The following is a 72,089-nucleotide window of genomic DNA, read 5'->3' as shown; positions in this document are numbered from 1 at the left end:
AATCTCAGTCGCATCAGACCCAGAATGGATTCTCAAGCATTCATTCACAAAATTACAACAACAAAAAAACATAAAAAACATGTAAAACTTTTATTATGAATGTATACTTCTGGTACATAATCAAAGAAAAAATTACTACTGGGTCAGAAAGCACTGACCCGAGAGTCAGAAAACGGACTAGATGGGCAACAATTGAAGGGCATAACCCAGAAGCGAAAATAGATAGAGGAATCCCAAAGGTCAGAGTTTCTGAAAGTGGAACAGAAGGGTCCCACTTACAAAACACGCTGCCACAGGGGTGTGCCCATATCATAGGTATATAGTAAGAATCCCTTGGTATATAAATTCAAAAAAAATAATAAATCTTTAATAGATAAACATATTAATGCATATATAAAAAATGAAGTAAATACACCCAAAATCCAAACACAATAATAAGTAAAGTGAAAGAACCGTGAAAAGAAAAGTGCTTATTTACACTGCGTCTAAGTCTAGAATAAAGTCTAGCTAGTGAGATGAAATCATCTTACTGATAGATGTCAAAATTAGGTAAATATCCAGCAAGGAATTTGTAGGATAAAGTTAGACCAGAGGACAGGGGTATCTGAGTATAAAATGGACAACTACTAGTATTGGAAGAATTGTCACGAATAGTGAGGGTAAACTTCCTGTATGCTAAGTCCAGATAGTAAATATCCCCATTGATCTAGGTCACAAACCCTATCCTATATATTTGTAAAGTTATATAGGAGGGTAGGTATTCTCTAAGTTATATAGGAGGGTAGGTATTCTAGACTTAGACCCAGTGTAAATAAGCACTTTTCTTTTCACGGTTCTTTCACTTTACTTATTATTGTGTTTGGATTTTGGGTGTATTTACTTCATTTTTTATATATGCATTAATATGTTTATCTATTAAAGATTTATTATTTTTTTTGAATTTATATACCAAGGGATTCTTACTATATACCTATTATATGGGCACACCCCTGTGGCAGCGTGTTTTGTAAGTGGGACCCTTCTGTTCCACTTTCAGAAACTCTTACCTTTGGGATTCCTCTATCCATACTTCTGGTACACATGCATATCCATACAATACACAAGGTATGCTAATACCTACAATCAGAAGAGGTAGGATGATTATCATTGCTTTTATGGGATGAGAGAGATGGAGAGATAGGACTTGAACATGTCACAGTGTAATGTTGGTTTGAATTAAAAAAATAAGTCCTATCTATGTGGATACTTTGATTTAAAGTTCCAATTGCACAAGTGAATGCCGATCTATACATTGTCTCTCAAAAAAAGTTTCAAGAAAAGAAAATGTTTAGTGAAGCTTTACTAGAAAGAAATTAAATCAGTTAACAAAGTACACAGATAATCACATGGTTCATCTTGATAAATGTTTTATTATAATTCTAAAGGGCTGTTATGTGATAAAAAAAAAGATCCCTATTTTAATGCATAGTAAAGATAATGCTTCATATATACAAAACAACATCCCAAAAAGCTGCTCAACTCAAAGATAAAGTGTATCCCTCATCAGCGAGAGGCTGCTATTCCATACATCTCTGTGCAACTTAGAATTTCACGATTTTCAGGTTACTTGATTGATAGCTCTGAGGAGCATACTTAGAGCTTCAAACCAATTTAGAAAGAAAGACAGATTGACTCTGAGACCAAGCTGGATCTTCTTGTAAATTGCTATGACAGATGATTATGCTCACCTCCCATGAAACTCTTTGTAGGGTCTCTTCATGTGTACCTCATGGATTACTTTACAAACTAACACCTTGTTTGTGCCTTGCATGTTTTCTTTCATAGCTTTAATTAGTTTCTAATCTATAATTAAATGCTTTGATACCCCAAGTAGTATGTTCTAAAAAGTCCCATTGGCCAACATCAGTCTTTTGCTGAGCCAGACATCTGCATGTAGGATCCATTTGCTGGACACCCTACAATTAAGTTATGTAAGCCATCTGGTTTCATATCAAGATTAACAGGCCCTGAAGCTGTCTAAACTAGTTGTCATGGAAATGTGAATAAATATAGCTAGTTCCCTCTGCCTCAATACACTCATTTATAAAACACTTACTTGTAAGGAACCCAATGCGTTATGTACCTATTATTTTTTTATTTTATTTTTGGGGGGGGAGGGGGAGAAAGTGGGGGAGGCACTACTATTTTAGTAATGGAAAACCTATACAATATTTAGAAATACTTTAAGTAAATGCTTCTGTAAACTATTCCAACCCAAGTCTGAGAATTAAATCCTACCTGGAATTTTCTATATTTTTAATACTTTCTAACAATGGTGTCTTGGTCCACTTACTTAAACCCTTTGTGGTCTAAAATGATTACCTGTTACTCGTCTGATGATTAATAACCATATTTCATAACTAAATAACACTTTGTTACTAGAAGCTGCAAGTGGGATAAACATTGTTAAAAAATCTACTGAAAACATAATAATAACAATATATTGCTTGTTTAATGCAAACATCACTTGAAATAATTTGCACTGTTTTCCACAGTATTATCCTCCATCATGAACATAGTCCAGTTTTTTGCTTGATGAAATTGAAATCAATCACAATTCATTATCTAACCTTTCCACAAAATGTCATGATTTTAAAGTATTGGAAAAAGACAACTCCTCCTTGCAGCTAGTACAGCTGAATTCTAGTTTATCATTACCATTAAACAGCTGATTGGATCTGAAGAATAATTTTAAATGTAAATTATTTGTTGTTATGACTCTTCACAAAATGAAATAGGTGAAATAATCCCTGGTATCACCTCTCTTGCTCCAATTCATTTCTCTCTTTTCCCCTTTATTTTTTTAACTGTGTTATCTTGTGTTATCTTGATTTGCAGTTCATACATCTTGTTGTGTGTTCAGAATGCTACCAGGATATTCTCCTCTTCTTCAAGTACATTCTCCTTCCCCTCTTACATATTGCCTTATAAACTAGTGGTTGAATACAGTTAAATAATGAAAGGCAGCAATATCCGCACATTATTAGAGCAAAGATTTTCTGACATTAAAGTTCTGTACCTCGTAAGCAAGTGTGGTTATCACAGGAAAACACGTCTGAGAAGGTATGGATGTCCCTACTTTGAGTTGGACCTCATCTTCTGCCACCTTTAATAAGCTTTTGACCAATAATTATCTATATGTTTCTATGACCTGTCTTTTTGGTTCACCTATGAGTCAAAAACTCTAAAGAATAGCATTTCACAAGAAGGAATTTCATATTGCAGGTCCATAATGGGGCATTCTGAGCATCTGAGCATGCAACTAGCCTGCCTTTTATTTTTGCTGTTTATGTCATGTCAGTTGTTTTGGTTAGCTCCCTCTGACCTATCAGGAGCTAACCAGTGAGTCCCTATGGAACTCTAGCGAGTTTATTACTTGTGTGTTTAACATTCCCTAGTGCACTCCCTGGCAACTGTGGGAGACTTGGCCAGAGATGTGTCTCCTGGGCTGTCTCCATACTGGATGGAGAATTTATGACAGACAATACTGGTGCGGTAGTACAGGCTCGCATTGAAAGTTGAGAGATCCCACATTGTATATTCTTGTAGCACGCGTATAAAGCACTGATTTCCTATGCAACTGGTAAACTACTTAATCTACATACATATTTTACTTCTCCTCTGTCCCCCCTTTTTTTCCTTCCCCTTCTTTTCCCCCCTGCATTTCCTTCCTACTGTTTCAATGCCTCTCAGATCTCAAAATCCTTCTTTTCCTAATCTTCCCTGAGCTAATCTAGGTCCCCAGTGGTGAGGCCCCAGGTCCAGTTTTCATGAATGGAGCAGAGACTTATTTGCTTATTGAAAGGATGGAATTCTGAAAGGATTCTAAATGGAGATATCCATCACCATATAGCATAGAGAAATGAGTACTTATTGTTTTATTGATTATTATAGTTTTATTTTGCATGTAGTAAAGTTCAACTTAGCTAAATGGAGTATTGGGTTGAAGTAAATGTCAAGGGTAGACCTACACTATCTTGCTGTACATTAAGAGGATGTGCTGCATTGTATACTCCTATTCTTATGACTTGTGAATAGCTTGTATGACATTTTCAAAAGACCTGTTGCAAAACAGTTATTGTTCATCTTTTCACTAATCTGGTTTGTTTAATATGAAACAACCATGAAAGCAAAAGAAAAAAAAAGATAATTGTAAAATAAAAACAAAAACCTCTGTACACATCCTAAAGGAAAGATACATGTTTGCTTTATGACATTACATTGAAACCCTATAGCACACATGAGAGCATATTAAACTACATCAGTAAAAATATAAATACAGCAATAAAATTATAGAAAAGACCAGGCACAATGTAAATAATAATAATAATAATAATAATAATAATAATAATAATAATAATAATTTTATTATTATTATTATTATTATTATTATTGCATAAAATAAAAAAAGTACTATTCACATAATTGTTAATTAAAATAATTAGTTCTATGAGAAAAACAATGCATGTGTTATATAAATAAACAATTCACAAAGCAGAAATATACCTCAAAAGTGATATATATATTCACTTTTGAGGTATATTTCTGCTTTGTGAATTGTTTATTTATATAACACATGAATTGTTTTTCTCATAGAACTAATTATTTTAATTAACAAATATGTGAATAATACTTTATTAATGTTATATTAAACTGTGATTTTTGTACTACAACAGATATATATATATATATATAAATATATATATATATATATATATATATATATATATATCTGTAGTAGTACAAAAATCACAGTTTAATATATTGTATACATGTCTCTATCTTCTGCTAAGGCCAATCATAGGGTGAAGTACGCATGCTCAGAGTGCAAACAGATGTTATTGGCTGCCAGCCAGTAAAAAAACAGCGTCAAGGTTAGAAACTTGTCGTTAATTAGTAGCTGATAGCAGCTGTTGTTGATAGCGCCAACTTACGTCAGAAACAAGCTTTCTGTGGAACGTTATAAAAATATTAATAGTGATGTAACATTTTATGCTAAGTGATCTACTAGTTTTTAAGTACTTTTCTCTCATACAAAATACAAAAATAAACATGTTCACCAAATTCAAAATATATATTTTTATATATATATATATATATTTTTTAAATAATATATAAAATAACAACTCTCATTGTATGTATTTAAATATCACCCACTAGACTTTATTGTTTGTTGTATTTTACCAGTGTGACCGCAGAAGTATATGTTGTTTACTTTCTGCCATACACATATCATTGATGTACTCATGTCATATTCCTGCAGATATTTATGATGCTTCCAATGTAACATTTGTGACATATCCTTTACACCTTTGTATATTTAGGAGAGCATATAGCTTTCACCTCCTCGGAGACACGTGGTTAGTTATGATTTATTTAAAGGTTTCTCCATAGCTCCCATCCAGTACTTTTTCATGTAAGAGGAGATGCTCAAATCTGCCACATTTAATAGTGAGGCATGTAATGAGCTGTACAGATCCCCGCGGACAGGTAGAATAAAATAACAATCACCCATGACACTAATTGCTACTTTCTCTGCAGTAAGAGTTGGCATTTAGTATGACCACAAATCCTATGCACCACTTAGCTCCTGAGAGCTGATACTTGTCTCTCATTCTATAAGTAATAATGCTAAGATTTTATTGTCAGGGGAGATTTAAGAATGTATTCTTGTGTTAATGCAATATGCTAGAAACTGAGAACTATTCCCAGTAAATTATATATTTGTTAAGTACAGAGAATAAAAAAGGGGCAAGCAAATATTGCAAACACTGACTGCACCTGTCACAGAAGATAAGGACTAGTGGACTTAAAATCCCCAAGGTTAATAGTGAACCTGTTATTGAAAAGTTCTGTTTAAATAAAGCATTTGTTATATGTTCAAGAACATTTTTATATTTTCCAAGAATGTACAACGTGGACCTCATTTACAAATCGACAAACCACCAGCAGTTCAATCCTGATCTTTGCTCATCCCTATTATCCACATAGCAATCATTTGCTTAACCTAAATTCATTAATGGGGTCAATGCTTTGTTTTAGATTATTCTTTTGAGACTCTAACCGTTTTTTTGTTTTTTGTTTTTACATTTTGATGCCAGTTCTGCTTTTAAACAAATCTGTAACTTTGGAAAATATAATATCATACCTGAGAATTCTCATTTTTGCTTGGAAGGACACATGTATGTTAACATAAATTAGTACAATGTGTAGCAATTTTGCACTTGTTTTGTAATTTCAATTTATTCCAAACTATTGTATATTGTAAAACTTAATGATGGTCACATGTCACTGTGCTTTAAATAATGTTATCACTTCTACTTATTTTCATTTTATAGAATACATATTTTTATTTTTATTGATCTGAGAACAAAATCATGTTATTGGCATGAGTAAGTTTGTAAAGATTAGCAAAAACAAGGTTTTCCACTAAAATGAGAACTGCAGAGCATTCAAAGTGAATTTCACATTGAAATGGTTACTCTAAACATCATAACCACTACAGTCTGTAGTGGTAGTTATGACGTGATGAGTACTCTGACCTGGCTCCCTAGTAATGGGGCAAACCCTTTAGCAATGGTTTACCTCCTTGCATATGTTCCCTCTCATGTCTGAGGAGACTTCCTTCTCTACCAACGTGCAGAAGCCAAAAGCCTTTCCTTTCACCGGTTATTAGCTGAGGGCACCAGCTGACCACTCTCTGACAATGAATGTTACCATATTCGTGAAAATGTACCCAAAATTGACTTTAACCAGCCTGGAACACTAGTTCCTTGTAGGTTAATGCTACTGGAAGTTTAACCCCAAAAATGGGTGAAACTTATACTGCAACACTGCAAATACAGATTTCAGGCACCATGACCACTTCAAATCAGGTTGTCATTGTGCTAGGTAATTAAATATTCTAAATAAATTCTCCAAGTCAACTTTGCAACCAGTTTGGAAATTTAAATTTCCAGAAAATCTCACTTTAGTGAATAACTCTCACTGACTTCATTTAGAAAATAAAATTATATATATACACCCTGTTCCAAATTATTATACAAATTATATTTTTCTCATTTGCCTAAATAATTGATGTAAATAACAGTCAGCATAATTTTCATGTTATCAACTATTAAGAGAACAATTTAAATTGTATTGAACAAACCTCCTAATGATAACAGTATTTTTTTAAACATAAAAAACATACAATGCACGGTTCCAAATTATTACGCACAGTAAGTTTCAAAACACTTTATAGTTTGTAAAGAACTGAAAATTGTCATTTGTTGTGTTTGCAGCATATTTACTGAAATCAAAAGCGATTTCAATCAAACTTATAACAACATTTTAACTTTTTAAACATTTTAACAGGTCACGTTACATTTTAACATAGGACCCCTTATTTGATAGCAGCTTCACAAGTCTTGCATCCATTGAACTTGTGAGTTTTTGGACAGTTTCTGATTGAATTTGTTTGCAAGATGTCAGAATATCCTCCCAGAGCTGCTGTTTGGATGTAAACTGCCTCCCACCCTAATAGATCTTTTGCTTGAGGATGCTCCAAAGGTTCTCAATAGGATTGAGGTCAGGGGAGGATGGAGGCCACACCATGACTTTCTCTCCTTTTATCCCCTTAGCAGTCATTGATGCAGAGATGGTGCATTGCCATGCATGAAGATGACTTTATTATGGAAATCATAGTTCTTCCTTCTGTACCAGGGAAGAAAGTGGTCAGTCAGAAACTCCACATACTTTGCAGAGGTCATCTTTACACCTTCGGGGAACGTAAAGGGGCCAACCAGCTCTCTTCCCATGATTCTGGCCCAAAGCATGACTCCACCACCGCCTTGCTGACGTCGCAGCCTTGTTGGAACAGGGTGGCCGTCCACCAACCATCCACTACTCCATCCATCTGGACCATCCAAGGTTGCACGGCACTCATCAGTGAACAGGATTGTTTGAAAATTAGTCTTCATGTATTTTTCTGCCCAATGCAGCCGTTTCTTCTTAGTTAGTGGTGGCCAAATAGAAGGTTTATGCACAGTTGCAAGACTCTGGAGGACTCTACACCTTGATGTCCATGGGACTCCAGAGGCACCAGAAGCTTTCAATATCTGTTTGCTGCTATGTAATGGTATTTTAGCAGCTGCTCTCTTGATCCGATGCATGGGTCTGGCAGAAATTTTCCTTAATGTGGCTTTATCTGCACGAACCCATCTGTGCTCTGAATCAGCCACAAATCTCTTAATAATGCGATGGTCAAGTTTTTCGTGAAATATCTAATGTTTTCATACCTTGTCCAAGGCATTGAACAATTTCACTCTTTACAGGCAGCATAGAGATCCTTTTTCTTCCCCATATTGCATGAAAATGGTGCTCTGCTTAATAATGTGGAAACACCCTCCTTTAGTAGTTTTTCCTTAAATTGGGCTTACTTGGCAATCTAATTATCACAGGTGCCGAGATTGTTTTCAGTGATCAAAAGAGCCCTGAGACACAATGCCATTCATGAGTTAAACTGAAAAACAAAATATTTAATCTTTGTGACACCCAAATAGAATTTGCATAATAATTTGGAACAGGGTGTATATATATATATATATATATATATATATATATATATATGTGCATACATATACATATACATTTCCACAGTAGGCTTGAAGTCATAGACATCCAGATAGGTATGCCTACTACTGTAACCTGCAGTATTCCCATATACGATGGTCAGCACACAAAAAAAATTCTGCTTAAACATAGATTTTATTGCATTGTTAATAGAGATGTCCTGAATAGTTTGCTGGCGAATAGTTCCTGGCGAACATAGCTTGTTCGCGTTCGCCACGGTGGACGAACATACACGATGTATGCCCCCTATTCGTCATCATTGAGTAAACTTTGACCCTGTACCTCACAGTCAGCAGACACATTCCAGCCAATCAGCAGCAGACCCTCCCTCCCAGACCCTCCCACCTCCTGGACAGCATCCATTTTAGATTCATTCGGAAGCTGCATTCTCCACTACAGTCCTGAACAGTGTCACACCAGTGCAACTCATATCTGGTGTAACAGTAGTGTACATTTTAAAAAAAAACAACACTATTTTGACTGTGAAATAATAGCAGTCAGTTTCCTTCACACTTGTACGTTTCAGGGCCTGCCAGGGCACAGTGTCACACCAGTGCAACTCATATCTGGTGTAACAGTAGTGTACATAAAAAAAAAAAACTAGAAATTTGACTGTGAAATAATATCAGTCAGTTTCCTTCACACGTGTGCGTTTCAGGGCCTGCCAGGGCACAGTGTCACACCAGTGCAACTCATATCTGGTGTAACAGTAGTGTACATTTTAAAAAAACAACACTATTTTGACTGTGAAATAATAGCAGTCAGTTTCCTTCACACGTGTGCGTTTCAGGGCCTGCCAGGGCATAGTGTCACACCAGTGCAACTCATATCTGGTGTAACAGTAGTGTACATTTAAAAAAAAAAAATACAATTTTGACTGTAATATATTGAATAGCAGTTAGTTGTCTGCAAGCGTATGTGTCAGGCCTACAACGTCTACTCTGCCAACTTCTGCCAGTGCACAGTGCCACTCATATCTGTTGTCACAGTAGCTTGCACGCATAGTACCACTAATCGGAAAAAAAATGACAGGCAGAGGCAGGCCACCCCGCAGGGGCCGTTGTGGTCGTGGTGCTGTGATTCCCTTTGGCCCTAGAATAATGCCCAGTGTTCAGAGGCCACGTACCCTGAACTCGAAAAGTTCTGAGGACATAGTTGACTGGCTAACACAGAACAACCAATCTTCTACAGCTTCCGCTCAGAACCTTGACGCACCATCCTCCTCCAGCTTAGCTTCGGGCACCTCTCAAGTTACCACTCGCCTGCCTGCCGCCACCACCAACACTAGCACCACAGCCGCTTCACTTTATCTGTCAGAGGAGTTATTTACACATCAGTTGGAAGAAATGAGTGATGCGCAACCATTATTGCCAGAGGATGTAGATAACAGGGATATGTCTCAGTCAGGCAGCATTACACACATGGACGTACGGTGTGATGATGATGATGTTGTACCCGCTGCTGCTTCCTTTGCTGGGTTGTCAGATACAAGATGAAGCGGTTGATGATGACGATGCGTCCGTGGATGTCACGTGGGTGCCCGCTAGAAGAGAAGAAGAACAGGGGGTAGTTCAGTTGGGGAGACAGAGAGGAGGAGGAGACGAGTTGGAAGCAGGGGGAGGTCGTCGCAAGGAGCTAGTGGCACAGTCAGACAGCATGCATCAGCACCCAGGGTCAGCCAGACAGCACGCCAATCAATGCATGCTGTTGCCACCACCAGAATGCCGTCATTGCAGAGCTCAGCAGTGTGGCTTTTTTTGTGTGTCTGCCTCTGACAACAGCGATGCCATTTGCAACCTGTGCCAAAAGAAACTGAGTCGTGGGAAGTCCAACACCCACCTAGGTACAACTGCTTTGTGAAGGCACATGATCGCACATCACAAACGTCTATGGGATCAACACATGAGTACAAGCAGCACACAAACTCAAAGCTGCCATCCTCCTCCTGGTCCGGCATCTTTAGCCACATCAACCACTGCTGTCCTCCTTGCCCCCTCTCAATCATCCGCCACTCCGTCTCTCGCCTTGAGCAGTTCCTGCTCATCTGCCCACAGTCAGGTGTCTGTCCAGGACATGTTTGAGCGTAAGAAGCCAATGTCACAAAGTCACCCCCTTGCCCGGCATCTGACAGCTGGCTTGTCTGAACTCTTAGCCCGCCAGCTTTTACCATACAAGCTGGTGGAGTCTGAGGCATTCCAAAAATGTGTAGCTTTTGGGACACCGCAGTGGAAGGTACCCGGACGAAATTTCTTTGCACAAAAGGCAATCCCCAACCTGTACTCGATTATGCAAAAGGAAGTAATGGCATGTCTGGAAAACAGTGTTGGGGCAAGGGTCCATCTGACCACTGATACCTGGTCTGCAAAGCATGGTCAGGGCAGGTATATCACCTACACTGCGCATTGGGTAAACCTGCTGACGGCTGCCAAGCATGGAATGCGTGGCTCTGCAGAGGAGTCGGTGACACCGCCACGACTTGCAGGCAGGCCTGCTGCCACCTCCTCTACTCCTCCTACAACATCCTCTTCCATAACTTCCTCGGCTGAGTCCTCTTCTGCTGCTGCGTCTTGCTCCACATCAACGGCACCCCCCCTGCTCCCCAGGTACTATTCCACATCCCAGATACGGCAGTGTCACGCCGTCTTGGGGTTGACTTGCCTGAAAGCAGAGAGTCACAGCGGACCAGCACTCCTGTCCGCCCTGAATGCACAAGTGGATTAGTGGCTGACTCCGCACCAACTGGAGATCGGCAAAGTGGTTTGTGATAACAGAAGAAATTTGTTGGCGGCATTGAATTTGGGCAAGTTGACACATGTGCCGTGCATGGCACATGTGAGTAATCTGATCGTACAACGCTTTGTGCATAAGTACCCAGGCTTACAGGACGTCCTGAAGCAGGCCAGGAAGGTGTGTGGCCATTTTCAGGCGTTCAGTGGCGAAACAACATGCCAGTGAGGCGCTTGATTTGCGACAGCCCGACACGTTGGAATTCAACACTCCTAATGTTCGACCGCCTGCTCCAACAAGAAAAAGGCGTTAACGACTATTTGTATGACCGAGGTGCTAGCACAGCCTCTGCGGAGCTGGGAATTTTTTTGCCACGTTACTGGACGCTCATGCGCAATGCCTGTACGCTCATGCGTCCTTTTGAGGAGGTGACAAACCTAGTCAGTCGCACCGAAGGCACCATCAGCGACATCATAGCATTTGTTTTCTTCCTGGAGCGTGCCCTGAGAAGAGTGCTGGATCAGGCCGTAGATGAGCGTGAAGAGGAAGAGTTGTGGTCACCATCACCACCAGAAACAGCCTTATCAGCATCGCTTGCTGGACCTGCGGCAACCCTGGAAGAGGATTGTGAGGAAGAGGAGTCAGATGAGGAATGTGGCTTTGAGGAGGAGGAAGACCAACTACAACAGGCATCCCAGGGTGCTTGTTGTCACCTATCTGGTACCCGTGGTGTTGTACGTGGCTGGAGGAAGAACATACCTTCAGTAGGATCACTGAGTACGAGAAACAGGACATGAGTAGCTCGGCATCCAACCTTGTGCAAATGGGGTCTTTCATGCTGTCGTGCCTATTGAGGGAACCTTGTATAAAAAGGCTGAAGGAGAACGACCTGTACTGGGTGTCCACGCTACTAGACCCCCGGTATAAGCAGAAAGTGCCTGAAATGTTACCGAATTACCGCAAGTCGGAAAGGATGCAGCAGTATAATATATAATATAATATAAATTAAAAAGTATGCTTTACACAGCGTATAAGGGTGATTTCACAGCACAACGGGAATCTAACAGGGGAAGAGGTGAAAGTAATCCTCCTCCTCCCACGACCACGCCGGCAAGGACAGGACGCTTTACAGACATGTTGTTGATGGAGGACATGCAGAGCTTTTTAAGTCCTACGCATCGCCACAGCCCTTCGGGGCCACCCTCAGAGAATGACTCGACCGACAGGTAGCAGACTACCTTGCCTTAACTGCAGATATCGACACTCTGAGGAGTGATGAACCCCTTGACTACTGGGTGTGCAGGCTTGACCTGTGGCCTGAGCTATCCCAATTTGCGATGGAACTTCTGGCCTGCCCCGCTTCAAGTGTCCTGTCAGAAAGGACCTTCAGTACAGCAGGAGGTATTGTCACTGAGAAGAGAAGTCACCTAGGTCAAAAAAGTCTAGATTACCTCACCTTTATTAAGATGAATGAGGGATGGATCCTGAAGGGACTGTCAGTGGGCGATACATTCGACTAAAAAAGGCCTGATGAGGGGGACGTAACAAGGATTAAACTGATAAGAATAGTACTACTTAACACACCACTCCTATCTGGTGGAACATTAGATTGCACGCGCAGTGCCCCAAATTTGAAGTAGGAGGACCGACCAAGCATCTTTTTCCATCTCCCGGTTCCTAAAATCGATGCCATATACACGTCCCCTGATAGGGGACGTAACAGGGATTAAACTGATAGGAATAGTACTATTGGCTAGCTTGGTATCCAACCTTGTGCAAATGGGGAGTTTGCGGTTGTGCAAATGGACTGTTTGCGGTTGTTTGCGGTGCGTTAAACGGGGAGTTTGGTCTGTCACTGTGAAGCAGGCGTAACCCTTACACTACCTGATCGATACAACATCATACCTGATGTTTTAAAGCACGTTATTCCAAACAATTTAGGAATGTTAGGTGATTTATGCCCTTGATGGATTAAAACCAGACTCTGCATCAACTATGTAATTTTCCATGGGAGTTTTGCCATGGATCCCCCTCCGGCATGCCACAGTCCAGGTGTTAGTCCCCTTGAAACAACTTTTCCATCACTATTGTGGCCAGAAAGAGTCCCTGTGGGTTTTAAAATTCGCCTGCCTATTGAATTCTATGGCGGTTCGCCTGGTTCGCCCGTTTGCGAACATTTGCGGAAATTCGCGTTCGCCGTTCGCAAACGGAAAATTTTATGTTCACGACATCTCTAATTGTTAATGTTTCAGATTAAAATCTAAACTTTTACATACACAACACACAAATATATATACACATATAAATATAGTATGTACTCACCCTCCACCAATGTTAGAAAGTAACATTTAGAAGCATTCACAGTGTGGAGGCACGAACAGCTTGTGTCCCAAACCTCCTTCTCATTCAGACCTCCCACCTCAATGCCTCTGTTGCGGCCATCACAGCATATGGGAAAGCAAATCATTCCTGCGGATTCCTAAGTTAAAAACAAAATACAAATTGCACCTCTCAACATTTAGATACATGTGCACAATACAAATCCCTAACTATCATATTATCTAATCCCCTATACGCCTGTCACTCACATGGGGAGCCTAGCTTTGGACATGCCTGATGGGAGGTATAACACTTCCCTACTAACTGTATGTGTAAATATGATCAAACCCTGTTCAGTACATCTGATCAGAGTCAATTCACTGAGCTGTTATATGCCCTCCTGGTATACTGTTGACATGCACTATAAGCACGTAGATGACTGAACAATTCAAAATAGTGTGCAGCGCTAATGATAAATACACAAAGATATATATCAGTGGTATGTCCACCTTATGTGAATAGATAAAAATAAGGATAAATACCCCAATATAATGGATGTCGATAGGCTTAAATCCTATACATGAGAGACAGGAGAAATCATAGCATAATACTGCAATAATAAGTCAGTCTAATGTAGCAGTCTATATGGTCCTACTCACATGTGTTGGAGCCTGTTAATGGATAAACAATATACTTATGCAGGTGGAGCGCAAATCAAATCCAAACTCCCAGAAGGATCTTGGGATTACTTCAACTCAGATGTATATGGAAATAAAAACATATGATAGTGAAGCACAGTAACACTTCAATACATTTATTTTGCAGACTAGACATAAAACACTCCTATCCACATTCAAAGCAATCCTCTTCATAAAGTGGGCTTACAAGAGACTAGAACATCACTGATTGACTTCCTGAGGAAGCTTTACGGCGAAATGCGTAGACGACGCAGTGATGTAACCACGTAGGTTACGGAGTGACGCAAAAGTGGGCGGAGCAACTTAGGCACCTGGGAAATCCCAAGCCGACGCTCTGAGTTACGGAAGATTTAAAACACAGCAAAAGTACCTATCCGTGGAGGGTGTGTGGACACCAGCTGATGTATTGATCAAGCCCAGGCAGGGGCACCACAAAGCGTTTGTGAGTAGCAGCTGAGTCTGCATATGCTCACTTTCTTAACCTTGTAAGAGGCTATTTTTACTATTATTGTTTTATCTAGGACTCCAACCCTTGAATGTGGATAGGAGTGTTTTATGTCTAGTGTGCAAAATAAATGTATTGAAGTGTTACTGTGCTTCACTATCATATGTTTTTATTTCTATATACATCTGAGTTGAAGTAATCCCAAGATCCTTCTGGGAGTTTGGATTTGATTTGCGCTCCACCTGCATAAGTATATTGTTTGTTTTATTTGTGTGTGGTTTGGGTACACACAGGTGTGTAGCAGCTAATAATTATTAGAACTCTAAATACTAGAGATATTTTTACATTTGGGTGGTGAGGGATTGTTTCACACATTTTTGTCTCTCCCACACTCCACTTGTATTGTATATTGGTCTATTTTGATTTAGAAAATTTCTTTAGCGCTTTTATACTATTGATACGATTTTTGTACCTGTTAATGGATAAACTGGCTCAAGTAGTACCACTTTAGGAAAAATTATTTCCAACGAATTCCAGAAGGATAGAGCTTGATCCTCAAAATATGAGAGGGATAGGATAGGCAAACACTAATTAGAAATGTAACAAAAGTATAATTTATAAAAAATATATAAAATCTGACATTCAAGATTCTGTGATGCCAGGATAACGAGCACAACGCGTTTCGACGTTAAAATACGTCTTCCTCAGGTGCAATACAATGAACAAGCTCCATAAACATTTAAAAAGGAAATTTGGCGCGGACAATGGGTACAAAGAACCCGCCCCCTTGCCCATAAACCAATCATATTCGTCCAATTAATCTGTCACTCCGGACTCTGATACCGTTATGATTGAATTCCCCCACTTCCGCATTTATGCGTTCCACCGCTGATACTTCCGGGTTCGCGTGCGTTCCATTTACGGTGTTAATGCGTTCCATTGCTTTCATATGCGGTTTTCCTCAATACAGTTCATATTCACTGTGGCTGACTTACAACAATGTATTACAACAAATATATTGTTTATGAAATGGTCCTTGCATAAGAGTAATCAAGATAACTCAAGGAAAGAGAGGGGGAAAAAGCACATAAAATATAATCAATACAAATACCCCAAAAGATTTTAAAAAAAAATTTAAAACATATAAATCTTCCAATAGCATACAAAAAAGCCATAAAAACTATCAAATAAAATTATACATCTCAAAATCAATATTTAAGCCCCTTGGAGAGAGGGATTCCAATTCAAAGATCCATTTCATTTCAGTTTTGTTTAAGATTTTTATATGGTCACCCCCTCTCCATGGCTTTAATACCCTCTGTATCCCCATAAAGTGCAATTTTTTTATATCACCATTATGGATTTGATTAATATGTGCTGATACAAAGTGCTTAAGAACTCCCTTTTGTATGTTCCTAAGGTTTTCACAAACTCTGACTTTCAAAGATCTAGTAGTGCGTCCTACATATTGCAGTCCGCAAATGCACGTCAATAAATAGATCACATTATTCGAATTATACGTGATGAATTCCTTCACTGCATATTCTTTTTTAGTTTGATTAGAATATAATTTTTCAGTTTTCTTATTTATAATTTTAGTGGTACTGCATGCTTTGCAGTTTCCACAATTGTAGAACCCCTTTAAATCATTGCCCTGTACGTCTTTGTTTTTGGGGGATTTTTAGAAATACAACTACTAGTTGAAACATTTTTAAGATTGCTTGCTCCTCTATATACTATTTGTAGTTTTTCTCCCACGAAAAGTAAGGAGGTCTTAATTTTGTCTCAGAATATGCCAATGTTTTTTTACGAATTTTATGGAACACGTGGCTTTGAGAATTAAAATCACATATTAAAGAAACTTGGTTTTCTTGAATGATATTTTCCTTTCTTTTATATCTTAAAAGATCCTCTCTTGGTTTTATACAGATTTCCTTAAATTGAGTTTCTACATATTCCCCTTCATTTCCTTTTTGATAAAATTGTTTCTTAAGAATACCAGATTGTTCTAAAAAGATGTTATCAACAGTACAATTCCGCTTCAACCACATAAATTGTCCTTTGGGAATATTAGACAGCCATGCTTTAAAATGACAACTGTCGCTGTCAATAAAACTGTTGACATCGACAGTCTTAAAAAAAGTCTTGGTCTAAACTATCCCATTTTCTACAAATATTCTCAGATCCAAAAAGTGCACTTCCTGACAGCTAATTTCTGAGGTAAGTTTGATACCCCATGTGTTGCTGTTTAGGAAAGTCAAGAAATCATCCAACGAGGTTCTATCCCCCTTCCTTATAAAAAATTTCATCTATGTACCGCCTATGTAGGACCAAGTTCGCCACCCAGTCATGCTGAGCATATATAAAAGACTCTTCCCAATATGCCATAAACAAATTAGCATAACTTGGTCCCCATGGCGGTACCTCTTCTCTGGATGTAAAAATCATTTTCAAACCAGAAAAAAATATTCTGTAGTATGATCTTAATACCATAAATAACAAATCTGATCTGTTCTTCCTTGAAGGAATTGGATGCTCTCAAGAAATACTCAACCGCCTCACAACCCATATGATGCTCGATAACCGTATATAGGCTACTTACATCACTGGTTACGAGGATATATCCCTCTAACCAAACAAAATTATGTAATGTTTGGAGAAGGTTAATGGAATCCTTTAAATGGGCTTTGGTTTTCAAGACAAGGGGTTGCAGAAGAGTGTCAATATATTGCGACAGATGTGATAGTAAAGAATCCACCCCTGCCACAATGGGTCTGCCTGGAGGTTGTACTGGATCCTTGTGGATCTTAGGGAGGATATAAATGACCGGGATGATAGCACATTCTTTATTGAGAAATTTGTACTCATCTCTATTTAAGATACCCAATTCTGAACCCTGGTCTAAAAACTTGACCAGTTCTTTTTTAATATTTAGTTCAGGATTGGCTTTTAGTTTACCATATGTTTCTTCATCCCTCAATTGTTTGAAAATGTCATCAATATAAAATTCCTTATTCACAATGACAACTCCCCCCTCCCCCCCCCCCCCCCGTATCCACCGGTTTGATAATGATACTATCATCTTGTGCCAGATCTTCCAAAGCTTTTTTCTCCCCCCATGTTAGATTTTGTTGAAATTTAGAGAGAGGTTTGATCTTTTTAAGATCAATCATACATGCCTTTTCAAAGGCTTTCATACTTGGACTTTTCAAGTGGTTAGGGAAGAAGGTAGAACTAGGTTTAAGGGTGGTATGCTTAAATTCAGATATCTCTTCTGTCCTTAATTCTCCGATGTCTTTAGAAAGGAAGAATTTTTTTAAACACAACTTTCTCATAAACCTGTTAAGATCTAGGAAAGTGTCACATTTATTGATTTTACAGCTAGGGGCAAATTTGAACCCTTTTGTTATTACTTTAGATGGCTGAGCCTGAAAGGGGTTAGAATCTATCTGTTAAACCTGCATATGTAACCTGCAGGGAATTCACACAAAGTGTTACTGCAACTTAAGACATTCTTACAGCATTCACAATAATACTCTATGATGCATGCTTACTCCTACAGCTAATTTACTGGTTAACCCATGACTAAAGTAAATACCCATTAGTATACTAATGCTTCTTTAAAACTATATTATATGCACATGAAAAACAGTAGCTATGCCAACATTACTTTCATATTCCCTTAGTTCATGGCTATCACTGTTACTGTTTATAACCCATTAATAACTAAGATGCACATTAAAATGACAACATTTCTTAGTCAGTATATAGATCCTGTATATAGATCCAATAAAATAATTTATTACTTTTTACATTCAACTGATAATATTAAGACAATCATTTCCCATCCAAATACAATGCAAACCCTTATAATAATCTCAACATTATGGTATCAAGTAAATGGCAGATAGTGATTTATATCCCTCTTCTTAGGGACCCAGTGCTATCAAGGGAGCACCTGCCCATATTTACAGGAGCCACTTAAAACTGATACTGTGCTTGAATTCATATTAATGGGGAATGAGTACTTCTCTTTTTTTTTTTGTTTGTTTATTTTTTATTGAAATTTTTCTTTTTTTGATAGATTGTAAAAAGACAAACATATCACATAGCCGAGCAAGATGCCACAGACAAAAAAAGGCATTTTAACGCAGAAATAACATACAATACAATTACAAACAACATCTAAGACATAAAATATCAATTTACATTATTAAATTCAATAATAGCAGAAAATAGCCATAACCACATCTACACAGAAAGACAAAGATGGGCTATAGCTTATAAACAGGTCACACACAATTGGTCTTGCATGGGAAATATATATATATAAAAAAGAGAGTCAAATTACCCATGAATAAAGTTATTTTAATATCTACTAAAGGATCAGAGAGATCATATGAAGCTATCCTAATCTTGCTTTCATACCAGCTTGACAGAAATTGATATGTCTATTACCCGAATTCCAGCCCATTACCAGTCTGTAATGTCTACAATAAATTTAGAATAAAACTCACAAAGTCCCTCATTAGGGAAGTTATTAGTCAAGAGTAAGCCCTTCTCCATCTCAAGTTGGTATAATAGTTGTGCTTTAAGTTGGCCTTTTTTTGGGATCTCCATATTTTTCCAAAATCTAGCAATTAGAGTTTTAGTTGCCATTAAACAGTGGACCAAAATCAATTCTAAATTACCTTGTATTTCTAAGCCAAAAAGATGGAGTAGAGCAAGATCCGCTTTAAACTCAGGGCGTATACCTCCAATTCTAAAAATAAGATCAAATATGATATTCCAAAGAGGTTTAATTCTGGGACAAGTCCACCAAATATGGAGAAAAGTCCCTTCAGGGTGGAAGCATCGCCAACAATTTGGGGGATTAGAGATGGATATTTTAGAAAGTCTTACAGGGACCAAATACCATCTAAACAAAATTGTTGTGAGAGTCTCAAGAATATTCAGATTATGTATATGTTTCCTTGTCAACAGAAATGCTTTACACCAATTATTGTAAGGAATGGAGACACCCAAGTCTTGTTCCCATTTAGTTAAAGCATTAGGTACTTCTCATTCAGTCACTTGGGAAATGCTGTATTAAGTTCATTAATCCAAAGATTTGCTCCTATCCCTTTCTCTTCTTATAGGTGATATATGGTCTAATGCCATACACTTCAATATGGGCAATTGATGTCCTTTTTCCAAAAAATATTTCACAATTAGTAAATCTCCTCTACCATCCCTCATAGTTACATAGCTGAAAAGAGAACTGCGTCCATCAAGATCATAATTTCTCACATCTCCTTTTGCTGTTGATCCTAAAGAAGTTAAAAAAAATAAAAAAAACTGTTTAGAGCACTTCCAATTTTGCAACAAACTAGGAAAAAAATCCTTCTTGACCCCAGAATAGCAGTCAGATATCTTTGTGGACCAAGAAGCTATTACCCCACTAATTTAAAATTATATAGCTGAATATAATTTTTTTCCAAGTATTTATCAAAGTGCTCTTTAAACATCTGCATAGACTCTGTTAAACAAGCACTTCAGCCAGATGATTTCACATCCTTCTTCTTACTGTAAAAACCATTTCCTTTTCCTTAGACTAAATCTCTTTTCTTCCAGTCTAAATGTGTGACCTTATATACTATGTATAGTCTTCAGAGCAATTCTTATTGATGATCAATTATTACTTACACATTCCCTCAATGACAAGCCCGTCTTTGCAATGTACACCAGACTACACAGACAGGAATATTTTAAAATCACATATGGGGCTGTGCATGTGATATCATGTGAAATAATTTTTGCTATTATGGGGGTGAACAAACTATTTATCTGCTATCAGTGACCACATGTTACGCAGCCTAGACACGTTACACAACAATTATTCACTTGACGTTACTACTGTAGTACCAATGAAAATGATCAGTGTGAACTAACAAATCCTTTAAATTTTTGCCACGTTTTTCCATCCTTCTCTTGACATCTATATATATTTATATAGCTTATTGTATGTGAGACAAAATTAAGATTTTAAATCATCAAAATTATTTAATTTGTGATTCAAAACAATCTGATTAATACAACTATACCCCTTTCCATCCTGTTTCAAATCAATGAAACACTATAGGGCCAGGAACACAAATGCATATTCCTGACACAATAGTGTTAAAAGCCATGTCTCCCTTAAACCCCTTTTTCCAGCACCTCGCTGGCTCAATCTCCGATCCGCCTCCATGGCTAAGATGGTCAATTCTGGTAGAGCCAAATGCCACACTATAGCCAATCAGCATCTCCTCATAGTGAGGCATTCATTAATGCATCTCTATGGGGGAAGTTGGGCATCTCCAGGCAGAGTGTGGAGATGCTGAATGTCAGTGCTGCATGTTGCTCAGCACTGACCCAGGAAGCACGTCTAGTGGCCATCTGAGTGACTGCCACTGTTTACATCAAAATGCCTGTAGGGACAGGCTAAACTCACTAGAACAACTACATTAAATTGCAGTTATTCTGGAGACTATAGTGTCCCTTTAAGGCTTTTGCTACTTTTATAGGAATGAACAAGGAGAGGTCGTATTTGATGGATATGTCGATTTCATTATTTTCCACATATAGAGGAGATCATTAACAATAGGATCTATTGGTTTTGTTTTCAAATTTTGAGTCCATAAAACAGTACTTTTGTTTATCAGTTTTAAATTACTTTTTTCAATATATTGTCATTGCTAGTTTGTTTAATTGCCTAGAAAACATTTTGATATGTAGACTAACATTATAGAGCCCTCTCTGTCTCATTAAAGATTTTGCCTTTTAGCAGAAAGAGTCACATGTTATTGTTAGTGTAGGATACGTCTAAGAGGTTTGCCTTGACATTAGATGAGCTAACACTTTGATGGTTATTAGAGCAATACTAAAAAAAAAAAAACTCATATTTTTAAAATGTGCTTAGGTATTTGGGATAGCCAGTAATTTTACTTGTTTTTATTCCATATTTTGTACTCTGCTTTGATATCAGCGAGAGACACATCACATATTTATACAACACTAAATAAGATTATTTTATACCACTTTTGTATTTAATTGTCAAAAATAGTATTTCCAGCTTTAAAACAAAAAAAATAAAAAATGTTTAAAAATGAAATCCTTTAATATCTCACTGAAGTTCAGTTTAATGGAACCACTCCTACATCTGTTCCCTTGATACTTGTGAGTAAAATAAAATGGTATCAATTTATCTAATTGAGCAATATTACAAGTGCCTTCTTATACCTTGTTTCAGAAAAAATGATGTGTCCCTGACATGCCTTGAAAGAACAGGTCAATAATTCTTATCTTCTATAGAGAACTGAAAATGAATGCTGTAGATGATGCTGCTCTTTGAATACATGTGTGTATCACAATGTATATATTGAAAAGTAAAAAACACATGCCATATATACATATATATATATATATATATATATATATATATATATATATATATATATATATATATATATATATATACATATATATATAAATGTGTGCCAGCTTGTATTGGGACCTGGGGACAATTGAGAATGTATCTTTACCTAAACTTCTTCATAAGTGCATTCCTGGGTCTAAACTGCTACTTATCTACTACAGTGGCTTTCCTACTCAAGCATTAAAGCTATAAAAGCCCTTTAATATATTATGCTCTGATAAAGCCTCTGTGTTTCTACTATACTTATTCTACAAAAAACTCTCACATTGAAAAACAGTCTTATCTATATTACCTTTTGTGACGAAGTGCCCTTCGCCACTTGGGCCTGGAGAGGACTGCTTGCCAGCCTCTTGCCATGTGATTATGGTCCCTGGGAGATTGGGCCCTTTTAAAAAACGTATTCGGCCCTAACAGAGTGCATGTCACTCATTCTGGCCCTTTAAACACAGTGGGGCCAATCGGTACTTGCCCTGTGTGAGCGGTGATACCCCCAGATAGCTATGCCATGGAGCCTATTCATATAATGAAAGACTATGGGAAAGACTTTAGCTCCATGGCAATTGAACTGTGTGAATAGGATCTGCGCGCTATTCGGTAGTTTTGTGCGTTCAGATCCCAGCTATCTGGGGATATGTTACATGTCTGTGTGTTATGTATAAAAAGTATCTTTATGTATTTTAAAGTGTTTTACTGTCTTTGTGTAACCATGTGCTTAATGGAGTCTACCTCTATCCCTGGATAATTGGATTACTTCCCCCCATTGTCTCCAGGATAGAGGCCTCTGTAAAACCTGTGTGAGCCAGATTTTGCCATGCTGCCAGCCAGGGCCCAAAATATACTTTTACTAACTTTTGAACCCCTGGTCTGATTCATGCCAATTTTTTATATGTTGTTCCCCTGAATGGATTGATTGTGGATATGTATTTTTATGTGAATGTGATGTATGGTTTTAAAGTTACAGAGTATGTGTGGAAACTGTATTTTTACTGTATGTAATAATTATGTTAACTGTTTATCTGAGGGGAGGGGATGTGTGGGTTGTACTGTTACTTGATTGGTTATTTTATGCCTCCCCCTGGGTGTGTCCTGTATGTGCACAACCGTAATAAAAACCAGGCTGGGTGTGCCAGCACCTCAGACCACTGCTTGACCCTCAACACGGAGCCTTGTCTCATTCTTGGGGGGATTCACTGTATGCTGTTGGAGACTGATTTCTAGGAGTGTAAGCTGATGTATGCTTTTCCTGTTCGTCTGCTAGCAGCTATTCATGAGGTTCTAGTTTGGAGTGCTATGTTGTATCCAGTTCGGGAGTTTGGTGTTCTGCAGTAGCTGTGCCTGTCTCTCAGAAAGGGGCATATCGCCTAAACGGATTTTAACCCCTTGTCTTCTGAAACGGTCCGTTACACCTTTATTTGACATATTACTCTCTCTTATTGAGTTTAAAATATGTGTAATACAATTGTGATTGGAGAATATAAAAATAAAATAAATAAACAAATACATTGCCTCTTGTGTTATATGTAAATAGTCTTAAAGAGATGTTTTTTGTTTTATATTTTAAGTCATCATATATTGTACCCAGAATGCTTATGCTCCCTCATATACATCATATATTTACACATTACTGAAGGAACATAATCAGGAAGACAAACACCACAAATGAAAATGTGTGAGTCTGAATGATGGCTAGGTTCAGCACAGAACCCAAGTTGCATCCAGCTTACTAAAAGCCAATTACACAGAATCAAAGGCTTGCATATCAATGTCAACATAAACTGAAAATAATACAGATGTATAAAAAAAATAAATCAATGTGTAAAAACAAATAAGGTCTAAATTATTCTTTGTCTCTCTAACAATAACACACTTTGTCTTCTCAGTAGATGTATCATACCAAACACTGGACAGAAGTGGCAATCATCATCACAAAGACTACAAGTAAAGAACGTTTCTAAATTGACACATTCGGTTTATGCACTGTGTAAGAAAGTTCTAAAGAAACAAAGTTCTGTGTATAACAATTGCTCTTATAGTCAATCAAGAACTTTATACATAAACAATGCTGCTAGCACACTTATGTGAGTTCCTCCCCAACTTCACACAGAATAAAGCAATGTAAGAAATGTACTAAGTGGTGATTGTACCACCAGTGCATATAGTGGAGCGCTATAAAATATTTGAAAGTATAACACACTTACCCTTATATAGTAAGGGATATCTTATGCAATAAGAACTTTAATGTAAAGGATAACACACTATGGTGCAGTAAGGTCTTATATAAAAGGTGTGGCAAGGTAATGAATAGTGATTCACTCGCAAGCATAGAGTCAAACAGGATAGGCTCAAATCACTCTGACGTTTGTGTTCTATGGTGCCACTGGCCCTTTTCCATCTTTATGTTGAACTAATTTAAGAGGGAAGACAATAAAACACAGGGAAGCCACAGCTTCTGGTAAAGTACGTAATATAAAGAGACTTGTGCACAAACTTATAAATGGACTGCTCACCTTCTTAAGGAGCCTCAAACCTTGGCTCCAAGTAAAAAAGCTTGGTGTCTCTTAAAGGGGGACACTACCCTTTCTTGCTGTGGCGGTAGATACTGAAGGTGGCACCAGACAGTGTAAGCTAATAAACAGAAATGTATTTGGACATAAAATATATTAAAAACCAATAAAAACAATAGTCTTAAATTCTAAAGTGCTGAATCCTCCTGAAATGAGTTTCGCCACTATCAATGGCTTTCTCAATCAGTTGTGTCTACCTCGTGGGTTTGGATGGTTTTAAAACGTCCAAACGAAATCCCATTGGTCCATTCCGCCGATTGTTATCCTATCATCTGTATCCGTTCGTGTGGGAGTGTATCTCCCCAGCTGATTTTGTTTATCACTTGCCAGAAGTGATGCGGTATGGGACCAAGAACCCAGTTATTTAACATTTATGGGGATACAGAAAGTGGAAACTAATTGGAGAGGAGAAGACATGATTAGAAAAATGGGCCAAATAGAGATTAAATGGATCTTCAATTTGAATACTCTAACACCCCATGGACTTAGCAATGCCTTTGAACTCTGCCACTTTCTATAATTTTTTTGAATTATTTCTTTTTTATTCATTTTTTTTCTTAATTGTTTATTAGTTGAGATGAGATATTGCACTGGTTATTGGTCACTGAGATATAGAGAGTAACAAGGGAGGAGGGAGAGATTGACATTCATATCACACACACACACAATCACAACCAATGCACCCCTTACACACAAAGACAATGCACCCCTTGCACACAGAAAAACACACAATGCATTACACACACACACGCAATGCAACCCTTACCCACAATGCATCCATTACACACACAGAAACACACAATCCATTCCTTTCACACACTCAATGCACCCCTCACACACACTCAAAGCACCCCTTACAGACTAACACACTTCATCCCTTACATACACAGAAACACACCTTGCAGCCCTTACACATACAAACACAAATTCACACAATGCATTCCTTACATACAAATCAGGACATCCCCTACACACTCCACCCCCTGCGAACAAACTCATTGGTGGACCCTGGGACCCAGACCTTGAGCTGTGTAAAGGGCCCCCCCAAAATGGAGCTGCTTCCCGTTCTCCCAGAACATTGATTTTTGTGACCACAGTTACAAACAGCCTCCATAGATCCTGTTCTACACCAGACCAGTGGAGCCAGACTGCAGCTAGAGCCCATCATCATCCTCATCTGGTTGTAAGTAGGCAATCTAGTATATTATTTGTGGCACTAATCTCTAATTTACCTCACATTAAAGAAACACTATAGTCCCCAGAACCACTGCAGCTTAATGTAGTGGTTCTGGTGTCTATAGCCTGTCCCTGCAGGCCTTTTAATGTAAACACGGTGGCACTGCAGCACTAGCGTTAGTTAAAATGGCAGGTCATATGGGTGGGGCATTGTGATGTCACAGGGGGGCGGCAAACTTTACTTTTGCCTAGGGCGGCAAAAATCCTTTCACCGGCCCTGTATATGTGTATATATATATATATATATATATATATATATAAATACAGAGAACCCCTGCACTCCAACTGAAAAAAGAAAAACAATACCTGGTGCTCTGGTGGCTGAATCATAGACAAAGTGAAAATACCGGCACTCTAGGCTTTTTTAGAAGATTGCTTCTCCATTTATTGTGGAAGAAAAATTCGACGTTTCAGCTCCACTGGGGAGCTTTCATCAGGTGTCCTGATAAAAGCTCCCCAGTGGAGCTGAAATGCCAAATTTTTCTTCCACAATAAATGGAGAAGCAATCTTCTAAAAAAAGCCTAGAGTGCCAGTATTTTCACTTTGTGTGTGTGTGTGTGTGTGTGTGTGTTCCACAATATGTTTTAATTTAATTATCTTTATACATTTATTTTTATCAATATTTTTATTAAAATAGAGTTTTCTATTTTATATTATTCTCTGAATAGCTGCTATGTTCAATAAGCTTATATCATTCAAAAAAGTTCTTATTTATTATGGGTATTTCACTAAGTTCATCCATAATTTTTTTGTATATACTGACATTGATATTTGCCTTTCCCTTTCTTTTCCCTTTCAACCTTATACCATTATTTTGTCCATCATGTTAATGGATGATTTTCATTACGGATACGAAACCGGAAGTGATGTGACGCTGGACTCGTCACGTCACTTCCATTTACTTTAACATCTATGTAGTTTCCAGCACTTTTTCCCACAAGTGAAATAGAGGAAACTGATGAATGATGCAGTCGGTCCCATACCGACAAAATCAGCTGGGGAGATACACTCCCACAGGAACGGATACAGATCATAGGATAACAATCGGCAGAATGGACTATTGTTTTTATTGTTTTTTTATATATTTTATGTCCAAATAAATTTCTGTTTATCAGCTTATACTGTCTGGTGCCATCCTCAGTATCTACCTCCACAGCAAGAAAGGGTAGTGTCCCCCTTTAAGAGACACCAGGCTTTTTTACTTGGAGACAAGGTTTGAGGCTCCTTAAGAAGGTGAGCAGTTCATTTATAAGTTTGTGCACAAGTCACTTTATATTACGTACTTTACCAGAAGCTGTGGCTTCCCTGTGTTTTATTGTCTTCCCTCTTAAATTAGTTCAACATAAAGATGGAAAAGGGCCAGTGGCACCATAGAACACAAACGTCAGAGTGATTTGAGCCTATCCTGTTTGACTCTATGCTTGTGAGTGAATTACTATTTATTACCTTGCCACATCTTTTATATAAGACCGTATTGCACCATAGTGTGTTTTCCTTTACATTACAGTTCTTATTGTACAAGATATCCCTTATTGTATAAGGGTAAGTGTGTTATACTTTCAAATATCATATAGCGCTCCACTATATGCACTGGATGTACAATCACCACTTAGTATATTTTTTAAATTGTATATGAAAGCTGTTAAGGCATTAGGAGGGCTAAATATGAATGCTTTGATTTGTAACTACTTTTTTCATCTCTTTCATATTCTATCCAATTTGAGCCAACTCATTGGTTCATCTACTCTCTTCTTCTTTATTATTACAGCTAAGATACCTGTCCTTGGTGAAACTTGAATCGAGAATTTGTTCTGGGTATAGCTAGTCAAAGTTTGATTATACTCTTGGAACCAAATGTTTGAGCATGTTTTTACTACAGCCTTGAAGCTACCTGCCTGTTAGGCAATGATAAGCAGTTTTAGAAAGGATGGAAATTCAAAGACATAAAGACTTACCAGTCAAGCCAGTAAATATGAACAGCTTTATGAAGCTATTACTGAATAGCGGCCAGTGTACAAAATGGTTAAACAATGTAAACATTTGCAAAAATAGGATCCATTGTAAAGGTAAAACCTTTTAAGGAACAAGCTTGAATAGTTAAGTAAAAATGTATGGGAAAAACACAATTAAAGGAACACTATAGTCACCTAAATTACTTTAGCTAAATAAAGCAGTTTTTGTGTATAGATCATTCCCCGGCAATTTCACTGCTCAATTCACTGTCATTTAGGAGTTAAAGGGACACTCCAGGCACCCAGACCACTTCAGCTCATTGGAGTGGTCTGGGTGCCAACTCCCACTACCCTTAACCCTGCAAGTGTAATTATTGCAGTTTTTTTAAAACTGCAATATTTACCTTGCAGGGTTAAGTCCTCCCCTAGTGGCTGTCTATTAGACAGCCACTAGAGGACACTTCCTGCTTCATAGCACAGGTTTTCTGTGCTAGAGCGTCGCTGGACGTCCTCACGCTGTGTGAGGACCTCCAGCGTCGCTCTCTTCCCCATAGGGAAGCATTGAAATTCATTTTCAATGCTTTCCTATGGGGTGCGCTAATGCGCATGCGCGCATGCGCATTAGGTCTCCTCGGCCGGCGGGCACCGGCCGACGTAACCAGAAGGAGGAGCGGCGGGGGAGGAGGAAGCAGCGACGTGGGACCTGTCGCTGCCCCTGGTAAGTGACTGAAGGGGTTTTCACCCCTTCAGCAACTGGGGATTGGGGGGTGGGAGGGAGAGGGACCCTCCAGTGCCAGGAAAACGGATTGTTTTCCTGGCACTGGAGTTTCCCTTTAAATCACTTTGTTTCTGTTTATGCAGGCCTAGCCACACCTACCCTGGCTATGATTGACAGAGCCTGCATGAAAAAAAAAAAACTGGTTTCACTTTCAAACAGATGTAATTTACCTTAAATAATTGTATCTCTTGCTCTGTAAATTGAACTTTAATCACATACAGGAGGCTCTTGCAGGGTCTTAACTATTAACATAGCAGGGGATAAGAAAATCTTAATTAAACAAAACTTGCAATAAATAGGGCTCTCTTTACAGGAAGTATTTATGGAAGGCTGTGCAAGTCATATGCAGGGAGGTGTGACTAAGGTTCATAAACAAAGGGATTTAACTCCTAAATGGCAGAGGATTGAGCAGTGAGGCTGCAGGGGCATGTTCTATAAACCAAAACTGCTTCATTAAGCTAAAGTTGTTCAGGTGACTATAGTGTATCTTTAAACTTTTCTGGAGACATGTATAGAGTTAGTTTCATAAATAAATAGATATCAACTATTTAGTTACAAACCAAAACAGAGACTGAAATAGGAATTTAATACAGATAATGTTCAAACAGTACCTTTTAATATTAGATTTCAGTCAGCATATGCAGGTGAAGCAATTTATAAATAAACATGGGAGGTGCATGTTTCGCAAAACATGATATTTGTGCGTGTTGACCTATTGCTAAGTGCCCATGTTTTTTGTTTTGTTTTTTAAATATACAGGCATAAGGCACTTGGGAAAAGTAAAAAAATATGGTACATTCTGACAATCCAAACAAATCCATATAAAGATAGACAGATGGTATGTGAGGTAGACAAGACCACCATGACCAAGGGATATTTGCATATACTTGTTTTTGCATTCTATGTGGGAATTTTATGTCTTGAGGTTCCTTCATTAAATGTGTTATGTGTTTGGTATAAAATCTCTTCTTCAGTGTAATTTACTAATTTATTTAGAAGGTTATGGCTTTTGATGATAGTATATTTCACATATCTTTGGACTTTTCCTGCTTTCTATAAATTCAGTAGACAAATATTGATGAAATATTTTATCAAAACCTATCCAAAAATATATTCTCACACGCCATCTGTGGGTTTTCACCCATGTAAGAATTGCCTAGAGTGCAGAACATGAAATTTTTCCACCTTTAAAACTGTTAATGTCACCACATCTTTTAGTTAAAAAAGCATTTAAAGTTAAGGACTTTATTACATGCTTCAATAAGAATGTAATTTATGTGTTACAGTGCCCACATGGCCTTCAATATGCCGAGAAAAAAGTAAAACACCTAGACATAAAGAAGCTTTTTCTTTTTTAATTATTAATTAATGCAGTATTACATTGAGGAACAAGTATCGTAGTCCGCACTCAGGGGTAAACCCCTATGATCCACAGAAAAAATATACAAAAAAATACTGAAAAAGTGCACATTTATTTGATATGAACAAATAGCAACAATGGATGGCATTAAACATAAAGTACAAGTTTCCAGGCGAAAGCAACAAAAATAGGAACACTTGATGTAATGTCAAAATAGTTGCAATACCTGCTACTGCCAAACAAGAGGGAGACACTGCTGCCCAAAAAAGATAATGTGAGTGCCCTTGACGCGTTTCCAACCTCCCTGGTGCTTTCTCAACATGATGTGCCATGATAACACGAGCGCTGCCATGATAATTTAATGCATTTAATACATTGTTGCTATTTTTTCATATGAAATAAATGTGCACTTTTTCAATATATTTATTTGTATATTTTTTTCTGTGGATCATAGGGGTTAACACCTGAGTGCTGACTACATTACTTGTTTTGGGAGATGTTTTCTACATTTGGGAAAGGCCAGCACCAGGATTCAACCCCATCAACCATTTAACTTTACGACTAATCAATCCCTTTGACAATTAAGACATTTTAACATGGAATTGCAGCGTCGTCTGTCGGTGGGATTCTATATCTCATCTACATTTTCTTTGTTTCATTATTGCATTGAGGAAGCCACATTTGGCGAGTGGACTTCACAGCTGGAGATACCAGAAAGCAGAAACTATAATTCACTGTATCTGAAATATTAAATGACACTACAGAATTGTTGTTGCATGTATATAAGGAAAGGTTAGTGATGATATGCGTCTTATTCTCTAAATAAAAATCTGTCAATAACCTGTTCCTTTGCATCTGTTTATGTAATACCAAATATGTTTTTTTTTTTTTATTTATTATTTTCTATAATATAATGACTTACATAGTTACATAGTTACATAGCTTGCGTCCATCAAGTTCAGCCTTCCTCACATTTGTTTTTTGCTGTTGATCCAAAAGAAGGCAAAAAAAAACAGTTTGAAGCACTTCCAATTTTGCAACAAGCTAGGAAAAAAATTCCTTCTTGACCCCAGAATGACAGTCAGATTTATCCTTGGATCAAGCAGTTATTACCCTACATTGAAAGATTATATCCTTGAATATTCTGTTTTTCAAGTATGCATGTAGTAGTTGTTTGAACATCTGTATGGACTCTGATAAATCCACTTCTTCATGCAGAGAATTCCATATCCTTATTGTTCTTACAGTAAAAAAACCTTTCCTTTGCCTTAGACGAAATCTTCTTTCTTCCAGTCTAAACGCATGACCTCATGTCCTATGTAAAGTTCGGTTTGTGAATAGATTTCCACATGATGATTTGCATTGGCCCCGAATATATTTGTATAATGTTATCATATCTCCTCTCAGGCGACTTTTTCTAAACTAAATAGGTTTAAATTTGTTAACCTTTCTTCATAAGCTTATATGTTCCATTCCCTTTATTAATTTTCTAAAGGGAAAACACAATTGTGGTGTGGGGTGGTTATTTACTAAACACCAAATTAAAGTGTACTGAAATTAACAATTTTAGGCTAAAATAGCCAATAATCTGTTACAGCTTGGTTAATGCTTTAGCAATACAACTATTTTTAACTAAATGTTCTATTCAATACATATTTAGACTTTAACGAAGATGTTAGCATAACATAACTGCATGTTTCAAGAATATTCTTTTTTCCTTGTTATTTTAATTGGGCTGTTTTTTTTTTTGTTTTTTTTTTAATAGCTTAAATTCTTAACCAAGAACATTATGTGTAGTCCATATTATTTTTATATTTTCATATGTGTGTTTATAGCTGTGGCGAAACCGACCTCGCCACATGTCCTTGGAGGGGGCTGATTGCCCGCCTCTTGCCTTTGGACTATGGACCAGACTTTATGGGAATGTGATACCCCAGATAGCCATACCATGGAGCCTATTCATATAATAAAAGACTATGGGAAAGACTTTAGCTCCATGGCAATTGTACTGTGTGAGTAGGATCTGCGAGCTATTCGGTAGTTTTGTGCGTGCAGATCCCAGCTATCTGGGGATAGGTGAAATGTCTGTGTGTTATGTGTAAATGTGACTTTATGTATTTTAAAGTGTTTTATGTTGTTTTGCAACCATGTGGTTAATGGAGTCTGCCTTTAGTCCTGGGTAATTGGATTACTTCTCCAATTAACTCCAGGGCAGAAGGGAGGAAACCAGGGTGCATTGTGGGGATGTTTTTCTGCCAGCCAGAAAGGAACAAAAGATACTTTTAGTAACTTTTGAACCCCTGGTCGGATTCATGCCATTTTTTAATATGTTGTTCCCCTGAATGGATTGATTGTGGATATGTATTTTTATGTGAATGTGATGTATGGTTTTAAAGTTATGAAAGTTGTGTAAAAGTATATTTTACACTGTATGCATAATGGGATTATGTGTCACACTAACGGGAGGGGATGTGTGGGAGGTAACATCTATGTGATTGGTTATTTTATGCCTCCCCTGGGTGTGGCCTGTATGTGTGAGTTGGAAATAAAAGCCAGGCTGGATGAGCCAGTCCAGAGTTCCTGTTTAACCCTCAAAGTGATGTGTCGTCTCATTATTGGGGGAAGGATTTATTGCATGCTGTTCCAGTTGACTGCTAGGAGTACAAGCCTATTCATATGGTTCCTATTCAATGGTCTACAGCATTCATATGCTTGGGAGAATTTAAAAGGTTTCTCGGATTCGGTGATTGTGGTGTCTGCCAGAGTGCTTGGAGTCCTCAGGAAGCACTAGGAGCATCCATTAACGGAGGTACCAAGTCGGGGTGCCAGGTGATCCGTTACAATAGCTTTTTTGTTATTTTTGTTTTTGTCTTATTTTACATTCATGTGGTGTTTACTCAGGTATCTCATGACTTGATTATGATTAATGCACCACAGGGATCGTATTAGTATATTTCTTATGATGGAGTTACTTGGTAATGTGGGGCACAGTCTAGGCAGTTCTTTATTAGGGAGTTTTAGGGATTTAAGCAATTTAGCAATCTCCATGTTTTCATTACTTTTTCTTCTATTGATTTGTTGTTTTTTTTTTTGTCATGGAGGTTTAGCAAATTATAATTGTGAACAAATACAGTGACCAACAAGCATAAAATGTGTTGTGTTACATTTTGAAGACCCAAAATGGTTTCTGAAATGTATTGAAAGTCCTCCGTGGATTTATGCGTAGAGGTGCATAACAAATATATGACATGTTGAGCACCATAAATAATGCATTAAACCATATGTAGTACATCATGCCAACCGACATATAGTCCAGTGTCTGCCTATATATTGAAACTTTTATGAAGTTTGTGTGGAATAAATAGTAGCAATATATTTAAGATGAGAAGCAGAATATTTTGTTCTTGGCATGACTAACTGCATGAATGCGTACAGTAATGGCTAGCCACATGAACAGAATGTAAGGAAATTGTATTCTTTTGTCTTAATATTTTAGAAAGTACTAGCTGCTTGTCTGCTATTCAAAGGATACATGTACTGACGAAGATAAGTGATTTTTAAAACTTCAATATATATGGAAATCATGTTTAATATAATTGTGGATTGCATTGTGTTGGGGTATTTCATGTTCATAGCATAGGCAAATGTCACAGTAGGGTCTATTCTCCAACCCAATTCAATCCAAGTGCAAGACTACTTGTTGTCTGTAGTCTAATCAGTGAGTCAGTAGGATAATGTTCTGGAACTTGGAAGACAAGTTTTAAATACAGGGCTCAAATTGTCAAAACCATGTGTATTGTATCACAGTCGGAAACCTGTCACGGCATATAAATATTGTACATGAAAATAAAAACCCTACTTTAATTTTTTTTTTTTTTGTATCCTGTTGCCCTGCTTTGCTCATTTTTCGCACCATCAAGATCTACCTTAATGTAACGATATATTAAGACAAGCAGCTATATGTCTAAAATGTAAATAAATAAAGTGATAAAAAGCTTCTGAGCAGAAAGTCTTCATGAAAACACGGAAAACAATATTATTTTCTCATTTTGCTCCCATGTTGATATTTCAATATAGAAATGTCCAGATGCAATGCTGGGGATATGGATTTGGGGGCTGAAGTTCCTGTGTAGGGTTGATTAGCCCAACATGAAGGTGATGGAGTGTCAGTAGAAAACTTGTGTTAATTTGTATTTATTTAATTTAATTTTTATGGTTTCACATCTGACAGCTACACAATGTTCCCCTATTAAAATGTTTTTTGCAAGTGTTATTCATTTCCCTATTTTCTTAGTTTTAAAGGGAAGCTCTAAGTACCACAGCCACAAGACTTGGAGATCTGATTAGGTCAAAGCTGCAATTCATTCAAATTTGGGCTGATTAGGTGATCAGTTGAATTCCCGAACTCTAAGCCCATAATTACATGAATCATGAACCAATCACATTGGTCGAGCACACTGGATTACGTCCCTGGTGCCACAAAAATAAATGATTCATGGGATAAAAGATGACTGATGACTAGGGCTGGGTCAATACATGTTATTTACAAATCAAGCTGGAAAAAAGCAAGAGAGGAAACAATAAGAAGCAGTAGAAAACTATATTTATATAAATATACAAGATATAAATATATAAGGATTTATTTATTTTTCACTGCTCCTCCTCTCTTTCCCTCTATAGGTTACTTTGTGTCACTAGATCTGTGAATCAAATGGCGGAAAATCTTCATATCAGTGTTATATTATCTAGATATTTTGCAGTAAGCTGATTGGCTCATTTGTGCACCCTTTTGATTTGTCTGTGTCAGTTTGGTCCAACCTGGACAGCAATTGACTGCAAGCTCTAGTATAGACTATCCTGCCTCCAGTGCTCTCAACCTATCACTGCTGTTTCGGGAACAAAATATTCTATGTTTATAGGCAGAATAAGGCAAGGTTAGCAACGTGATATCAGCACAGTAGTACTTGTATTTTGATACAGGCAAATCATCTTAGTGTTTACAGATCATGACTTTTATTAGTAGAATGGAACAGGACTGCTTGGCAATATGGAAACAGAACAAGATCACCACGGCAACTCTAAGGATAAGAACGAACTGCATGAAGACTAGAATGAAAATATAGTTTCCAGTGCAATACCGTGCAATATACAGGGGACAACATGTGACACATGCCATCCTATTTAGTACCCACTAAATTTTACATCTTTAACTGACCACTGACTCATACTACTGAGAGTGGTAGATTAAGAATTCACGGGGGCAGAGCTTGACCGTCGAGCTACACAGACGCCATTCAGCAGGCTCCGCTGTCTAAGTGCATAATCCGAGGAAAATCTCACCTCCCTAAGCCAATCCAGCTCCCAAAACCCACCAGCTGGATTCACTACCTTCACCTGAGGAGATAGATGCAATTTTTTGCGGCGTCCACCCAGCCGAAACGGAGGCGGAAAATTGGGGCCTACCCCACGCTGGCACTCCCGGACCTGGAGAAAATATTCCGCGGCTACGAAACGTGGGACGGACCCTCCTCACAGAGACCCGACCAACCTCTGCACACGCCAGCCATGGGCCGCCGATCACAAAGGCCACAAGCTGCAGAACACAGCAGAGACATAGGGGCCATGCTCCAACGGCCTACTCCGTCTAAAATCACCCCCGCGGAAATACCGCGATCAGCAACTCACTCCCATCACACGGAGCCACCGGAGCCGGTAACAACCCCAGAAACCCAAACAGAGCAGCAAACCCAACCCGAACCTCCAGCAGACATGACCCCAACGTCCAGGCACGACCTGAACATTTTATTGGCCGACTTCCATAAAATTCTGGCGGCAGAACTCGCCCCCATCAAAACGGAAATCACAGCCACTACTAACAGGGTGCAAGTCTCTGAAAAACACATCACAGACTTACAATCCCATCTAGCTGAGCTTCAAAACTCAGTGCAACAAATCTGAACACAACAAAGAGTTATGATGGCACAGCAGACGGTCATGGAGGAACGCCACTGGCGCATAAAAATAAAAATAAGGGGCATCCCGGCAGCCATTTCAGCAGATGAACTGCCGCACTACACACGACGCCTACTGTCCACTATTCTACCCCACGCCACACTAAAGAAGATGGTCACAGGGGAGCTATATCGCCTACCCACACCGGCAAAGGTGCTCTCTAACATACCCCGCGATGTGATACTCAGGTGCCCAACGGCCCATGACAAGGTGCAGATCATGTCTGCATTAAAAGGCAAGACACCCGTGACCTTTGAGGGCGCTAGCCTAACATTCTTCCAGGACCTCACAAAATCCACCCTTATGTGGCGCAAAACCTTCAGTACCCTCACTAATGGACTTAGGGCAGCAGGTATTACCTACAGATGGGGGGCAAACGGATCCCTGGTAATTCACCAGAATGGAACCCAACACATACTCACCTCAATGGAGGAGGCACCCACACTCCTAGAGTCCCTGGGACTGGAGCTCCCGACCGCTAACCCACTCCCGAGACCCTCAACTGCTAACTGGGATCCGGAACGCACCACACCATTCGTCCCAAGGAACAGAAGCCCCCGGGCCCAGGAACCAAACCAACCTCAAGGGAATGGCTGACGACGACGCGCAAGTAACGGTGGAAGGGACCCTTCCCCAGAGACTGACTTAGCCTTAACAAGTCTAAAGACTAAAGCATTTTATCCCTCTCGTTTCTTTTTCCCTCCTCCTCAACCTTTTCGTTGAAATAGCTCTTGTGACATATGATGTTTAATGTTTATGTTGACGCTATATTCCTCGGCAGAGATAATCACACTGATAGCTCATGACAGACCAACTATTGACATCGACACCAACTACTAGACACAACACGACCCGTACAGATCACACCCATGACACGACACCAAGCACACACAACAAGCCATCATTTCCTAGACAGGGTGGCTCAACAAGCTCGTAACAGGGCGACAAGTCCACTCTCACCAAACCACTCCCCTTCCCTCCCCCCCCCCTCACAACTCCCATGGTCAGGAGTTTCTCACACAAGGCATAGCACACAAACATAAAGGAGAAGCTGCGACTGAATACCCAAACACTTTTCAGAAATCGCACGACTGTGCCCACTCACCTCTATGCCCACGAAGCACTCATGTTTGACACAATTATACCCAAAAGTGCCAGAACCACGGACGCACCCCTTCTCCTATGGCCCTCCAGCACAAGGGACAAAGACGTTAGGACTGACTAGGCGACCCACACTTACGTCTACATAAAAGACACACATAGCAGAACCTAACTACCAGTTTATAGCATGTTAAAATATAAAAATACAGTGCAGACGCACATATATATATAGATTGTATAGATATACAATCTTACAATAATTGTATATCAGACTTATTATTACGCAACAGAATGTTTATTGTATGGCTTATGCAACGCACTGCAAAAATAAAGAATAAAAAATAAAAAATAAAGAATTCACTAACTGGCAAGACATATAGCTGAGGATGATGTGAGACTTAAAAATCCTCCCCTGGATTAGCAGAGTTGGGGAGATGAATTTTGATGTACATTATACAAAATTAAGCCTTTGTCAGATGAACAGAATGTTACATACTCACAGGGAGAGTTGCTTGCAATGTCCCAAGGTAGTAATAATGCAAAAATCCGTTTTTTATACCAAGAAGGGCACCACAACTCTTTAATGATCTTTAATAGTTTAATAGTGTAATCGAAAGTGAGTTTCCTGACTTTGTAGAAATTTGCGGCATTTTTCCAACATTGAAACATTGCTATGCTGTAAGATAAAAGCCTAACAGCAATTATGTGCATAGATTAGTGATCAGGGTTTCAAAAAATTAAACTAGTACATATAATCTAAGTTTTTTTTTTATTTATTCTTAATACATTTGTGATTGCACAGTATCTTATTTTGGAATGGTTCCAAAAAGCTCAGAATAATGAAAAATGCAGGAGGCCAAAATAACCAAATCTAATTTCAAGACATATTGTTGATGCGCCAGTGAAAAACACAATAAAAATTATCTGAGGCTTTTCTAACCGGAATTTGTAAGGAATGAGCACTTGTATTCAAAAATGCAGATGCATGAACTGGCACCTCAATATTTAAAAATGTTCTCTAAGTGGCTATAATGTCACATGGAGTGTTCACACGTGTCTTTGTTTAATGAGTCATATGTGTATAAAATTGAACTGTATGCAGCTATTGCAGAAGCCTCATGTAATGTTCTATGCAGGTAAAACCTTCCTTTTTCATTTGCAATATTCTGTGTTTACTGTACAATTCATTGAGTTAGGCAGTCCTATTAACAATACATCACATCATCATACCCCTGCAACTCTTTTTGCCACTTTCTCTTTCAAACGGATGGGTGTTTTAATCAGAATTAGGTGTGTAAGCAGTGTGTAAGTATTTGTGAATGTACATTATTCTTCAATTCTGGAGCACAGCACACACAAACAGATGTACAGTTTAAAATATTACAAGGCTTACAAAAACCCTCTCTCAAGTAAAGATTTAGGAGTTCAGTCATGCTGTATAGTGAAACCTTGTCAAGCACTCCACTGAGTCAAAGTACCCCAATATTGGTGGGTCCTAATTAATTTTGTAACATAAGTGATATAAATGCTGGCTGCAAATATTGCTGACACTGCGTCAAGAGGGTCTTCTCAAACATATACTTTACCATGTCCATTTTTAATTGTGCAAGGCACTGTATATAACATAAATATTGCAAGTACATTGCTTTTGAGCTGCTATATTTTATCAGCCAAAAAAGACTTTAGATATTTTTACTGCTGTGATATCAAAGCAAGCCTTGCACAATATATTGTTACTTTTCTGGCTCTAACTGACAATGTTGTCTTTTCAACCAACACTAAAAGCTTCTAAATTTGGACCATTTCCTTTAACTGCTGTACAAAAAAGGAATATTAATGTCTGATACTTAGAGTTGAAAGCATTTGAATATGCCTAACCTTAAACCGTATATACTCGAGTATAAGCCGACCCGAATATAAGCCGAGGCCCCTAATTTTACCCCAAAAAACTGGGAAAACTTATTGACACGAGTATAAGACTAGGGTGAGAAATGCAGCAGCTACTGGTAAATTTCTAAATAAAATTAGATCCTAAAAAAAATATATTAATTGAATATTTGTTTACAGTGTGTGTATAATGAATGCAGTGTGTGTGTATGAATGCAGTGTGTGTGTGTATGAATGCAGTGTGAGTGTATGAATGCAGTGTGAGTGTATGAGTGCAGTGTGAGTGTATGAGTGCAGTGTGTGTGTGTATGAATGCAGTGTGTGTGTATGAATGCAGTGTGTGTGTGTATGAATGCAGTGTGAGTGTATGAGTGCAGTGTGAGTGTATGAGTGCAGTGTGAGCGTATGAGTGCAGTGTGTGTATGAGTGCAGTGTGTGTATGAGTGCAGTGTGTGTATGAGTGTAGTGTGTGTATGAATGTAGTGTGTGTATGAATGCTGTGTGTGTATGAATGCAGTGTGTGTGTATGAATGCAGTGTGTGTGTATGAATGCAGCGTGTGTATGAGTGCAGCGTGTGTATGAGAGCAGCGTGTGTATGAGAGCAGCGTGTGTATGAGTGCAGCGTGTGTATGAGTGCAGCGTGTGTGTATGAATGCAGTGTGTGTGTATGAATGCAGCGTGTGTATGAGTGCAGCGTGTGTGTATGAGTGCAGTGTGTGTGTATGAATATAGTGTGTGTGTGTGTGTGTGTGGTGCAGAGCCTTGGTGGGGGGTGGGCAATTTTTTAAATATTTTTTTTTATTATTTTAATTTTTGTTTTATTATTATTTATTATTATTTTTATGTATTTAATTTCATTATTATTTTTGTATTATTATTTATTATTGAATTATTATTAATTTTTTATTATTATTAATTATTATTTTTTCGTCCCCCCTCCCTGCTTGATACATGGCAGGGAGGGGGGCTCTCCTTCCCTGGTGGTCCAGCATTGGTAGTTCAGTGGGGGGAGAGGGGGGCTGGCAGAGCTGTAACTTACCTGTCCTGCAGCTCCTGTCAGCTCTCTCCTCCTCCGCGCCGTCCGTGCAGCTCCCTCTGTCAGCTCACAGTGTAAGTCTCGCGAGAGCCGCGGCTCTCGCGAGACTTACACTGGGAGTTGACCGAGGTGCTGAACGGACGACGCGGAGGAGGAGAGAGCTGACAGGAGCTGCAGGACAGGTAAGTTACAGCTCTGCCAGCCCCCCTCTCCCCCTGTCTGTATTATGGCAATGCATCGAGTATAAGCCGAGTTGGGGTTTTTTAGCACAAAAAATGTGCTAAAAAACTTGGCTTATACTCGAGTATATACGGTATGTTTTAAAATCTGCTTGATAAACAAGATTTGTTTACATTATTGTCTGGCATATAATATTAATGAACAAGCACCTGTATAATGAGTTCTTCAAATTAGTTTTTTAATTGATTAAGTCCGCCCCCTAAAACAAAATCACTTTTATAACAACATCTTTTTTTCTATTTTTGTTTTTTTGTATGTCAATTACTTGTTATCTAATATCCTTATTGTATTACTGTATATTGCTACGGAGTATGTTGGCACTATATAAATGCTAATAATAATTATAATTAACATCATATTTTCAGAGGCCTGTTTTTAAAAAGAAATTATAAATGTAGAAAATGTAATTTCTCTTTTTTGTTCAAGCATCCCATATAATTATTTGCCCAGTTGCATGATCTACAAGTACTATGCCACCTAAGTTGGAGATGAAGTGTGTATTTGATTGATTGTTTATTTGCTAAACACTGTGTGTTAATTTAAATGTAGATATATGCTTTCTTTAAATATGTTGCCAGTGCTTAATATTCCTAAGAATTTGTACATGTCAACTATGTAACTCTAAATAACTTTTGTAATAACCAATGTGGCATAAATGCCTCTGCCACGTGTTCCTGGAGAAATGCCTCTGCCACCCAGGAGCTTTTTAAACCCTATTGACACCTGGTAATGATTCTCATCTCAATGTCCTAATTGTTCATCTGGGTGGCTGGAAGTCTTATGAACGACCACGAGGTGGCTGCCATCTTGTTCGTATGAACGCAGGCAGCAGTATTTGGTCGTTGAGTTCATGGAACTAAAATCGGACACTGAAACTCCCGAACACCGCTGGACTTCCATCATCACCTATGTTCAGTTCTGTACATCTTAGAATTACACTGTTCGTTCATCTGGATGAGGGGCGCAAGCTCCACTGTTCAAATATAGACTATGTTCGGTAATTATTTTGTTTTTATGTTACCGAAGTTGACCGACTGTTACCACTTTTCTCATGGAACTATTTTGGGCTTAAGCCTAATGTGCAGTCGGTCAAAAAGGGACTTCCATGGAAAACCCGAACACCGATCTGGGTGAATTTTGGAGATGTGGTCACCCAGATCGGGGATATCCAGGGATGTGGGATTTTCATGTGTTTCGTGGTTACTTTTGGGGTGTCTGTAAAATGTGTGTTTTCTGTGCCTGGAGATAATTGAGTTTGTACAGTTCCTGACTCAATTATATCTCAGGTACAGGAGAGAGATTACCCTCTTGTTTTGTGAAGGAAACCCCTTGCATGGGCTTTGTCATAAAAGGCTGTGTTTGGCCCTGCATTAAACAGTCTTGCTCCCAGCATTAAGCCTCGGCTCATGTGTGGGGGGGCAGCTATACTGCTATAATCACTGCTATACCTGCGATACTCTCTTGGAGGAGAGGCCTTCCCACTGGAAGCTGGATCCAGGTGGGAAGGGACGGCGAGACTCCAACAAAGCTGCGGTGGGTAAGGGGGGCTTCAGTGCTTCTGGTTTCCTGTGTGGTGTTTATGGTACTCGGTGACTACAAATAATCATGATTCTAAAAGCATAAAGTAGAAAAAGGGGGAGTAGAGGGCGTATCTCTGCAATTTTCCTCTACAGCCTGACTGCTCTGTCCTCTGTGAGAGGCAAACCACCCCTTATTTCATGTCAAAGTATACCATTTGATATGAGAGACTCAGGTGATTTTTTTTTTACATTCAGGATCGATCCGTGTTGTTTTAGGATGCTCCTTTTTCTGTTTCAATTTTCTGTTTCAGCAATGTAAACTGTCTCTTCCCTACCAGGAGGATATCGTCCAGGTAGTGATAAATATGAGTATATTGTTGATGAATCTCTGCAATCAGGGATATCAATATTTTGGTAAATACCCTTGGTGCCAAGCTGAGGCTGAAGGAGAGGGCAATAAACTGTAGGTGCATTTGGTTGTGACAGAATTGCAGATATCTGTGATGTTCCTTTGCAATAGGGATGTGAATAAACATATTTTAGGTCAAATCATCCAATTGCCTTTAGATACCACCTTGATGATGCAGCCAATTTTGAATTTCCTTGCACGCAGATAGGTATTTAATATTGACAGGTCTAGGATTGGCCTCAGTTGTCTAGGCCTTTGGAATGAGGAACAGCCTGGTATAATAACCCAAAACATTTTGTTTTTGAGTACTGGACAGACCACTTTTTGCTGTGAAATCATGTCTATGAATTAAAGCAAAGACTTTTATTTAAGATATCGTCTGGGAATATAGGTCCGAGTAATTGTGTTGAAAGAGGGGAGAATATCTGAATTTCAGATATTAACCTGTGAAGATAAGGTTTTTTTACCCAGGCATCTTGGTTCAATGGCACAATGCAAATCTTCTATCTCCTACTCAAGGTTGTTTTAAGTGCCACTGATAAACAGGAGCTATATTGAAAGCTGGGTAATACTATTGTACCTTAAACCTAGTTTTACACTAGAATCAATGACGCAGTCAATTTCCTACAGTCAATTTTCTATCTCTCATTCCAAGTTGTTTTAAGTGCCCTTGACAATAGAAAGCTAGTGTGATGAACTCCCCTTTGCCTGGTCGTTTGCCACTGGCTCCTGGAGGAGTGTGGAGGCTAGCCTCCTGCCCACTGACTATGGGCCATGCTAAAAGGTTATTAAAAAAAACTTGGTTCGTGGGATTCCCTTGGACTGGATTCCCTTGGACAGGAACCGAACCAACCCACGAACTGTGGACCACCTCTGAGTGTATTGACCCTTGTTAACCTCTCCTTACACTTCAACCAGTGTGGGTTCTAATAGTGCGGCTGGGTGGCCGCTGTTCGTATGCACGTGGGAACTGCGTGGGAACTGTGTGGCGGCCATCTTGTTTGCGAGAATGCAGGCAGCGGTATTTGGACGTTGATCTTGTGGAAATAAAATCGACCTCTGAACTCCCAAGCACTGCTGAACTTGGACGAATGCCTGCTCCTTCCCCCCACACATCAGCAGAGCATCATTCAGTATGTTTGTTTGCATGGTTTATATGGAAAAAAAAATAAGCACACACATATATATATGTATATATTTAAATCTCCACAAAGAAAGGCGCATGCTGGGCTTTTTGAAGAAAATTATTTGTCTTTATTCATAACACACGGGTTACAGCAAATCGACATTTCAGTCCATCATAGGACTTTCATCAGGATAGGACTATATATATATATATATATATATATATATATATATATATATATGTAATCCAAAAGAATGAGAGCACTCACTGGTTTTGAAAAACTGTGTATTCAAATGCTAGGCAAACAAATCAACGTTTCGACCGTCAAGCGGTCTTTATCAAGATGCCAAATCAATACAAAAACAGACAATATATAGCATGTCTACAGATAAACTTACCCTATCACCGTGTAAAACCCATTACTCCGACATGCCCCTGTGATCGGTGCCGAAAATCGCGTCCTGACGTGCGTGATGACGTCATGTCATGTGATCGCAACTCTGACAGTTGCCTAGTTACGGACTCACCATGTGACGTGAAATCATCTGATCGCAACTGGTGTCAGTTGCTTAGAAGCAGCTAAATACTGTGAACTATAGTGTAATGTAAATCGGAGACAGATAAAAACATGCATGGAGGATGAAAGTATTATTCAATAGCTGAATTAAATACTCTAATGTATATTGAGAAATATGATGCAGGCATATGAATGGCAATGTTAGAGTAGAAAGGACATGGCTCATGAATGTATTGCAATGTGTGAAAAAATAAGTAAATAAATAAATACATAAATAAAAAATAATAAATAAAAACTAGAAAAGCTACAATTTCTGTGGAAATTGTGTGAAGTGTTCTTGCCTACACCAGTAGTATACAACTGGAGTGGGCGGAGTAACTGTTATCATTTATATAGCACATTTAATTGCAACGTTGTTGCCCAAAGTGCTTCACAGTTACATTAAAACATAAAGTTATACAAACCATTAGCAGGTGCAAAAGGCCCTGTCTATGACATCACTTGCTGCTGCAGCCTTGCACAGGTCAGAGTATTTTTGCAGCTGCCATCTTCAAACGGTCGTATTTTTAAAACTATAAATCCTACAATGAAGAGCTTTATATTGGGAGAATCACAAGACCCAGACCTACATTTTGATGTATAGTATGTATCTGAGATATTAACAATGAAGGCACAGTCGCAGTTTAGAAATTGCCCTTCAAAGGCAATTGAGCTTTGCAGAGTGGAGTTTCAATGAATGTCAATGGATGGCGTGAGTTGCAAACAAATGGTCATATTGTGAAAACTATTCGGACTATGGCTTAGCCGTGGACATTTTTAGTGACAGCAGGGGTAGCTGAACGTTTTGATATAAGATTTGTGTAGGTGGGCCTGAAAATGAGGGAGTGGTGGCAGTTTAGAAATCATGTCCTGATTTTTCAGCTTTTGCCAGCTCCCACTCTAGCTTTGCCATTCATTCCTATGGGACAAATTTCGCCACAAGAACGACGATATTCCGAGAACCATTCGCCAAAACGTTCCACAAAGTAATAGCAATCCGATCGGGAACAATCTGCACGTTTTGGTATATTTTTGTCTGTGTAGTGTAAAAACTGTGGGAGGAGTTAGGGTGGCAAATTTGGCAATAATAATAATAATAATATATATGTGAGATAACAGTAAGTGGTCTTGCTATGCAAGAACACTTAATAACTAGAAAAGCTACAATTTCTGGGGAAATTGTGTGAAGTGTTCTTGCCTCCACCAGTAGTCTACAACTGGAGTGGGCGGAGTAACTGTTATCATTTATATAGCACATTTAATTGCAACTTTGTTGCACAGTTACATTAACCCCTTAACACCGCAGCCAAATGTACAAGTTGTGAACGAAACAAAATGTAAACAAAACCTGGCATTTGCGCTATATGTCTGTCAAACCGTAATTCACCTCTTTCATATTAAATGCACCCCCCCTTATTATATATCATTTTATTCAGGGGAAACAGGGCTTTCATTTAATATCAAATATTTAGCTATGAAACATAATTTAATATGAAAAAATGGGAGAAAATAAGATTTTTTTTCATTTTTTTAGTTCTACATGACATTTTAACTGTCAATGTCATAATACTGTTTGCTTTTACTGCAATAAAATACACATATTTGTATTCAGCAAAGTCTCACGTGTAAAACAGTACCCCCTATGTACAGGTATTATGGTGTTTTGGGAAGTTACAGGGTCAAATATAGCGTGTTATATTTGAAATTGAAATTCGTCAGATTGGTTACATTGCCTTTGAGACTGTATAGTAGCCCAGGAAATAAATTTACACCCATAATGGCATACCATTTGCAATAGTAGACGACCCAAGGTATTGCAAATGGGGTATGTCCAGTCTTTTTTAGTAGCCATTTGGTCACAAACACTGGCCAAAGTTAGCGTTAGTATTTGTTTGTGTGTGAAAAATGCAAAAAACGCCAATTTTGTCCAGTGTTTGTGACTAAGTGGCTACTAAAAAAGACTGGACATACCCCATTTGCAATACCTTGGGTTGTCTACTATTGCAAATAGTATGCCATCATAGGGGTAATTTTTATTCTTGGGCTACCATAGGGTCATAAAGGCAACGTAAGCAATCTGGCAAATTTTAATGTGAAAAAAATGAAACACAAGCCTTATATTTGACGCTGTAATTTTTGAAAACACCATAAAACCTGTACATGAGGGGTACTGTTGTACTCGGGAGACTTCGCTGAACACAAATATTTGTGTTTCAAAACAGTAAAACGTATTGCAGCAGTAATATCGTCCACGTAAGTGCTGTTCGTGCGTGAAAAATGCAAAAAACGTCACTTTTACTGGCGATATCATCGTTGTAATACATTTTACTGTTTTGAAACACTAATATTTGTTTTCAGCGAAGTCTCCCGAGTAAAACAGTACCCCCCATGTACAGGTTTTATGGTGTCTTGGAAAGTTATAGGGTTAAATATAGTTCTAGCAAATTAAATTCCTTATACTTTCGGCATGGGTTGTCAGGCAGGTCCCGCTAATTGTAATTAATTAGGATACCTAATTATGTAAAATTATTACATAAATATATGTGTAGAATTAATATATGTATATATATATACATATGTGTATATATACGTATATATATATATATATATATATATTTATTTATTTTTTAAATATTTTTATTTATATATAGGTATATATATAGTGATATATACGTATATATTTATGTATATAGATATATATATATTATTTCGTTCTACGTGTATTTTGATATAAATATATATATTAATATCACAATACAGTTAGAACGAAATAAAACACATCTATATATTTTTGAATATTTTATTTTTAAATTTTTTTTTATTAATTTTTTTTTACGTATTTACATATTTTTTTTTATATTATTTATAAATATATATAACAATAATTATATATATATTTAATCAGTATCAGTCTACGTGTAATTTGATATTAATATATATATATATATATATATATATATATATATATATATATATATATATATATATATATACTAGAAAAGCTACAATTTCTGGGGAAATTGTGTGAAGTGTTCTTGCCTCCATCAGTAGTCTACAACTAGAGTGGGCGGAGTAACTGTTAGTATTTATTTATATAGCACATTTAATTGCAATGTTGTTGCCCAAAGTGCTTCACAGTTACATTAAAACATACAGTTATAAAAAATTAGCAGGTGTAAAAGGCTTTGTCTATGACATCACTTGCTGCTGCAGCCTTGCACAGGTCAGAGTATTTTGGCGGTTGCCATATTCAAACGGTCGTATTTTAAAAACTATAAATCCTACAGTGAAGAGCTTTATATTGTGAGAATCACAAGACCCAGACCTACATTTTGATGTATAGTATGTCTCTGAGATATTAACAATGAAGGCACAGTCGCAGTTTCGAAATTGCCCTTCAAATGTGAGCTTTGCAGAGTGGAGTTTCAATGAATGTCAATGGAAGGCGTGAGTTGCAAACAAATGGTCATATTGTGAAAACTATAAGGACTATGGCTTAGCCGTGGACATTTCTAGTGGCAGCAGGGATAGCTGAACGTTTTGATATAAGATTTGTGTAGGTGGGCCTGAAAATGAGGGAGTGGTGGCAGTTTAGAAATCATGTCCTGATTTTTCAGCTTTTGCCAGCTCCCACTCTAGCTTTGCCATGCATTCCTATGGGACAAATTTCGCCACAAGAACGACGATATTCCGTGAACCATTCGGCGAAACGTTCCACAAAGTAATAGCAATCCGATCGGGAACAATCTGCACGTTTTGGTATATTTTTGTCTATGTAGTGTAAAACTGTGGGAGGAGTTAGGGTGGCAAATTTGGCTATAATAAGAATAATAAGAATAATAATAATAATATATATGTGAGATAACATTAAGTGGTCTTGCTATGCAAGAACACTTAACTAGAAAAGCTACAATTTCTGGGGAAATTGTGAAGTGTTCTTGCCTCCACCAGTAGTATACAACTGGAGTGGGCGGAGTAACTGTTATTATTTATTTATATAGCACATTTAATTGCAACGTTGTTGCACAGTTACATTAAAACATACAGTTATAAAAACATTAGCAGGTGCAAATGGCCCTGTCTATGACATCACTTGCTGCTGCAGCCTTGCACAGGTCAGAGTATTTTTGCGGTTGCCATCTTCAAACGGTCGTATTTTAAAAACTATAAATCCTACAGTGAAGAGCTTTATATTGTGAGAATCACAAGACCCAGACCTACATTTTGATGTATAGTATGTCTCTGAAATATTAACAAGGAAGGCACAGTCGCAGTTTAGAAATTGCCCTTCAAATGTGAGCTTTGCAGAGTGGCGTTTCAATTAATGTCAATGGACTGCGTGAGTTGCAAACAAATGGTCATATTGCGAAAACAATCAGACTATGGCTCAGCCGTGGACATTTTTAGTGGCAGCAGGGATAGCTGAACGTTTTGATATAAGATTTGTGTAGGTGGGCTTGAAAATGAGGGAGTAGTGGCAGTTTAGAAATCATGTCCTGATTTTTCAGCTTTTGCCAGCTCCCACTCTAGCTTTGCCATTCATTCCTATGGGACAAATTTCGCCACAAGAACGACGATATTCCGAGAACCATTCAGCGAAATGTTCCACAAAGTAATAGCAACGCGATCGGGAACAATCTGTACGTTTTGGTAAATTTTTGTCTATGTAGTGTAAAAACTGTGGGAGGAGTTAGGGTGGCAAATTTGGCTATAATAAGAATAATAATAATAACTAGAAAAGCTACAATTTCTGGGGAAATTGTGAAGTGTTCTTGCCTCCACCAGTAGTATACAACTGGAGTGGGCGGAGTAACTGTTATTATTTATTTATATAGCACATTTAATTGCAACGTTGTTGCACAGTTACATTAAAACATACAGTTATAAAAACATTAGCAGGTGCAAATGGCCCTGTCTATGACATCACTTGCTGCTGCAGCCTTGCACAGGTCAGAGTATTTTTGCGGTTGCCATCTTCAAACGGTCGTATTTTAAAAACTATAAATCATACAGTGAAGAGCTTTATATTGTGAGAATCACAAGACCCAGACCTACATTTTGATGTATAATATGTCTCTGAGATATTAACAAGGAAGGCACAGTCGCAGTTTAGAAATTGCCCTTCAAATGTGAGCTTTGCAGAGTGGCGTTTCAATGAATGTCAATGGACTGCGTGAGTTGCAAACAAATGGTCATATTGCGAAAACAATCAGGACTATGGCTTAGCCGTGGACATTTTTAGTGGCAGCAGGGATAGCTGAACGTTTTGATATAAGATTTGTGTAGGTGGGCTTGAAAATGAGGGAGTAGTGGCAGTTTAGAAATCATGTCCTGATTTTTCAGCTTTTGCCAGCTCCCACTCTAGCTTTGCCATTCATTCCTATGGGACAAATTTCGCCACAAGAATGACGATATTCCGAGAACCATTCAGCGAAACGTTCCACAAAGTAATAGCAACGCGATCGGGAACAATCTGCACGTTTTGGTAAATTTTTGTCTATGTAGTGTAAAAACTGTGGGAGGAGTTAGGGTGGCAAATTTGGCTATAATAAGAATAATAATAATAATATATATGTGAGATAACATTAAGTGGTCTTGCTATGCAAGAACACTTAACTAGAAAAGCTACAATTTCTGGGGAAATTGTGAAGTGTTCTTGCCTCCACCAGTAGTATACAACTGGCGTGGGCGGAGTAACTGTTATTATTTATTTATATAGCACATTTAATTGCAACGTTGTTGCACAGTTACATTAAAACATACAGTTATAATAACATTAGCAGGTGCAAATGGCCCTGTCTATGACATCACTTGCTGCTGCAGCCTTGCACAGGTCAGAGTATTTTTGCGGTTGCCATCTTCAAACGGTCGTATTTTAAAAACTATAAATCCTACAGTGAAGAGCTTTAAATTGTGAGAATCACAAGACCCAGACCTACATTTTGATGTATAGTATGTCTCTGAGATATTAACAATGAAGGCACAGTCGCAGTTTAGAAATTGCCCTTCAAATGTGAGCTTTGCAGAGTGGAGTTTCAATGAATGTCAATGGACTGCGTGAGTTGCAAACAAATGGTCATATTGTGAAAACTATAAGGAATACGACTTAGCTGTGGACATTTTTAGTGGCAGCAGGGATAGCTGAACGTTTTGATATAAGATTTGTGTAGGTGGGCCTGAAAATGAGAGAGTGGTGGCAGTTTAGAAATCATGTCCTGATTTTTCAGCTTTTGCCAGCTCCCACTCTAGCTTTGCCATTCATTCCTATGGGACAAATTTTGCCACAAGAACGACGATATTCCGTGAACCATTCGGCGAAATGTTCTACAAAGTAATAGCAATCCGATCGGGAACAATCTGCACGTTTTGGTAAATTTTCGGCTCTGTAGTGTAAAAACTGTGGGAGGAGTTAGGGTGGCAAATTTGGCTATAATAAGAATAATAATAACTAGAAAAGCTACAATTTCTGGGGAAATTGTGTGACGTGTTCTTGCCTCCACCAGTAGTCTACAACTGGAGTGGGCGGAGTAACTGTTATTTATTTATATAGCACATTTAATTGCAACGATGTTGCACAGTTACATTAAAACATACAGTTATAAAAAAATTAGCAGGTGCAAATGGCCCTGTCTATGACATCACTTGCTGCTGCAGCCTTGCACAGGTCAGAGTATTTTTGCGGTTGCCATCTTCAAACGGTCGTATTTTAAAAACTATAAATCCTACAGTGAAGAGCTTTATATTGTGAGAATCACAAGACCCAGACCTACATTTTGATGTATAGTATGTCTCTGAAATATTAACAAGGAAGGCACAGTCGCAGTTTAGAAATTGCCCTTCAAATGTGAGCTTTGCAGAGTGGCGTTTCAATTAATGTCAATGGACTGCGTGAGTTGCAAACAAATGGTCATATTGCGAAAACAATCAGACTATGGCTCAGCCGTGGACATTTTTAGTGGCAGCAGGGATAGCTGAACGTTTTGATATAAGATTTGTGTAGGTGGGCTTGAAAATGAGGGAGTAGTGGCAGTTTAGAAATCATGTCCTGATTTTTCAGCTTTTGCCAGCTCCCACTCTAGCTTTGCCATTCATTCCTATGGGACAAATTTCGCCACAAGAACGACGATATTCCGAGAACCATTCAGCGAAATGTTCCACAAAGTAATAGCAACGCGATCGGGAACAATCTGTACGTTTTGGTAAATTTTTGTCTATGTAGTGTAAAAACTGTGGGAGGAGTTAGGGTGGCAAATTTGGCTATAATAAGAATAATAATAATAACTAGAAAAGCTACAATTTCTGGGGAAATTGTGAAGTGTTCTTGCCTCCACCAGTAGTATACAACTGGAGTGGGCGGAGTAACTGTTATTATTTATTTATATAGCACATTTAATTGCAACGTTGTTGCACAGTTACATTAAAACATACAGTTATAAAAACATTAGCAGGTGCAAATGGCCCTGTCTATGACATCACTTGCTGCTGCAGCCTTGCACAGGTCAGAGTATTTTTGCGGTTGCCATCTTCAAACGGTCGTATTTTAAAAACTATAAATCCTACAGTGAAGAGCTTTATATTGTGAGAATCACAAGACCCAGACCTACATTTTGATGTATAGTATGTCTCTGAGATATTAACAAGGAAGGCACAGTCGCAGTTTAGAAATTGCCCTTCAAATGTGAGCTTTGCAGAGTGGTGTTTCAATGAATGTCAATGGACTGCGTGAGTTGCAAACAAATGGTCATATTGCGAAAACAATCAGGACTATGGCTTAGCCGTGGACATTTTTAGTGGCAGCAGGGATAGCTGAACGTTTTGATATAAGATTTGTGGAGGTGGGCTTGAAAATGAGGGAGTAGTGGCAGTTTAGAAATCATGTCCTGATTTTTCAGCTTTTGCCAGCTACCACTCTAGCTTTGCCATTCATTCCTATGGGACAAATTTCGCCACAAGAACTACGATATTCCGAGAACCATTCAGCGAAACGTTCCACAAAGTAATAGCAACGCGATCGGGAACAATCTGCACGTTTTGGTACATTTTTGTCTATGTAGTGTAAAAACTGTGGGAGGAGTTAGGGTGGCAAATTTGGCTATAATAAGAATAATAATAACTAGAAAAGCTACAATTTCTGGGGAAATTGTGTGAAGTGTTCTTGCCTCCATCAGTAGTCTACAACTAGAGTGGGCGGAGTAACTGTTAGTATTTATTTATATAGCACATTTAATTGCAATGTTGTTGCCCAAAGTGCTTCACAGTTACATTAAAACATACAGTTATAAAAAATTAGCAGGTGTAAAAGGCTTTGTCTATGACATCACTTGCTGCTGCAGCCTTGCACAGGTCAGAGTATTTTGGCGGTTGCCATATTCAAACGGTCGTATTTTAAAAACTATAAATCCTACAGTGAAGAGCTTTATATTGTGAGAATCACAAGACCCAGACCTACATTTTGATGTATAGTATGTCTCTGAGATATTAACAATGAAGGCACAGTCGCAGTTTAGAAATTGCCCTTCAAATGTGAGCTTTGCAGAGTGGAGTTTCAATGAATGTCAATGGAAGGCGTGAGTTGCAAACAAATGGTCATATTGTGAAAACTATCAGGACTATGGCTTAGCCGTGGACATTTCTAGTGGCAGCAGGGATAGCTGAACGTTTTGATATAAGATTTGTGTAGGTGGGCCTGAAAATGAGGGAGTGGTGGCAGTTTAGAAATCATGTCCTGATTTTTCAGCTTTTGCCAGCTCCCACTCTAGCTTTGCCATTCATTCCTATGGGACAAATTTCGCCACAAGAACGACGATATTCCGTGAACCATTCGGCGAAACGTTCCACAAAGTAATAGCAATCCGATCGGGAACAATCTGAACGTTTTGGTATATTTTTGTCTATGTAGTGTAAAAACTGTGGGAGGAGTTAGGGTGGCAAATTTGGCTATAATAAGAATAATAATAACTAGAAAAGCTACAATTTCTGGGGAAATTGTGTGAAGTGTTCTTGCCTCCACCAGTAGTCTACAACTGGAGTGGGCGCAGTAACTGTTATCATTTATATAGCACATTTAATTGCATCTTTGTTGCACAGTTACATTAAACCATACATTTATAAAAACTCTAGCAGGTGTACAAAAGGCTTTGTCTATGACATCACTTGCTGCTGCAGCCTTGCACAGGTCAGAGTATTTTGGCGGTTGCCATCTTCAAACGGTCGTATTTTAAAAACTATAAATCCTACAGTGAAGAGCTTTATATTGTGAGAATCACAAGACCCAGACCTACATTTTGCTGTATAGTATGTCTCTGAAATATTAACAAGGAAGGCACAGTCGCAGTTTAGAAATTGCCCTTCAAATGTGAGCTTTGCAGAGTGGCGTTTCAATTAATGTCAATGGACTGCGTGAGTTGCAAACAAATGGTCATATTGCGAAAACAATCAGACTATGGCTCAGCCGTGGACATTTTTAGTGGCAGCAGGGATAGCTGAACGTTTTGATATAAGATTTGTGTAGGTGGGCTTGAAAATGAGGGAGTAGTGGCAGTTTAGAAATCATGTCCTGATTTTTCAGCTTTTGCCAGCTCCCACTCTAGCTTTGCCATTCATTCCTATGGGACAAATTTCGCCACAAGAATGACGATATTCCGAGAACCATTCAGCGAAATGTTCCACAAAGTAATAGCAACGCGATCGGGAACAATCTGTACGTTTTGGTAAATTTTTGTCTATGTAGTGTAAAAACTGTGGGAGGAGTTAGGGTGGCAAATTTGGCTATAATAAGAATAATAATAATAACTAGAAAAGCTACAATTTCTGGGGAAATTGTGAAGTGTTCTTGCCTCCACCAGTAGTATACAACTGGCGTGGGCGGAGTAACTGTTATTATTTATTTATATAGCACATTTAATTGCAACGTTGTTGCACAGTTACATTAAAACATACAGTTATAATAACATTAGCAGGTGCAAATGGCCCTGTCTATGACATCACTTGCTGCTGCAGCCTTGCACAGGTCAGAGTATTTTTGCGGTTGCCATCTTCAAACGGTCGTATTTTAAAAACTATAAATCCTACAGTGAAGAGCTTTAAATTGTGAGAATCACAAGACCCAGACCTACATTTTGATGTATAGTATGTCTCTGAGATATTAACAATGAAGGCACAGTCGCAGTTTAGAAATTGCCCTTCAAATGTGAGCTTTGCAGAGTGGAGTTTCAATGAATGTCAATGGACTGCGTGAGTTGCAAACAAATGGTCATATTGTGAAAACTATAAGGAATACGACTTAGCTGTGGACATTTTTAGTGGCAGCAGGGATAGCTGAACGTTTTGATATAAGATTTGTGTAGGTGGGCCTGAAAATGAGAGAGTGGTGGCAGTTTAGAAATCATGTCCTGATTTTTCAGCTTTTGCCAGCTCCCACTCTAGCTTTGCCATTCATTCCTATGGGACAAATTTTGCCACAAGAACGACGATATTCCGTGAACCATTCGGCGAAATGTTCTACAAAGTAATAGCAATCCGATCGGGAACAATCTGCACGTTTTGGTAAATTTTCGGCTCTGTAGTGTAAAAACTGTGGGAGGAGTTAGGGTGGCAAATTTGGCTATAATAAGAATAATAATAACTAGAAAAGCTACAATTTCTGGGGAAATTGTGTGACGTGTTCTTGCCTCCACCAGTAGTCTACAACTGGAGTGGGCGGAGTAACTGTTATTTATTTATATAGCACATTTAATTGCAACGATGTTGCACAGTTACATTAAAACATACAGTTATAAAAAAATTAGCAGGTGCAAATGGCCCTGTCTATGACATCACTTGCTGCTGCAGCCTTGCACAGGTCAGAGTATTTTTGCGGTTGCCATCTTCAAACGGTCGTATTTTAAAAACTATAAATCCTACAGTGAAGAGCTTTATATTGTGAGAATCACAAGACCCAGACCTACATTTTGATGTATAGTATGTCTCTGAAATATTAACAAGGAAGGCACAGTCGCAGTTTAGAAATTGCCCTTCAAATGTGAGCTTTGCAGAGTGGCGTTTCAATTAATGTCAATGGACTGCGTGAGTTGCAAACAAATGGTCATATTGCGAAAACAATCAGACTATGGCTCAGCCGTGGACATTTTTAGTGGCAGCAGGGATAGCTGAACGTTTTGATATAAGATTTGTGTAGGTGGGCTTGAAAATGAGGGAGTAGTGGCAGTTTAGAAATCATGTCCTGATTTTTCAGCTTTTGCCAGCTCCCACTCTAGCTTTGCCATTCATTCCTATGGGACAAATTTCGCCACAAGAACGACGATATTCCGAGAACCATTCAGCGAAATGTTCCACAAAGTAATAGCAACGCGATCGGGAACAATCTGTACGTTTTGGTAAATTTTTGTCTATGTAGTGTAAAAACTGTGGGAGGAGTTAGGGTGGCAAATTTGGCTATAATAAGAATAATAATAATAACTAGAAAAGCTACAATTTCTGGGGAAATTGTGAAGTGTTCTTGCCTCCACCAGTAGTATACAACTGGAGTGGGCGGAGTAACTGTTATTATTTATTTATATAGCACATTTAATTGCAACGTTGTTGCACAGTTACATTAAAACATACAGTTATAAAAACATTAGCAGGTGCAAATGGCCCTGTCTATGACATCACTTGCTGCTGCAGCCTTGCACAGGTCAGAGTATTTTTGCGGTTGCCATCTTCAAACGGTCGTATTTTAAAAACTATAAATCCTACAGTGAAGAGCTTTATATTGTGAGAATCACAAGACCCAGACCTACATTTTGATGTATAGTATGTCTCTGAGATATTAACAAGGAAGGCACAGTCGCAGTTTAGAAATTGCCCTTCAAATGTGAGCTTTGCAGAGTGGTGTTTCAATGAATGTCAATGGACTGCGTGAGTTGCAAACAAATGGTCATATTGCGAAAACAATCAGGACTATGGCTTAGCCGTGGACATTTTTAGTGGCAGCAGGGATAGCTGAACGTTTTGATATAAGATTTGTGGAGGTGGGCTTGAAAATGAGGGAGTAGTGGCAGTTTAGAAATCATGTCCTGATTTTTCAGCTTTTGCCAGCTACCACTCTAGCTTTGCCATTCATTCCTATGGGACAAATTTCGCCACAAGAACTACGATATTCCGAGAACCATTCAGCGAAACGTTCCACAAAGTAATAGCAACGCGATCGGGAACAATCTGCACGTTTTGGTACATTTTTGTCTATGTAGTGTAAAAACTGTGGGAGGAGTTAGGGTGGCAAATTTGGCTATAATAAGAATAATAATAACTAGAAAAGCTACAATTTCTGGGGAAATTGTGTGAAGTGTTCTTGCCTCCATCAGTAGTCTACAACTAGAGTGGGCGGAGTAACTGTTAGTATTTATTTATATAGCACATTTAATTGCAATGTTGTTGCCCAAAGTGCTTCACAGTTACATTAAAACATACAGTTATAAAAAATTAGCAGGTGTAAAAGGCTTTGTCTATGACATCACTTGCTGCTGCAGCCTTGCACAGGTCAGAGTATTTTGGCGGTTGCCATATTCAAACGGTCGTATTTTAAAAACTATAAATCCTACAGTGAAGAGCTTTATATTGTGAGAATCACAAGACCCAGACCTACATTTTGATGTATAGTATGTCTCTGAGATATTAACAATGAAGGCACAGTCGCAGTTTAGAAATTGCCCTTCAAATGTGAGCTTTGCAGAGTGGAGTTTCAATGAATGTCAATGGAAGGCGTGAGTTGCAAACAAATGGTCATATTGTGAAAACTATCAGGACTATGGCTTAGCCGTGGACATTTCTAGTGGCAGCAGGGATAGCTGAACGTTTTGATATAAGATTTGTGTAGGTGGGCCTGAAAATGAGGGAGTGGTGGCAGTTTAGAAATCATGTCCTGATTTTTCAGCTTTTGCCAGCTCCCACTCTAGCTTTGCCATTCATTCCTATGGGACAAATTTCGCCACAAGAACGACGATATTCCGTGAACCATTCGGCGAAACGTTCCACAAAGTAATAGCAATCCGATCGGGAACAATCTGAACGTTTTGGTATATTTTTGTCTATGTAGTGTAAAAACTGTGGGAGGAGTTAGGGTGGCAAATTTGGCTATAATAAGAATAATAATAACTAGAAAAGCTACAATTTCTGGGGAAATTGTGTGAAGTGTTCTTGCCTCCACCAGTAGTCTACAACTGGAGTGGGCGCAGTAACTGTTATCATTTATATAGCACATTTAATTGCATCTTTGTTGCACAGTTACATTAAACCATACATTTATAAAAACTCTAGCAGGTGTACAAAAGGCTTTGTCTATGACATCACTTGCTGCTGCAGCCTTGCACAGGTCAGAGTATTTTGGCGGTTGCCATCTTCAAACGGTCGTATTTTAAAAACTATAAATCCTACAGTGAAGAGCTTTATATTGTGAGAATCACAAGACCCAGACCTACATTTTGCTGTATAGTATGTCTCTGAAATATTAACAAGGAAGGCACAGTCGCAGTTTAGAAATTGCCCTTCAAATGTGAGCTTTGCAGAGTGGCGTTTCAATTAATGTCAATGGACTGCGTGAGTTGCAAACAAATGGTCATATTGCGAAAACAATCAGACTATGGCTCAGCCGTGGACATTTTTAGTGGCAGCAGGGATAGCTGAACGTTTTGATATAAGATTTGTGTAGGTGGGCTTGAAAATGAGGGAGTAGTGGCAGTTTAGAAATCATGTCCTGATTTTTCAGCTTTTGCCAGCTCCCACTCTAGCTTTGCCATTCATTCCTATGGGACAAATTTCGCCACAAGAACGACGATATTCCGAGAACCATTCAGCGAAATGTTCCACAAAGTAATAGCAACGCGATCGGGAACAATCTGTACGTTTTGGTAAATTTTTGTCTATGTAGTGTAAAAACTGTGGGAGGAGTTAGGGTGGCAAATTTGGCTATAATAAGAATAATAATAATAACTAGAAAAGCTACAATTTCTGGGGAAATTGTGAAGTGTTCTTGCCTCCACCAGTAGTATACAACTGGAGTGGGCGGAGTAACTGTTATTATTTATTTATATAGCACATTTAATTGCAACGTTGTTGCACAGTTACATTAAAACATACAGTTATAAAAACATTAGCAGGTGCAAATGGCCCTGTCTATGACATCACTTGCTGCTGCAGCCTTGCACAGGTCAGAGTATTTTTGCGGTTGCCATCTTCAAACGGTCGTATTTTAAAAACTATAAATCCTACAGTGAAGAGCTTTATATTGTGAGAATCACAAGACACAGACCTACATTTTGATGTATAGTATGTCTCTGAGATATTAACAAGGAAGGCACAGTCGCAGTTTAGAAATTGCCCTTCAAATGTGAGCTTTGCAGAGTGGTGTTTCAATGAATGTCAATGGACTGCGTGAGTTGCAAACAAATGGTCATATTGCGAAAACAATCAGGACTATGGCTTAGCCGTGGACATTTTTAGTGGCAGCAGGGATAGCTGAACGTTTTGATATAAGATTTGTGGAGGTGGGCTTGAAAATGAGGGAGTAGTGGCAGTTTAGAAATCATGTCCTGATTTTTCAGCTTTTGCCAGCTACCACTCTAGCTTTGCCATTCATTCCTATGGGACAAATTTCGCCACAAGAACTACGATATTCCGAGAACCATTCAGCGAAACGTTCCACAAAGTAATAGCAACGCGATCGGGAACAATCTGCACGTTTTGGTACATTTTTGTCTATGTAGTGTAAAAACTGTGGGAGGAGTTAGGGTGGCAAATTTGGCTATAATAAGAATAATAATAACTAGAAAAGCTACAATTTCTGGGGAAATTGTGTGAAGTGTTCTTGCCTCCATCAGTAGTCTACAACTAGAGTGGGCGGAGTAACTGTTAGTATTTATTTATATAGCACATTTAATTGCAATGTTGTTGCCCAAAGTGCTTCACAGTTACATTAAAACATACAGTTATAAAAAATTAGCAGGTGTAAAAGGCTTTGTCTATGACATCACTTGCTGCTGCAGCCTTGCACAGGTCAGAGTATTTTGGCGGTTGCCATATTCAAACGGTCGTATTTTAAAAACTATAAATCCTACAGTGAAGAGCTTTATATTGTGAGAATCACAAGACCCAGACCTACATTTTGATGTATAGTATGTCTCTGAGATATTAACAATGAAGGCACAGTCGCAGTTTAGAAATTGCCCTTCAAATGTGAGCTTTGCAGAGTGGAGTTTCAATGAATGTCAATGGACTGCGTGAGTTGCAAACAAATGGTCATATTGTGAAAACTATCAGGACTATGGCTTAGCCGTGGACATTTCTAGTGGCAGCAGGGATAGCTGAACGTTTTGATATAAGATTTGTGTAGGTGGGCCTGAAAATGAGGGAGTGGTGGCAGTTTAGAAATCATGTCCTGATTTTTCAGCTTTTGCCAGCTCCCACTCTAGCTTTGCCATTCATTCCTATGGGACAAATTTCGCCACAAGAACGACGATATTCCGAGAACCATTCAGCAAAATGTTCCACAAAGTAATAGCAACGCGATCGGGAACAATCTGTACGTTTTGGTAAATTTTTGTCTATGTAGTGTAAAAACTGTGGGAGGAGTTAGGGTGGCAAATTTGGCTATAATAAGAATAATAATAATAATATATATGTGAGATAACATTAAGTGGTCTTGCTATGCAAGAACACTTAACTAGAAAAGCTACAATTTCTGGGGAAATTGTGAAGTGTTCTTGCCTCCACCAGTAGTATACAACTGGCGTGGGCGGAGTAACTGTTATTATTTATTTATATAGCACATTTAATTGCAACGTTGTTGCACAGTTACATTAAAACATACAGTTATAATAACATTAGCAGGTGCAAATGGCCCTGTCTATGACATCACTTGCTGCTGCAGCCTTGCACAGGTCAGAGTATTTTTGCGGTTGCCATCTTCAAACGGTCGTATTTTAAAAACTATAAATCCTACAGTGAAGAGCTTTAAATTGTGAGAATCACAAGACCCAGACCTACATTTTGATGTATAGTATGTCTCTGAGATATTAACAATGAAGGCACAGTCGCAGTTTAGAAATTGCCCTTCAAATGTGAGCTTTGCAGAGTGGAGTTTCAATGAATGTCAATGGACTGCGTGAGTTGCAAACAAATGGTCATATTGTGAAAACTATAAGGAATACGACTTAGCTGTGGACATTTTTAGTGGCAGCAGGGATAGCTGAACGTTTTGATATAAGATTTGTGTAGGTGGGCCTGAAAATGAGAGAGTGGTGGCAGTTTAGAAATCATGTCCTGATTTTTCAGCTTTTGCCAGCTCCCACTCTAGCTTTGCCATTCATTCCTATGGGACAAATTTTGCCACAAGAACGACGATATTCCGTGAACCATTCGGCGAAATGTTCTACAAAGTAATAGCAATCCGATCGGGAACAATCTGCACGTTTTGGTAAATTTTCGGCTCTGTAGTGTAAAAACTGTGGGAGGAGTTAGGGTGGCAAATTTGGCTATAATAAGAATAATAATAACTAGAAAAGCTACAATTTCTGGGGAAATTGTGTGACGTGTTCTTGCCTCCACCAGTAGTCTACAACTGGAGTGGGCGGAGTAACTGTTATTTATTTATATAGCACATTTAATTGCAACGATGTTGCACAGTTACATTAAAACATACAGTTATAAAAAAATTAGCAGGTGCAAATGGCCCTGTCTATGACATCACTTGCTGCTGCAGCCTTGCACAGGTCAGAGTATTTTTGCGGTTGCCATCTTCAAACGGTCGTATTTTAAAAACTATAAATCCTACAGTGAAGAGCTTTATATTGTGAGAATCACAAGACCCAGACCTACATTTTGATGTATAGTATGTCTCTGAAATATTAACAAGGAAGGCACAGTCGCAGTTTAGAAATTGCCCTTCAAATGTGAGCTTTGCAGAGTGGCGTTTCAATTAATGTCAATGGACTGCGTGAGTTGCAAACAAATGGTCATATTGCGAAAACAATCAGACTATGGCTCAGCCGTGGACATTTTTAGTGGCAGCAGGGATAGCTGAACGTTTTGATATAAGATTTGTGTAGGTGGGCTTGAAAATGAGGGAGTAGTGGCAGTTTAGAAATCATGTCCTGATTTTTCAGCTTTTGCCAGCTACCACTCTAGCTTTGCCATTCATTCCTATGGGACAAATTTCGCCACAAGAACGACGATATTCCGAGAACCATTCAGCGAAATGTTCCACAAAGTAATAGCAACGCGATCGGGAACAATCTGTACGTTTTGGTAAATTTTTGTCTATGTAGTGTAAAAACTGTGGGAGGAGTTAGGGTGGCAAATTTGGCTATAATAAGAATAATAATAATAACTAGAAAAGCTACAATTTCTGGGGAAATTGTGAAGTGTTCTTGCCTCCACCAGTAGTATACAACTGGAGTGGGCGGAGTAACTGTTATTATTTATTTATATAGCACATTTAATTGCAACGTTGTTGCACAGTTACATTAAAACATACAGTTATAAAAACATTAGCAGGTGCAAATGGCCCTGTCTATGACATCACTTGCTGCTGCAGCCTTGCACAGGTCAGAGTATTTTTGCGGTTGCCATCTTCAAACGGTCGTATTTTAAAAACTATAAATCCTACAGTGAAGAGCTTTATATTGTGAGAATCACAAGACACAGACCTACATTTTGATGTATAGTATGTCTCTGAGATATTAACAAGGAAGGCACAGTCGCAGTTTAGAAATTGCCCTTCAAATGTGAGCTTTGCAGAGTGGTGTTTCAATGAATGTCAATGGACTGCGTGAGTTGCAAACAAATGGTCATATTGCGAAAACAATCAGGACTATGGCTTAGCCGTGGACATTTTTAGTGGCAGCAGGGATAGCTGAACGTTTTGATATAAGATTTGTGGAGGTGGGCTTGAAAATGAGGGAGTAGTGGCAGTTTAGAAATCATGTCCTGATTTTTCAGCTTTTGCCAGCTACCACTCTAGCTTTGCCATTCATTCCTATGGGACAAATTTCGCCACAAGAACTACGATATTCCGAGAACCATTCAGCGAAACGTTCCACAAAGTAATAGCAACGCGATCGGGAACAATCTGCACGTTTTGGTACATTTTTGTCTATGTAGTGTAAAAACTGTGGGAGGAGTTAGGGTGGCAAATTTGGCTATAATAAGAATAATAATAACTAGAAAAGCTACAATTTCTGGGGAAATTGTGTGAAGTGTTCTTGCCTCCATCAGTAGTCTACAACTAGAGTGGGCGGAGTAACTGTTAGTATTTATTTATATAGCACATTTAATTGCAATGTTGTTGCCCAAAGTGCTTCACAGTTACATTAAAACATACAGTTATAAAAAATTAGCAGGTGTAAAAGGCTTTGTCTATGACATCACTTGCTGCTGCAGCCTTGCACAGGTCAGAGTATTTTGGCGGTTGCCATATTCAAACGGTCGTATTTTAAAAACTATAAATCCTACAGTGAAGAGCTTTATATTGTGAGAATCACAAGACCCAGACCTACATTTTGATGTATAGTATGTCTCTGAGATATTAACAATGAAGGCACAGTCGCAGTTTAGAAATTGCCCTTCAAATGTGAGCTTTGCAGAGTGGAGTTTCAATGAATGTCAATGGAAGGCGTGAGTTGCAAACAAATGGTCATATTGTGAAAACTATCAGGACTATGGCTTAGCCGTGGACATTTCTAGTGGCAGCAGGGATAGCTGAACGTTTTGATATAAGATTTGTGTAGGTGGGCCTGAAAATGAGGGAGTGGTGGCAGTTTAGAAATCATGTCCTGATTTTTCAGCTTTTGCCAGCTCCCACTCTAGCTTTGCCATTCATTCCTATGGGACAAATTTCGCCACAAGAACGACGATATTCCGTGAACCATTCGGCGAAACGTTCCACAAAGTAATAGCAATCCGATCGGGAACAATCTGAACGTTTTGGTATATTTTTGTCTATGTAGTGTAAAAACTGTGGGAGGAGTTAGGGTGGCAAATTTGGCTATAATAAGAATAATAATAACTAGAAAAGCTACAATTTCTGGGGAAATTGTGTGAAGTGTTCTTGCCTCCACCAGTAGTCTACAACTGGAGTGGGCGCAGTAACTGTTATCATTTATATAGCACATTTAATTGCATCTTTGTTGCACAGTTACATTAAACCATACATTTATAAAAACTCTAGCAGGTGTACAAAAGGCTTTGTCTATGACATCACTTGCTGCTGCAGCCTTGCACAGGTCAGAGTATTTTGGCGGTTGCCATCTTCAAACGGTCGTATTTTAAAAACTATAAATCCTACAGTGAAGAGCTTTATATTGTGAGAATCACAAGACCCAGACCTACATTTTGCTGTATAGTATGTCTCTGAAATATTAACAAGGAAGGCACAGTCGCAGTTTAGAAATTGCCCTTCAAATGTGAGCTTTGCAGAGTGGCGTTTCAATTAATGTCAATGGACTGCGTGAGTTGCAAACAAATGGTCATATTGCGAAAACAATCAGACTATGGCTCAGCCGTGGACATTTTTAGTGGCAGCAGGGATAGCTGAACGTTTTGATATAAGATTTGTGTAGGTGGGCTTGAAAATGAGGGAGTAGTGGCAGTTTAGAAATCATGTCCTGATTTTTCAGCTTTTGCCAGCTCCCACTCTAGCTTTGCCATTCATTCCTATGGGACAAATTTCGCCACAAGAACGACGATATTCCGAGAACCATTCAGCGAAATGTTCCACAAAGTAATAGCAACGCGATCGGGAACAATCTGTACGTTTTGGTAAATTTTTGTCTATGTAGTGTAAAAACTGTGGGAGGAGTTAGGGTGGCAAATTTGGCTATAATAAGAATAATAATAATAACTAGAAAAGCTACAATTTCTGGGGAAATTGTGAAGTGTTCTTGCCTCCACCAGTAGTATACAACTGGAGTGGGCGGAGTAACTGTTATTATTTATTTATATAGCACATTTAATTGCAACGTTGTTGCACAGTTACATTAAAACATACAGTTATAAAAACATTAGCAGGTGCAAATGGCCCTGTCTATGACATCACTTGCTGCTGCAGCCTTGCACAGGTCAGAGTATTTTTGCGGTTGCCATCTTCAAACGGTCGTATTTTAAAAACTATAAATCCTACAGTGAAGAGCTTTATATTGTGAGAATCACAAGACACAGACCTACATTTTGATGTATAGTATGTCTCTGAGATATTAACAAGGAAGGCACAGTCGCAGTTTAGAAATTGCCCTTCAAATGTGAGCTTTGCAGAGTGGTGTTTCAATGAATGTCAATGGACTGCGTGAGTTGCAAACAAATGGTCATATTGCGAAAACAATCAGGACTATGGCTTAGCCGTGGACATTTTTAGTGGCAGCAGGGATAGCTGAACGTTTTGATATAAGATTTGTGGAGGTGGGCTTGAAAATGAGGGAGTAGTGGCAGTTTAGAAATCATGTCCTGATTTTTCAGCTTTTGCCAGCTACCACTCTAGCTTTGCCATTCATTCCTATGGGACAAATTTCGCCACAAGAACTACGATATTCCGAGAACCATTCAGCGAAACGTTCCACAAAGTAATAGCAACGCGATCGGGAACAATCTGCACGTTTTGGTACATTTTTGTCTATGTAGTGTAAAAACTGTGGGAGGAGTTAGGGTGGCAAATTTGGCTATAATAAGAATAATAATAACTAGAAAAGCTACAATTTCTGGGGAAATTGTGTGAAGTGTTCTTGCCTCCATCAGTAGTCTACAACTAGAGTGGGCGGAGTAACTGTTAGTATTTATTTATATAGCACATTTAATTGCAATGTTGTTGCCCAAAGTGCTTCACAGTTACATTAAAACATACAGTTATAAAAAATTAGCAGGTGTAAAAGGCTTTGTCTATGACATCACTTGCTGCTGCAGCCTTGCACAGGTCAGAGTATTTTGGCGGTTGCCATATTCAAACGGTCGTATTTTAAAAACTATAAATCCTACAGTGAAGAGCTTTATATTGTGAGAATCACAAGACCCAGACCTACATTTTGATGTATAGTATGTCTCTGAGATATTAACAATGAAGGCACAGTCGCAGTTTAGAAATTGCCCTTCAAATGTGAGCTTTGCAGAGTGGAGTTTCAATGAATGTCAATGGACTGCGTGAGTTGCAAACAAATGGTCATATTGTGAAAACTATCAGGACTATGGCTTAGCCGTGGACATTTCTAGTGGCAGCAGGGATAGCTGAACGTTTTGATATAAGATTTGTGTAGGTGGGCCTGAAAATGAGGGAGTGGTGGCAGTTTAGAAATCATGTCCTGATTTTTCAGCTTTTGCCAGCTCCCACTCTAGCTTTGCCATTCATTCCTATGGGACAAATTTCGCCACAAGAACGACGATATTCCGAGAACCATTCAGCAAAATGTTCCACAAAGTAATAGCAACGCGATCGGGAACAATCTGTACGTTTTGGTAAATTTTTGTCTATGTAGTGTAAAAACTGTGGGAGGAGTTAGGGTGGCAAATTTGGCTATAATAAGAATAATAATAATAATATATATGTGAGATAACATTAAGTGGTCTTGCTATGCAAGAACACTTAACTAGAAAAGCTACAATTTCTGGGGAAATTGTGAAGTGTTCTTGCCTCCACCAGTAGTATACAACTGGCGTGGGCGGAGTAACTGTTATTATTTATTTATATAGCACATTTAATTGCAACGTTGTTGCACAGTTACATTAAAACATACAGTTATAATAACATTAGCAGGTGCAAATGGCCCTGTCTATGACATCACTTGCTGCTGCAGCCTTGCACAGGTCAGAGTATTTTTGCGGTTGCCATCTTCAAACGGTCGTATTTTAAAAACTATAAATCCTACAGTGAAGAGCTTTAAATTGTGAGAATCACAAGACCCAGACCTACATTTTGATGTATAGTATGTCTCTGAGATATTAACAATGAAGGCACAGTCGCAGTTTAGAAATTGCCCTTCAAATGTGAGCTTTGCAGAGTGGAGTTTCAATGAATGTCAATGGACTGCGTGAGTTGCAAACAAATGGTCATATTGTGAAAACTATAAGGAATACGACTTAGCTGTGGACATTTTTAGTGGCAGCAGGGATAGCTGAACGTTTTGATATAAGATTTGTGTAGGTGGGCCTGAAAATGAGAGAGTGGTGGCAGTTTAGAAATCATGTCCTGATTTTTCAGCTTTTGCCAGCTCCCACTCTAGCTTTGCCATTCATTCCTATGGGACAAATTTTGCCACAAGAACGACGATATTCCGTGAACCATTCGGCGAAATGTTCTACAAAGTAATAGCAATCCGATCGGGAACAATCTGCACGTTTTGGTAAATTTTCGGCTCTGTAGTGTAAAAACTGTGGGAGGAGTTAGGGTGGCAAATTTGGCTATAATAAGAATAATAATAACTAGAAAAGCTACAATTTCTGGGGAAATTGTGTGACGTGTTCTTGCCTCCACCAGTAGTCTACAACTGGAGTGGGCGGAGTAACTGTTATTTATTTATATAGCACATTTAATTGCAACGATGTTGCACAGTTACATTAAAACATACAGTTATAAAAAAATTAGCAGGTGCAAATGGCCCTGTCTATGACATCACTTGCTGCTGCAGCCTTGCACAGGTCAGAGTATTTTTGCGGTTGCCATCTTCAAACGGTCGTATTTTAAAAACTATAAATCCTACAGTGAAGAGCTTTATATTGTGAGAATCACAAGACCCAGACCTACATTTTGATGTATAGTATGTCTCTGAAATATTAACAAGGAAGGCACAGTCGCAGTTTAGAAATTGCCCTTCAAATGTGAGCTTTGCAGAGTGGCGTTTCAATTAATGTCAATGGACTGCGTGAGTTGCAAACAAATGGTCATATTGCGAAAACAATCAGACTATGGCTCAGCCGTGGACATTTTTAGTGGCAGCAGGGATAGCTGAACGTTTTGATATAAGATTTGTGTAGGTGGGCTTGAAAATGAGGGAGTAGTGGCAGTTTAGAAATCATGTCCTGATTTTTCAGCTTTTGCCAGCTCCCACTCTAGCTTTGCCATTCATTCCTATGGGACAAATTTCGCCACAAGAACGACGATATTCCGAGAACCATTCAGCGAAATGTTCCACAAAGTAATAGCAACGCGATCGGGAACAATCTGTACGTTTTGGTAAATTTTTGTCTATGTAGTGTAAAAACTGTGGGAGGAGTTAGGGTGGCAAATTTGGCTATAATAAGAATAATAATAATAACTAGAAAAGCTACAATTTCTGGGGAAATTGTGAAGTGTTCTTGCCTCCACCAGTAGTATACAACTGGAGTGGGCGGAGTAACTGTTATTATTTATTTATATAGCACATTTAATTGCAACGTTGTTGCACAGTTACATTAAAACATACAGTTATAAAAACATTAGCAGGTGCAAATGGCCCTGTCTATGACATCACTTGCTGCTGCAGCCTTGCACAGGTCAGAGTATTTTTGCGGTTGCCATCTTCAAACGGTCGTATTTTAAAAACTATAAATCCTACAGTGAAGAGCTTTATATTGTGAGAATCACAAGACCCAGACCTACATTTTGATGTATAGTATGTCTCTGAGATATTAACAAGGAAGGCACAGTCGCAGTTTAGAAATTGCCCTTCAAATGTGAGCTTTGCAGAGTGGTGTTTCAATGAATGTCAATGGACTGCGTGAGTTGCAAACAAATGGTCATATTGCGAAAACAATCAGGACTATGGCTTAGCCGTGGACATTTTTAGTGGCAGCAGGGATAGCTGAACGTTTTGATATAAGATTTGTGGAGGTGGGCTTGAAAATGAGGGAGTAGTGGCAGTTTAGATATCATGTCCTGATTTTTCAGCTTTTGCCAGCTACCACTCTAGCTTTGCCATTCATTCCTATGGGACAAATTTCGCCACAAGAACTACGATATTCCGAGAACCATTCAGCGAAACGTTCCACAAAGTAATAGCAACGCGATCGGGAACAATCTGCACGTTTTGGTACATTTTTGTCTATGTAGTGTAAAAACTGTGGGAGGAGTTAGGGTGGCAAATTTGGCTATAATAAGAATAATAATAACTAGAAAAGCTACAATTTCTGGGGAAATTGTGAAGTGTTCTTGCCTCCACCAGTAGTATACAACTGGAGTGGGCGGAGTAACTGTTATTATTTATTTATATAGCACATTTAATTGCAACGTTGTTGCACAGTTACATTAAAACATACAGTTATAAAAACATTAGCAGGTGCAAATGGCCCTGTCTATGACATCACTTGCTGCTGCAGCCTTGCACAGGTCAGAGTATTTTTGCGGTTGCCATCTTCAAACGGTCGTATTTTAAAAACTATAAATCCTACAGTGAAGAGCTTTATATTGTGAGAATCACAAGACACAGACCTACATTTTGATGTATAGTATGTCTCTGAGATATTAACAATGAAGGCACAGTCGCAGTTTAGAAATTGCCCTTCAAATGTGAGCTTTGCAGAGTGGTGTTTCAATGAATGTCAATGGACTGCGTGAGTTGCAAACAAATGGTCATATTGCGAAAACAATCAGGACTATGGCTTAGCCGTGGACATTTTTAGTGGCAGCAGGGATAGCTGAACGTTTTGATATAAGATTTGTGTAGGTGGGCTTGAAAATGAGGGAGTAGTGGCAGTTTAGAAATCATGTCCTGATTTTTCAGCTTTTGCCAGCTCCCACTCTAGCTTTGCCATTCATTCCTATGGGACAAATTTCGCCACAAGAACGACGATATTCCGAGAACCATTCAGCGAAATGTTCCACAAAGTAATAGCAACGCGATCGGGAACAATCTGTACGTTTTGGTAAATTTTTGTCTATGTAGTGTAAAAACTGTGGGAGGAGTTAGGGTGGCAAATTTGGCTATAATAAGAATAATAATAATAACTAGAAAAGCTACAATTTCTGGGGAAATTGTGAAGTGTTCTTGCCTCCACCAGTAGTATACAACTGGAGTGGGCGGAGTAACTGTTATTATTTATTTATATAGCACATTTAATTGCAACGTTGTTGCACAGTTACATTAAAACATACAGTTATAAAAACATTAGCAGGTGCAAATGGCCCTGTCTATGACATCACTTGCTGCTGCAGCCTTGCACAGGTCAGAGTATTTTTGCGGTTGCCATCTTCAAACGGTCGTATTTTAAAAACTATAAATCCTACAGTGAAGAGCTTTATATTGTGAGAATCACAAGACCCAGACCTACATTTTGATGTATAGTATGTCTCTGAGATATTAACAAGGAAGGCACAGTCGCAGTTTAGAAATTGCCCTTCAAATGTGAGCTTTGCAGAGTGGTGTTTCAATGAATGTCAATGGACTGCGTGAGTTGCAAACAAATGGTCATATTGCGAAAACAATCAGGACTATGGCTTAGCCGTGGACATTTTTAGTGGCAGCAGGGATAGCTGAACGTTTTGATATAAGATTTGTGGAGGTGGGCTTGAAAATGAGGGAGTAGTGGCAGTTTAGATATCATGTCCTGATTTTTCAGCTTTTGCCAGCTACCACTCTAGCTTTGCCATTCATTCCTATGGGACAAATTTCGCCACAAGAACTACGATATTCCGAGAACCATTCAGCGAAACGTTCCACAAAGTAATAGCAACGCGATCGGGAACAATCTGCACGTTTTGGTATATTTTTGTCTATGTAGTGTAAAAACTGTGGGAGGAGTTAGGGTGGCAAATTTGGCTATAATAAGAATAATAATAACTAGAAAAGCTACAATTTCTGGGGAAATTGTGTGAAGTGTTCTTGCCTCCATCAGTAGTCTACAACTAGAGTGGGCGGAGTAACTGTTAGTATTTATTTATATAGCACATTTAATTGCAATGTTGTTGCCCAAAGTGCTTCACAGTTACATTAAAACATACAGTTATAAAAAATTAGCAGGTGTAAAAGGCTTTGTCTATGACATCACTTGCTGCTGCAGCCTTGCACAGGTCAGAGTATTTTGGCGGTTGCCATATTCAAACGGTCGTATTTTAAAAACTATAAATCCTACAGTGAAGAGCTTTATATTGTGAGAATCACAAGACCCAGACCTACATTTTGATGTATAGTATGTCTCTGAGATATTAACAATGAAGGCACAGTCGCAGTTTAGAAATTGCCCTTCAAATGTGAGCTTTGCAGAGTGGAGTTTCAATGAATGTCAATGGAAGGCGTGAGTTGCAAACAAATGGTCATATTGTGAAAACTATCAGGACTATGGCTTAGCCGTGGACATTTCTAGTGGCAGCAGGGATAGCTGAACGTTTTGATATAAGATTTGTGTAGGTGGGCCTGAAAATGAGGGAGTGGTGGCAGTTTAGAAATCATGTCCTGATTTTTCAGCTTTTGCCAGCTCCCACTCTAGCTTTGCCATTCATTCCTATGGGACAAATTTCGCCACAAGAACGACGATATTCCGTGAACCATTCGGCGAAACGTTCCACAAAGTAATAGCAATCCGATCGGGAACAATCTGAACGTTTTGGTATATTTTTGTCTATGTAGTGTAAAAACTGTGGGAGGAGTTAGGGTGGCAAATTTGGCTATAATAAGAATAATAATAACTAGAAAAGCTACAATTTCTGGGGAAATTGTGTGAAGTGTTCTTGCCTCCACCAGTAGTCTACAACTGGAGTGGGCGCAGTAACTGTTATCATTTATATAGCACATTTAATTGCATCTTTGTTGCACAGTTACATTAAACCATACATTTATAAAAACTCTAGCAGGTGTACAAAAGGCTTTGTCTATGACATCACTTGCTGCTGCAGCCTTGCACAGGTCAGAGTATTTTGGCGGTTGCCATCTTCAAACGGTCGTATTTTAAAAACTATAAATCCTACAGTGAAGAGCTTTATATTGTGAGAATCACAAGACCCAGACCTACATTTTGCTGTATAGTATGTCTCTGAAATGTTAACAAGGAAGGCACAGTCGCAGTTTAGAAATTGCCCTTCAAATGTGAGCTTTGCAGAGTGGAGTTTCAATGAATGTCAATGGAAGGCGTGAGTTGCAAACAAATGGTCATATTGTGAAAACTATCAGGACTATGGCTTAGCCGTGGACATTTCTAGTGGCAGCAGGGATAGCTGAACGTTTTGATATAAGATTTGTGTAGGTGGGCCTGAAAATGAGGGAGTGGTGGCAGTTTAGAAATCATGTCCTGATTTTTCAGCTTTTGCCAGCTCCCACTCTAGCTTTGCCATTCATTCCTATGGGACAAATTTCGCCACAAGAACGACGATATTCCGTGAACCATTCGGCGAAACGTTCCACAAAGTAATAGCAATCCGATCGGGAACAATCTGAACGTTTTGGTATATTTTTGTCTATGTAGTGTAAAAACTGTGGGAGGAGTTAGGGTGGCAAATTTGGCTATAATAAGAATAATAATAACTAGAAAAGCTACAATTTCTGGGGAAATTGTGTGAAGTGTTCTTGCCTCCACCAGTAGTCTACAACTGGAGTGGGCGCAGTAACTGTTATCATTTATATAGCACATTTAATTGCATCTTTGTTGCACAGTTACATTAAACCATACATTTATAAAAACTCTAGCAGGTGTACAAAAGGCTTTGTCTATGACATCACTTGCTGCTGCAGCCTTGCACAGGTCAGAGTATTTTGGCGGTTGCCATCTTCAAACGGTCGTATTTTAAAAACTATAAATCCTACAGTGAAGAGCTTTATATTGTGAGAATCACAAGACCCAGACCTACATTTTGCTGTATAGTATGTCTCTGAAATATTAACAAGGAAGGCACAGTCGCAGTTTAGAAATTGCCCTTCAAATGTGAGCTTTGCAGAGTGGCGTTTCAATTAATGTCAATGGACTGCGTGAGTTGCAAACAAATGGTCATATTGCGAAAACAATCAGACTATGGCTCAGCCGTGGACATTTTTAGTGGCAGCAGGGATAGCTGAACGTTTTGATATAAGATTTGTGTAGGTGGGCTTGAAAATGAG

Source organism: Pelobates fuscus, chromosome 3, assembly GCF_036172605.1.
Source record: "Pelobates fuscus isolate aPelFus1 chromosome 3, aPelFus1.pri, whole genome shotgun sequence".
NCBI classification, from domain to species: Eukaryota; Metazoa; Chordata; class Amphibia; order Anura; family Pelobatidae; genus Pelobates; species Pelobates fuscus.
The sequence above is the reverse complement of the archived record's forward strand: the minus strand, read 5'-3'. Positions refer to the sequence as shown.